This window comes from Lycorma delicatula, chromosome 3 (genome assembly GCF_047948215.1).
Source record: "Lycorma delicatula isolate Av1 chromosome 3, ASM4794821v1, whole genome shotgun sequence".
Taxonomy (NCBI): Eukaryota; Metazoa; Arthropoda; class Insecta; order Hemiptera; family Fulgoridae; genus Lycorma; species Lycorma delicatula.
The window spans coordinates 62,536,823-62,608,911 of NC_134457.1; the positions used below are offsets into that span (position 1 = coordinate 62,536,823).

The following is a 72,089-nucleotide window of genomic DNA, read 5'->3' on the forward strand; positions in this document are numbered from 1 at the left end:
CTTATTTCAGTCTTCGTCATAGCAGGAGAACAGTTAATTCGTTGTTCGGCTAACCATTTTATCATATCGCTTTTTAAAGAGTTATTATAATTTGGCTGCTTTTGAAACAGAACGTTCTGATACGATTCGTTATCTAGTACAGTACAACGACCGACCTAGGTGGCAAATTGGGAATACAGTTCTCCCGTAACCATTTCGTGTACTTTTTCGGAATCCATCGATTTGTGATAATATCCTTTCTTATTTGACTCATACATAAGTAAAGCATTGATAATGAATCCTTTATTACAGCTGGCATGAACAATTAATTATAGTGAGCCCTTGGATACTGGTGTTTTCAGTCCCTCATGAAGGTTTGTTGTGTCTACCCACGATTTTGGTGTCGCATGACTACTGTGAATTTAGGTTTCATCTGTGTATACAATCGGTCTTCCTTCGTGAAACAGGAAAATTTGTCGTAGAAATTTCATTCTTTATATTTTAATGTCATGCCATTCTATCAGTATTTTCCGGTTGTCTTCTGTTTTTTCTATCTAAATCCCATTTTACGTAATATTCAACTTAAAGATTTTCACTACTCCCTTTGAAATTAATTTCACTTTCGCGGGCTTTTTTGCATAATTCTCTTCACAGAAGGAACGCATTTTCGGTTACATAAAATTTATTTATTAAACGCCTTTATGCATCCGTGTCAAACTAATCTAAATTACACACAGTACGGGGCGATTTACACGTTTTCTCGGCGAAACGAACATGGATGGCTTCTCAGTTTCATTTGATTTCCCTTCTGCTATAATTCTTCGGAACGTTCGTTCTGATACTTTTATCGCTTGAACAACCGTATTCAGCACTTCAGTTTTCCTCACTATTCCGGTTTCGGCATGGTTTTGTAAAAAGAAATTGTAAACATTGAATACAATTTTCCTTGCCTGACTATGAACTACTGTACATTTTCCTTCTAACTTGGGAATTTTAAAAGAAAATAACTGTATTGAAATATTAAAAATTTAAATGACTAAATTTATGGCAAAGCCTGAATTTTTTTTTTTTTAATGTGGTTTTTCTGGGCGATGATAACACTTCAGCGTTATCATCGCCCGAACACGGTATATGTTTTAAAAACTAAGTAAAAAAAATTCACAATTAAAAAGAACCGCCCAGAAAACAAAACATGAAACATAAACACAAAAACAATAGAATAAAAAAATTAAAACAAAATGAAAACTTAAAGTAGAAATTTAAAAACAAAATTAAAAAAATCTAAGTGTGTACAAATTGTTGATAAGGAAATAGTGTTTATTAAAAATGAACAATGTTGCAAAATGTTATATTTAATAATGTGTATGATATTAATAAATTGGGAATGTTTGTTGATCAGGAATAAGAACCACCATAATTTATTTTATATCCTTTTTGTTCAGGGCGTATACTAACAGGTTGAAATTTTTATTTTGACCACTATAATAACATAATAGTAATGTCATACTCACCCAGTAGACAGACTTTTACAGATGAAGTTTGCTGTGTTAGTTTGTTTCCATTGTTTGTCATGGTTCTGGAGCTAGTTTTTCTTCCCATATGATAATTTGGGCCTCAAATTATTTTTCAAACATCAACACTAAATGACATGGTAACATATTTTTTCATCATCAGTACTTAAACTTTTTAAGAAAAAGCTTTATTCTGGTTAACAGAGTTTTTAGAAAAAAGCTTGAAAGAAATTATATATATATATTTTTTATTTATTTATACTTATAGGTATACTTTTTACATTGAAAAGTGTGTAGAGTTGCTTATTAAAGTGGAAGGATTGTTGGAAAAGTGTGTACAATAGGAAAAAAGATACTAGGAGGGAATTAATTGTGTAATGCTGAAAATATTCAACAAGTGTTTTGTAGAAAAAATGGTTATTTTTTAACAGATGAGTCAATTTTTCAATGATATTGTTACATAATGAATTCAAAATTGACATAGGAGATAAAATTGTTCAGTATTTATGTGAGCTGAAAGTTTGCCCCTCACCAACTTCTGTGTCTAGTGTACTGGTCATTGTATTGTCTGTTGTGTCACACTTAGTCTGTTGTGTTTGCATTTTATTTACAAATGTGTCATGTTATTAATAATCGGATGATGTCATCTGGTTAGATAGTACAACAAATACAACAAACCCTGTCCGCCGTCCAGCCAACAGTTCAGTTGAAAAAGTCAGGGGCAAACTTTTAGCTCACTTAGTGTAAATATAGTTGGTATTAGAGACTGTGCAAACAACAAGCAAAATCATCCACTGCTGTACATCAACATATTATCCCTTACTTTTCGGTCAGTTAGCATGCACTAAAATTTATTTTTCAGTAATCTTATTACTGTGTACACAGGGTCAATATTTACACTACTAATATCTTTTTAATAGTATTGCAGGCGAAAAGGTTTTCCAGTACTTATCACAAATACACGTAAGTTTATTATATATTAAGTATAAATAATCAACTTTAATTTTAATATTACAGTCTTTCTGGAAAAAAATGATTAATAAGATCAAAAAAAGACTTACACTGTTTATAATACAGTTTCTCTAGGTTATTTATGAACTCTTTTTTTAACAAATTCTATGCTTAACAATCATAAGTAATGGCATATAAAACAACTCAAAAGTAAACTTTAACAAAGATAAAAAAATTATACCTTTTCTTCCCAAAAACTAGATCAGAGGTTGTGGGATTATTAATCTATCAGAGTATCACAAGTCAAAGGAATTGGAACAAGATTAAATTTTTTTTAAATGTGTTTTTGAAGCTTATCAAAAACTAGCTCTGACAGAAATACCATTACAAATTATAATAAAAAAACTTTATCACCAATCTTTTAAAAAAAACAAAAGAATCAATCACAGTGACTTTAAAAAATTAAAAAGAAAAAATAGTTATATTAATATTCACCCTTAAAAGTAGCCTGAACCATTTTTATATAATATCTTTTTTAAGAGTATTTTGTAAATGACAGAGTGGAAATAGCTCTAAAATTTACCTTATGTGCAGAGAAAAACTATTTAAAAATTATCAATTCATAAAAACTTAAATATTGTGCTCAGAGATATTTTTAATTGTAACTTTATGATACCTTAACATAGTATGATTTAGTTCAATAGTTGGATTTGGGCTAATTTTTGTAATATGATATTGTTTCTACCATCCATTCTTATTATTTTTCTTTAGATAATGACAGAGTGAAGGCATTATTTGCAGACAGAATGTCGCCTGTATTTCAGCTGGCTTGCAACTATACAATACTAATACACAACTGTTTATTCAGTTCAGTGAAGAAGGTAATGGGAAATCACCATTATCTTCACACTCTTATTATTCCTAGAAAGTTTTACACATTATGCTTGATATTCTTTGAAAGAGCCATTTTCAACAGCTTGTGGTTTATGTACGGTCACCTACATTTATATATAAATATATATATAAATCATTACAAATCACAATATGTAATATAATAATACATATTGTGATTCATGTAAGATCATCTGCATATATGTGTAATATGTTTTTCTAAATCAATACTTATCAGACCCACATTCATCTGTACCAATATATTGTATATATTTTATAATCAAAAACAACTTGAAAAACCAACAGGTTGTTCAAGTTGGTTTATATATATATATATATATATATATATAGAGAGAGAGAGAGAGAGAGAGAGAGAGAGAACTGTAAAAAGTAACAATGAGATCATCAATCTTTATCTTTGGCAGACGGATTAAATTTTAATCTACACAAATATCTAAAAAATTCAGCAACATTGATGTATCTAGAAATTTTACTGCTTCCCCTTTAGTGCTTAATAATTACTACATATAATGTTTTTTACACAAATTATTTTGATCTATTTCTTCATTTTAGATAGAAAATTAAATACTCAACTGCTACTATGTTTTCATATAATTAAATAATCAAAAATGTCATATAATTATAACACAGAGAAAATTTAATAAAAAGACTACTTTTGTGTACAAATTTACTAACAGAACCACACTATAAATTTTGTATCAGAAATTGTGTAGAAACAAAGAAATGTGTAATAGTTAGTAATGCTGTTTTTATGATGCTTTAAAGTACAGGGAATCACCTGTACTTACCTAAATAGCCAATCAAATTAAAATATTTGTGGACATATAACAAAATCCACCAAAGATGGCTACTTTTGTCTCAGAAGAATTTTTAAAATGAGAAAATAATTTTTACAAAGAAATGGATGAAATTATACATACATGAATTATCTAGAAGAAAAAGGAGGCCTGGGATTTATACTTCTGTTATTCAGTTAATAGTTGTGATGATAGTATAGGACAGAGGAACAGAGGTAACAGAGGTATAAGTCTCAGCAAATGTGAGAAAGCCGATACAAATTCACTGGTGTAAATTTGGCACCAAACCATTTACATCAATGGCATCCTGACAGAGGCGCCTAGCTAATGTGTCACAATAGATAATCAGTTTTTGAAGGTCCCAAAGATAATATTTATCCTAATCCTAGACATGTTTACTGAAGATAGTGGTATGGTTATCAGGATTGTCACAAAGTGGCTGCCTTCCCCTGACGGAGTTGTATCTTTAGAACAAAGAAATGAAAATGCATTTAATAAGCATAAGATTTTAACTGAAAAAAATATATATCACACAAACACATACATGCACACATACACATACTCTTATATATATAATATAATAGTATATGTATGTATGTATTTATTTTCTATATATATATGTGTGTGTATGTATGTGTTTCTATTATGTGTGAACTATGAGGAAAGTATATGATGATAATTACTCACTGCACACTGCACTACTTTTGCCAATTTTACATAATTAATAAAAAAAATTTTCTCCTTTTCCCCCCAAACATAAATTTTAACATTTAATGTAAAAAAATAATAATTCTGCACCTTCTCCAACCACTCACCTCTGAGGATACTTCTAATTTTATCTGGCGTCAGATAAGATATCTTACCTAGCTCCTTCAAGGTAATGCTCCATAAAATTTTCATGAACATTGTTCATGTTACTCTCTTCCCTTGTTCTTGACACATGTCCTGCTCATCTCATCTTTCTCTTATATACATATTATTCTAGCAGGTCCATACAACTCATCATATTCCCTATTCTTTTTTTTATTCTCCATTTACTATCACAGAATGTACAAAACTGTTTTCAAATGCCATTTACCTTTATCATTTTTTGTTAGTGCTCAATATTAACATTCATTTATCATACACATAATTTTTAATAACCTTTTATTCATGATAATAACTTAACTCCATCATGTTGGTGAACATTTTTACTTCAAGATTGTCAGTGGTCAATCCCATTTGCTGTTCTACTTGCCATAACTTTACCATGTTTAAAGTGATAACAATCAAATAGCACTTCTTTAATATGTCTGTGCAATACAGAGATGATGTTTTTCATTTCTTTATAGATTTAGCATGAAGTTGAAAAATTAGGGTTTGAAAGCTAAAAATACAAAGTCAAAAACCATATTTAAGGTATAGTATTTATTTCTAACATTTGTCTAGAAAGAGTATTCAAAAATAATTTTAATACATAAATGCAGCGTTTCTCAACCTTTCAGTATTTGCAACCTAATTTTCATAGCGTCCTCCCCCTCATACAGTAATAATGTATTTTGAATATTTTGATGCTAACGGTACACTACAACCTTAATTACAAACCTTAAAAATTACCAAGAATAAATAAATTTATTAATAATTGGCAGCACCGATCCGCTGCATTGACAAAACCAGAATCAATGTCTTCCTGTTGCTCTCTGTCTTATGTTCACCATATCTCTGTGAGAAGTTCCGTTTATCTCAAAAATTTTGGAAGTCGCATGGCCGTCTGCGCAAACGTATATAAATGCTGCACTTGTTCAATTCCAGCTAGTCTCAGTCGAGTCAATCCTTCTATTGCTGTCGAATCTATCGTGAATGTGTATGTAGTAATTTGCATTTTAATTGAAATTCATGGTATTAAATATTCATGGCGGTAGATTTATACAGAATCATGGATAAATTTTTAAATGGACATAAGTGAGCATTAGATGATAGTGAAGCATCAACAAGTGCACAGACAAGCGTGGTTCTGAAAATAAGATCAAGAAAATATTCTCAAAAATACTTCAATTATGGCTACACCAAAGCTTAAAAAATTTTGGGTAATTTTGGGGATTATAAAGATCCCTGTGTGTCATTTGCCCAAAAATTTTGGCAGCAGACAGCATGAAACATAATAAACTTAAACGAAATTTGGAAACACTTCATAGTGAGTATGTTAATAAACCCCAAGAATTCTTCAAATTAAAATTAAAATCATATGAAAAACAAACATAATTTTAAAAAAAATCTTTATCTGTGAATGAAAAAACTTTACTTGCCTCTTACAAAGTTTGATATAAAATAGTCAAATGTAAAGAGCCTCACACCATTGGCGAAGAGCTTATTTTGCCAGCTGCAATTGAGATTGTAGAAACTATGTTTGGAGAAAATTCTGCCAAAAAATTGGCGGTCCATAACTCTATCAAATGATACTGTTGTCCGTCGAATGGCTGATATAGCTTAAAATGAACAGTATCATCAGTTTTTCGGGAAGTTGTGTGACAAATTGTTTTCAGTTCAGCTTAATGAACTAACAGACAGCAATAAAGATCCTCATTTCACTGCTTATATTTGATTTTGTGATGGTATGTCAGCAGTAGAAGAACTACTTTTCTGCAAACCAATAGAACTCAAAGCATCAGCACTCGCATTATTTGCTATCTTAAATGATTTTATAAACGAGGCAAACATAGAGTAGAAAAACTGCATCATAATATGCATCGCTGGTGCTCATTCAGTGTCTGGAAGATTCCAAAGTATACAAGCACTTGTGAAACAAAAATCTCCATAGAGAAACTCTGGCTTTAAAGAAATGAGTCCTGGTCTGAATATTGTGCTAACGATGGTTGTAACTGTAGTTAATTATATAAAAATGATACCCCCTAAATCAAGAATCTTTTCTGCTCTTTGTAAAGACATGGGTGCAGTACATTCAGTGTTACTATTTTATTGCAAGGCAAGATGGTTATCATGTGGGAATTTTTTGCAATGTATTTATGAATTAAGATATGAAATCGCATTTTTCTACAAGAGGAAAACCGACCAAAAGCTGAGAAGTTTCGAGATGGTTTATTTGAGATGGAATTGAGCTTCATGGTCGATATATTCGAGAAATTGAGTACCTTGAATCTTCAACTTTAAGGAGCAAATACACATATGATGGATACGAATGATAAAGTTAATGCTTTTTGTAGAAAATTGAAGTTGTGGAGCAGAAATTTAAAGCAAAAACCAAGAAATGTTTGCAAATGTGGATGAATGTATTAAAACCTCTGAAGTACAACATTTGAAAGTTGTTTTTGTACCATAGAAAGTCATTTAGCCATGCTGACAAAGTATTTTAAAAAGTATTTTCTTGCTGACAACTTGATAGCAAGTTAAGACTGCTATAGGAATCCATTTCAAAATACTCCCAAAGGGCTCTCAACTGCCGAAGAAGAAATCTTCATAGACTTCACAGCAAGCGGCGAAATCAAAAGACAATTTAGTAATAAATCACTCTTTGAATTTTGGGCAGGGGTGGCTGATGAGTTTTCTGCATTGAAAACAAGAACATTTTGTATACTATTACAATTTTCAGCATCCGACTTTTGGAAAACTGGATTTTCTGTGGTAGCTGCTCTGAAGACAAAATATAAATCTCAGCTAAACACAGAAAAGGAACTCATAGTGTCTATTTCTAATATTAAACCTTCCTTCGAAAAACTTTGCTCTGCAAGATAGGCCCAAGGGAGTAACTAATAATTGTTAAACTAATTTAGTATTGATACATTAATTATTAAATACATTGTGCAGTACTGATACAATCCTGTTTATAAGTGTATTATATCAGTGTAAATGTGTATTTTATTATTTATTATATCAGAATGTATTTTGTTTTGCTTTTCTTTCAGTAAATTAATACATTTTTTTAATAATATTTTCTATCTGATATGCTCACACTCCGTACAGTGTTATCATGCTCCCCTATGGGGACGCACCCCACAGGTTGAGAAATACTATACTAACACATGTACACCAAGATTTTAAAAATTAATTTTATTAAACTTTATGCCAAACTTAACTTAACATGTAAGTGAATGATAAAATAACTGATTAAGAAAGAAGGTATGATATTAGAAATAATAAATACCCAAAATCAAACTACTTTAAAAAAATTCAAAATGGGTAAGTGACATTTATTTTCATAGTAAATATAAATATCAATAAATCACTAATAAATATATATAATAATAAATATAATGTATGAATTCTCGGTGCCAACCCCTTTCATGAAGCCATACTGACCTCGATTAAAAAATGAGTACTTATCGATGCTTTCCCAGAGCAATTCCATAATCATCCTTTCAAGCAACTTGCTGATTACTGGCAAGAGACTGATGGGTTGATAGCTGCTATCTCACTCGGATTCTTTCCTTGTTTTAAGAGCACCCTAACCAAAGCTACCTTCCAACATGTCGGAAAGCAACCCCTACTTGAAAGTAGGCGAGTTGTGCCTACTTGAAAGTTTTCATTCATCATTTGTATTTCAATTTTTTTCCATTTTGTTCTCCATGAAAGAAAGAAATTAAAACCTTTTTCTCCAGTGGCTGTCATTTGCCACTACACAATAACTGTTATAAATACCCTCTTTTTCTTTATCTTTTAGCTAATGACTGAGCTTAATTTTAACATTACAGAAGCATAACCATTATAGTGGCATCCCTCATAAATTTTTCATGGTTACCTGTTGAACCCAGAAATATTTTTATTCTGTCAGGGTGTATAATGGTCCATTTCAACAGACATCAAATCATATATGATACATTTTTATCTAATTGATTAGTATTTTATGCAAGAGATAATTTTCTTGAAATATATAATTAAATAAAAAGATGTTAATAATAGAAGAGTTTGCTAAAACTGGTTAGGATATTTCACAGAAATACATTACAATAAAAAAAACAAATTATCTCTAAGTTACAGAAGAAGAAGCTGTGTGTAAGATATGAAGAAATTTATGTAGAAGGATGTGCTGGTTTAGAAGGATTGATGATAAAAATGCATAGTCATAAGGTTATGTAATTATGAGAATTATTTTCCTTTATGAAACTTTTTTTTTGTAAGATATTATGAATATGAAAAATATATGAATAATATTCTACTGAATTTTTATGCAAAACAAAATGATCAGCTTTTAGGATTAGTAAAAATATTACAATATTTTCTACTGACAGTAAAGAACATCATTAAGTAGAAGAAGATAGCTTGCTGAAAAACGATAACGTAGAACTGAAGAAGAGAGGCAAAAAGCAAGAACAGAGAGTTAGAGTTCAATCAAATACACAATGGTCAAATAAAAACTAACATGAGAAGATCGAGACAGGATATTTCTCCTAACATCATTCCTTTGCAAATTCACTCGAAAACATAGTTAAGAAGAATGTTACTTGATGTCATCAAGAGAAGAATGGTATAATGCTGTACAATTATTTAACAAGATACACAGAAGATTCGTAATTAGGTTAATGTCTAATGTGATTAATATTTGCAAAAAAAAAATGCAGAAGACTAATTGGTTTGCTACTGTATATTTTGCCTTGGTGAAGGCCTGTTGAAGTGCCTGTTCCACCAACTTGTGATTCATCTTCCTGAAAAATTCTTGCACATTTTATTTTCTTGCATGAAGTAAAGAAAGTATTATAATCGCAAAAAAATTCTGTTTTCAGATTTCAATGGAAACATCCATTTTGACTAGTTTCATCATGGTGTCTGTACGTATGTATGTATCTTGCATAACTCAAAAACAATTACCCGTAGAATGTTGAAATTTTAGATTTAGGACTGTTGTAACATTTAGTTGTGCACCTCCCCTTTTGATTGCAATCAACTTGACCAAAAGTGTCCAAAAAAGCCAAAAATAAAAAATTTGATTTTGGACTTTTTCTTAACTGCTGTAATAACCCCTCATTGAGAGCTTTTCAATGATATATCATAAGTGGTACTTATTTTCATTGGTTCCAGAGTTGTAGCCAAATTAAATTTTAATCAATGAAAAATTTGGATTTCTCAAAGGGAAGGCACATTGGTTTGAATCAGACTTCATTTCCTTCTTTTTTTTAAATTTAAATATATTGATTTATTAATTATTAACCTCTGACTGTAATTTTTTTTTTTTACAATAAGTAATTTCAATAATAACAATAAAAAAAATATATAAAAAAAAGATCAGAAGTTATTAATGAAATAAAATTTTATGTACTTTTAAAAAAGTGTTATATGTAATTTAATAGGCATACAAGGATGTCATATGGTATTCACATCAGATTTTACCAGTGTAAGATTGTGTAGTCATTTTGAACCTCTTGATTTATTGGAGCTTTAGTTGCACAAAGTGGGTGTTGACTACATTGAAATTGTTTCCAATATATTTGTGTAGTTCAGCTATATGATGTAGGAACAAAATCAGATCCTTTATTTCAATTTGCTGCAGAAAAAAAAGAAAAATTAACATTACATTGCAGTAACAGCAAGTAATACCAGGTATGAGAAAAATTTGAAACAGTCTAATATTTTATAACTGAGTTAAAGTCCAAAACAGATTCATATATATTGAAGCGTATAATTTTAAGTTTACTGTGGGTTTCAGATTTCAATCCACACTTTTGAATCCAGTTGTAATTTTTTAGATGGCTTAAATTTTGTACAATACTTAATATCCATACAAAATTCATGGAAAAAGCAATAATGAAATAAGGCAGTTTCCATACTTTTCTTATATACCACCCAAATTGTTATGAATTATCTCACAAACAGTATCGTTCACACAAATTGATAAACATACATAATAATAATAATTTATTTTCCAAATTAAAAATACACTTTTTTAAGATAAACAATACAATATCATTTACAATGTACTACAAAGTTACAAATTTGATAAATACTTCTGTTGAACTACAACAGTTTGTACCCGTAGTTTCTAATTGAAATACAACAGGATCACAAGAGTAACTATAGTTTTCTAATTTAAAACTGTGATGCAATAATTTATGTTGAAATAATATTTTTTGTGATTTAACAATAGTTTGGAAAATCAGGTACTCCTTGAGGACAATAGTCCTGTCTTAGAAGATAACATCAATTTACTATTAAAAAATGAAGAATATTAAAGATGTATAAATGAGGACAGAAGTGGCTGAGTAAAAATTTAACAATTACTATAAATTAAAGAAATATTAAAAAGAGGGAAAATCATTCAGTTTTTCATTAGAAGTCAAAAGGTGATTCACGATAGCCATAAGCTTTATAGTTCCCTAGGATAACTTGTCAATTTTAATCACAACTGCGTCAAAAAAGAACTCAATTTTTTCATACTAAATGAGCCAGCGCTCAAGAGAAATTGTGAACGAATTTACACCTAGATTATCTTTCACACAATTTGGCAAAAAATTATAAACCTCTGGTTCCATATAAGTGAAAAATCTACGAAAACACTCCTTTTGGGGACTAGGAAGTACAAAATTACCCTTGCTTGACATACCTCGGTCAATTAATATATTTAAGAGCCTTATCTCCACTCCTAAGAAAGAAAGGTTTAAGTACCTTAAACAAGTATAAATGCCTCATAGGGAGCAAGTTCAAGATTAAAAAAAACAGGAATGAATGTGTTCTAGCAGGTAACCTACTTTTATTATACGTATAAGATGTTTCTGGCCTATCACTATACGTCAGATTTTATTAAAATACGTGCTACCTCAACACTCAATTCCATATCTTAAATGAGATTCAACGAAAGTAAAGCATTTTTAGAACACCAATTGGGCAGAAACCCAAAGATAATAAAACTTTCTCACGTAATGTAACATTTCATGCTTTAGACTAAAAGATTTTTTTCCTATGAAAGATTGCAACCAATAGTTACCCCTAGATATTTCATATTATTGACTTGATCAATACTTTCATAACTGCACTCAGCTGTTCTACAGCAAGTGAGAGATTATGATATCTAACATGTGAATTGCTAATTTTCTCACCCTTTAACTGGAAGATTACGTATTTGAATTTAGATACATGTAATGTAATCCCGTATTTTGTTAACCACAACCTAATTTTAAATAAGTCCTCTTCGATAGATTTCAAAACTCAGTCGTATCTTTTATCTCTATAAAAAAGGACAGTATCATCTGCATATGAGGTCAAATAACCTTGAAATTTGGCAAAACAGAAGTCGTTAATATAAATTAGGAAGAGAATTGGGCCCAAAACTGACTCTGAGGGATACTGATTCTAATACTCCCTCGTTATTGAGCCTATTTTTAATCTTAACCTTTTGAGTTCTTTCCTTTAAATACGATTCAAACCAGTTAAAGGCTAAACCTCTTATACCCGCTAGCACCATCTTATTTAATAATATATTATCAACGCATCAAAGGCCTTCTGGATATCCAGAAAGAAGGCGTAACTTTGGAATCTTCATCGATGCCATTTACCAACTATAAGACAAATTTAAGCAAGGCATTTTCAGTGCCTACATTTTTCTGAAAGCAAATTGATTAACACTGGAAAAATTATTTTTATTATGAAAGTTAACCAATCATGAATTCACTAGTTTCCAGAATCTTTGAAAACTGTGAAAACAGGGCTACAGGTCTAAACTTCCCGACATAATTACTATCTCCTTTTTTATAAATAAGAACTACCACTGCTTGTTTAAGTTTATCTGGAAATTTACCCGACTGCAGACTTAAATTGCACAAATACGCAAAAACATGAGAAATATGTTCATACATGAATTTTAGGGCATACAAAGAAATCTCATCAAAACCAGATGACATTTTTGTTTCCATAGAGACTTTATATTTTTTTCAATCTTGAGATAACGTGTCTGCTGTAGGAAATTAGTGGCTCCTACTTCGGTTGAGGTAAAGATATTGTTATATAAATATTGATTCTGAATTATATTTTCAAGAGGTGTTTTTAGTTTCTTGGAGATTCCTAAAAAATAGCTATTAAAAATATCCAAAACCGTTTGAACCTCACTAATTAACTGGCTATTTATCTCAGCTTTAATTCAATCTATGTTATATTTTTATCCTTTTTACCTTATTAACTGATAAATTAGTTTCCACTGTTCCCTATTATTACCAGTGTTAACAATAAAGATGTTTTCAAAATATAATTCTTTAGCATTCCTTATGTCATAAATAAGTCTATTCCTGTACCTATTGTAATAAGTTTTTAAATCTAAATTAGATGGTTGATTTTAACTTATTTCTTTTAATTCTATTTAATAAATTATTTGATACCCAGGTATTATGTCTGTTTTCATGTCCTCCACTTTACGTTCAATTCTATGAAATATTAATGGTTTTTATTTACTATTAATTTTAGTATTGTAAATTAGTATAAAATTAAGTAATAATTTTCTCACAATAATGACCTAATAATTATGACACAAAATTACAACATGAATTTTCTTCCATAACTGAGCTGTTTGTCAACCAATTATCAAAAATAAAATGTCATTTTGTTCAAAATAAAAGGCTTAACATTTTAGCAAAAACATAAATTTTGATAAAACTAATATTTATGGAGATATAACGGATTGAAAAATAAACATGGTCACCATTCTGTAATTTGCAAAGTTAAAAAACCTGTTAAGACCTGATTTTTTGCTAATTTAAAAACCTTATTACCAAGACACTTACCAAATAGTAATGTGATTTGTCTACCCAAACTTAAATGAGATATAAATTATTAATATGAGATATAAATTATTATATTAAAATAACAAAATGGCAGACAGGGGAGACGAAGGAGAAACTGCCACTTTTCCTAAGGATATTTTTTATTTAGTTTAGAATCCGATACTCTGTATGTATTTGGACCGGGTGGGCAATCATTTGCTCTTCAGCTTTACATTGGTCGCAATGTGGGCTTTCTGCAGCTCTCCATTGGGTCAGGCTCCTACTGCAGATACCATAATTTGTGCGAATCCTGTTGATGTTACACCACTGTCTTCTGGGAAGAATAAATCCTGGTACCCTCAGAGTTGGATCTGTTAAAAGGTTGGAGTTAGTGATAATCTGACCTTGCCATAGTGATGTCCAGTGATCCTTTGTGTTGGGGTCGTTGACCCGATTGACAGCAGATGGATGTCTGGACTTCAGTCTCTGGTGCTGTTTGAGAAAATCTATATCGTCATGAATAGGTAAAGATGAGTTAGCATTACATTTTTCCAACTGTGATTTGAGGGCTGCCAGTCGTCTAGTTTGGGAAGGTGCGATATTACTCAGCAATGGAAGCCACTGGAGTGGAGTTGTTCTAATGGTTCCAGTTATGGTTTGCATAGCCTTGTTCAGATGTGTGTTGACAAGCTTGATGTGGCAGCTATTAATCTGAACAAAAGCATAATATTCTGCGGTTGAATGTATGAGGGCTAGTGCACTGATTCTTAAAGTTTTGGCAGTAGCTCCCCAAGACGAAATGGCCAGCTTCTGAATCAGGCTGGCTCTAGTTTTAACTTTAGTTCTGTCAAGCGTGACACTGAGGTATTTTGGGGGTGGGTTATGTTCCAGTGCGATTCCTTCATAGTTAACGGCAAGAGTTTGTTGAGCTTTCCTGTTGTTACGATGGAACGCTGTGACTTCAGTTTTATTTGGATTCGGCAGGAGTCCCCATTTTTTGAAATATATACTGATTGTACCAAGGTCTTCTGACAGTACAACCTCAGTTTAGGCTAAGTTTGAGGTTTGGGTATCAATGGCAATATCATCTGCATACATGAATTTTCGAGAGTAGTTGGTGGTATATCTGAGCTATAAATATTAAACAATAGAAGTGCCAGTACAGATCCTTGTGGTAGGCTGTAGAAAATGCTTGGCTGTCCATTGAGCTGCACTTTGAAAAGTCTATCACAGCATCTCATTCAGTAAATTAAGGAACGATTTGCAAGGAACAAGCTGATACACCTTGAGTAGTAGTACTTCTTTTCCAAGAGGATAATTGTGGTTTGACCATGGACTGAAATGGGTAAAACATTTAAAGGAGATGAAGGTAAAATATTTAAAAATGGTGAGAGTTCTATCTAATTCTTGTTGGGGAGCTGATCAAGCATACATGTTGTGCTTCTACTGAGCTTTGATCTGTTCCTGCTTAGATTATGGATGCACGGCTTATTTGTCTGCATGGGTGACCACTCTAAAGATACTGGATGCAGTCCATCATTCATTTATCCATCTTGCTACAGTTGCATTTTGCTCAAACCTGGTAAGTCTATTAGTGGGCAGTGGTGGGTCATCTCTTTGGAATAGACGAAACCAAATGATATGCTCCTATGTGGCTTGCATTAAAGTGCAACCAAATCATCCAATCTTTGAATGTGGTATTCTCCAATCAGCATATTAATTGGATGAGAACAGCCAGCATTAGCTGCTCCACTAGGCATCAGAGCTCAGCACTTTTTCTTAGCTCTAAATATATAATTACCTCCAGTTCTTACTGTTGCTTCATGTTATTACCTCTCTTGGCAACCTTCTCTAGTAAATTACTGCTTTAGTCTTTGTCACTATCATAAGAACACAAATGTGGTTAAATTACGAGAAAAATTCTATAATCTTATAAAAAGCGCGAGTTCTATCGTTTACAAGGACGGCTCTAAAAACATTAATTCTGTTTGTTGTATTTTATGGTTGGCAACAGAACATACATGTTTGGCCTTCCCAGCATCATCAGGATTTTCGTTGCGGTACTGTATGCTATTAAGGCTTTAAATATAATTAGCCCAACATTTTGACACACACTAGTCTGCTCAGATTCTATGAGTGCTTTACAAGCGATTAGTGACATGTACTTCAGATACCCTATTGTCTGTGAGATTCAGTGTTATTTCTCAAATGACTCAACGTAATACAATTGTGAGCTTCTGCTGGATCCCAAGCCAAAATTAGAATTTCAGGCAAAGAATGCACTGATAGTGTGGCAAAATAGGCTTGTAACCAGCCTCCTTTCACTAAATGCGTTGTTTCGAACAATTTTGCCTGTTTTCTGAAAAGGGTAGTTCATGATGAGTGGCAAACTGAATGGAACGTTACAATCAATGATAAACTTTATCCAGTTAAGAACACTGTCATCATGGAGCTCCTCATGCAGGAATAACTATTGAGAGGAGATTATTTGTTACTTGCGGGTAGGGCACACAGGGCTCACTCATGGATATCTGATAACTCAAACAGATGCACCCATTTGTATTTGCTACGACTGCTAACTAACTCTACACCACATCCTTATGGATTGTGTCTGTTAGGCAGCACTGCCTTGCTAGTTTAAACGACGGGCTAACATGCAAAATATGTTAGGTAACAATGAAACAATGTTATCTAATATTTTACAGTTTTTTAGGGCTGTCCATTTATATTCAAATATTTGTGTTTTCTGTATTATGTTTCAGCTATTTAAACCAATGTTAATTTTTAATATTTATCTATTTATCATATAAATATCCTGTCCGGCACTGATAATGACACTTTGTTGCGCGAAAAAAATATTTGTTATGTGAAAATAATAATGGAAATTTTCTCAAATTGGTTAACAACTGGCACAATTTGATAACATAATGAAATTGTAAAAATAAAGAAATTAACATTCACTATTTTGGGAAAATTAAACAGAATCAATTATTGCTGATGTTTTATAAAGTCATATATTGTCAAGTTAAAATAAGCTAAATATTCTATTATTGTTGATTACCTACAAGATATCAGTAAAGTAGAACAAATGTCTATTGTCCTGCGATTTGTTCATATTGAAGAGGAGATACGATTCGAAATACGAGAACATTTAACTTTTCTTAAGGTGAGCGAAATTGCAGAAGCTCTTACAAATTAAGTATTAGAAACATTAGATAAATGTGAAATTTCTTTAACAAATATATGTGGCTAAGGGTATGATAATGGTGTAAATATGAGAGGGCAAAACACAGATATGCACAAAAAGAATTTTAATTTAAAGAATCATGCTTTTTTTTTGTGCTCCGTCACTCTCATTTTCTGAATTTGGTAATTAGTGATGCATGAAAATTATCAAAAAATTTATTTCATTTTTTATGTAATAGTTCAGTAAATTTATCATTTTTTTTAGTAATGGCACACATCGAAGGGCAATTTTGAAATGTAATTTAAAAGATAAGTTAACGCTTAAACCACTGAGCATGACCAGATGGGCAAGCAGAGCCTGTCTCTGTGGCAGTGTTTCACCCTTTCATCTGGAGGTCCCGAGTTTAAAACCCAGTCAGGCATGACATTTCACATGCTACAAAATTGCCATTTCATCTCATCCTCTGAAGCAGTATCTAACGAAGGTGCTGGAGACTAAAAAAACAAGATAGGAAAACAAAATTGATGCAATTAGACATTTTAGATATTCAGTTGGAGAAATTTATGACTGTTTATATGAAATAAGTGAAAATATTTCATTTGACATTGTTTCTCATCATGAAGCAGAATCCTTAACTAAAATAATTAACAACTTGAATTTTGCTTGCAACACTATAATTAGACATGATATTTTAAACAGAATAAATGTAGTCAGTAAAATTCTACAAAACGTATCTACTGACATCTCAAATGCAAAATCCATTTTAATAAAGCAGCAGATTATTTTAAGGATATTCGTACAGGCTTCAATTTAAGGATGGATTTGAAAATATAGTAAAACCCATAATTTTGAGCACATCAAATCAGACCAAGAAAAATTAAAAAGCAATCTAATTATGAATATGAAGATAAAGCTATTAATTCGAAGGAGAAATTCAAATTAGTGTTTTTTTTTATTTTACATATTGGACATTATTCACACAAGAAAGATTTTATCAGTTAAATGAATATATTGATAAAACTGAATTTTTGTATGACATTGGAAATCTAAAACAAAGTTTTACAAAACTACAGCTTCTTCAACACTGTAAAGATACTTATTTAGCTGTGAGTGACAATACAGACATTGGCATTAATGGTACTGATCTCTACAAGGTATTACTATACCTTTATAGTAATAGAAGGTCTGATAAAGGTATATTACCTTTATCAGACCTTCTAACACTGAACATGCCACCAATAGAAATACTGGAATTTATTCTAAAAAATAATTTAGCATGTTTCTGTGGCTCTGAGAATTCTTTTAATGATACCTGTGTCAGTAGCAGTGGGAGAAAGAAGTTTCTCCAAATTGAAAATAATAAAAAATTACTTAAGAAGCTATTAAGATTACTTAAGAATTTATTGAAATTGTAGTTAGTCCTGAAGAACCCCTCCATTGTTCAGATTACTTTTCAAATTGTCAAGGACTAGCTACCATTTCAATAGAGTCAAACAGCTAAAACTCTCATTTTTGCACAGCTGTTGAAAGATTTTGCATCAAAGAAAACTAAGAGATGTTTTATTTTATTTTTTTAATATATATTTATACTTTATTCTTAAATAATATTCATATACTGCATTTTTCTAGATAAAAAATGTTGATATCCAGTTTACTTTCTTTTTATCACCAATAGAGGTTCTTTATTTTGGATAAATATTTTAATAATCTGACATAAGTACCAAAATATCAGGCAGCCACAAAAGGTTTGCTTGGAACAACAAATAAGCTTTGGCTGGCCTTGGTTGAAGACATCATTTCTTCAATATTAAAACAGATTGTAAATTAATTTTAAAACATTTACATTACAGTGATTTCTTGTAATATAATAAATTATATAGTTTTTTTTAAAAATTGTACTTCTTTTTATTATTACTTAGAATCAAATTATCTATTAAAAAGGATTAATAAAATGATTAAAGTAGCCATGTCTTGAGAATCACACAATCAGAAAGTGTTGTAGATTTTCTACTACTTCATATTCATAACTGATGTTTTATTACCAAACTTACAATTATTCTTTTACAACTGACATGATTTAATAGGGATTACAAAAAAAAAAAATTAATGTACTCTCTGCTATAAACAGAATATCAAATACACAAAAACGAAATTTTAAAGTAACTCAAAAATAAATGGAATACTAATTATACTTGTACTGATTTTTTAATAAAATATATTTAATGTGAGGAAATGACAAAAACAGTTTCTATCAAAAGGGATGACAGTGGTTTCTGGATCAACATTTTTGATATGCTGTTCAGCTCATATCTAAACAAGAACAAGATCAAAAATTAATGTGAAGGTTGCAATCAATAAAAACAAATATACCATTAAGGTGTGATGTGAACAGACTACATTTAAAATTATTACTTCATTAATAAAAATCATATTAAAAATAAAAATTAATGGTAGTCTACAGATTAACACACAGCAGAGTTCTATTTTACTACTCTTTTAGAAGTGTTTATATATTTGTTTACAAACAAACAACTAGATCATAGTGTATATCAATTGTTCAGCCAACATACTTATTAAAATTTTTATTAAGAGTAAGGAAACATAGGTAACAGCACTTTTCAAAGTCAATGGTAAATGTATCAGAAATAAAAGTATAAGAGTAATTTTAAATAATAAAACACTGTTACTTCTAAGAATACTGTTCTAAAATTATAGAATAGTCAACTCGACTCAACTCACTATACCCAGTCTTACAAGATCCCAAAGTTAATACCAAAGACACAGATAGTTGCATTATATAAGGTACTTACTTTAATACCCTAGAAAGATTACACAGGTCAACATGATTTTTGTCTCACAAGTACCAATAGGTGTACTTAATGCAGTTTTTTATCCTGCTTTCAAATATGTATTTGGAATTTCTCCATCACCCACAGATTTTTATTTAAGTTTTTAAAATATTTTTTCATCAATTTGTCCATTGCCAAGTAAAAGCTCCTAGAGCATTGTAAATATGATGAAACCAAATGAGCTAACACAAAGAGTAGCATTGGTACTGCTGTGCAGGTTCAGATGTGTATAGACATGTACAAACATGATCTAGTGTAGCAGACATTCATCAAAATGATGCCAGTTGTAAACCAGTAAACACGTCATTGTGAGTGCTTTGTGTCTCAATTATTTGTATTACATATTTACAACTTTATTTTTTTAATTAATGTTAGTTACAAAATGCTTAGAGTTTGTTTAAATCATCCTAACAATTTTTGTTATGTATGTGGTAAAGTGATGCTCAAATCTCAAAAGCGAAACCTTTCTCCATTAGTAAAAAAGTGTTATGAACTTTATTTTGATTTTGGGTGTAAAGTTGGGGGCCAAACAAGGGCCTGGGCGCCTGTTGTTTATCATGTTCTAGGGTTCTCAGGGCATGGAAAAATGGCACACACCACATCCCATTTGCTATCCCTATGATTTGGAGGGAACCCAAAGATCACCCTTCTGGCTATTATTTCTTCTTAACAAGCATTAAAGGGATTACATCAAAAAATACAGTGCTATATCCTAACTTGCAATCTGCAATGAGACCAGTTCCACAATGTGAAGAATTGCCCATACCAAAGCCTCCATAATGTGTGATAACATTAGATGAAGAGAGCCAAGTCTGATGGAAGTAAAGAAGAAAAATAAACAGATTCTGATGATACAACTTTTGAACAAAGCAGTTCAATAAATTCCTATCAGTACCTGTGGCTCACTCTGCTAGTATGAAAGAAACACACAAAAACTTTAAATTTATATTGGAAAAGCTTCAATATGCAGTATTGAATGGAATATTTGTGGCAATTTGAAGGTAATTGCACTTATTCTTAGTCTGCAGCTTAGTTACATAAAGTACTGTTGTTTTTTGTTTGAATGAGAAAGTAGGGACAGAAAAAAACCATTTCATTAGAAAAGAATGGCCTAATATGAACTACTCACTTCTGAACAGAAAAAATGTGAAACATGACCCATTGTGTAATCCTAAAAATTTGTATCTACCTCTGTTACATATCAAACTAGAATTTCATCAAAGCCATGGGCAATACTCCTGGTTTCATGTACTTAAAACACTAGTTCCCAAAAATTAATGATGTAAAAGTGAAAAAAGGAATATTTGTGGCTCCACAAACATGATCACTAATGCATGAAAAATTTGAGGAACTATTGAATCCACTGGAGAAAACAGCTTGACAAGCATTCAAAACTGTTACTCAAGAGTTTTTTGGGAAGATGAAAGACAGAAAATTACCGTGATATATTCAACAGATCTTGTAACATCTTATAAAAGTTTGGGTTGTCATATATCCTTGTAAGTACACTTCCTGCACTTGCGCCTAGATTTCTTCCCAGAAAATCTTGGTGCGGTGAGTACAGGAAACAATTTCATCAGGAGATTTCAGCTATGGAAAAGAGGTATCAAGGCAAATGTAATCCTAATATGCTGGCTGATTATTGTTGAACCACCAAGAGGAATGCTTCACAGGAGAAATATAGGAGAAAATCGTCATTCTCCCTTTCTAGGTGAGTAAAATGTTTGAATATTATGTAGTTAAGAATGCAGAAAGTATTAAAATGTTTGAAATTATGCCTGTCTCTCAAAAACCTTGAGTGATGGGAAAACCTATATCATATTTAAGTTCTGGAGTAAAAATACTATCAGAATCACATTTTTCTTCTAGAAAAAGCTTTTTTTCCTATTGTTATCAACAGCAATATTGTAGAAGATAATAAAACAAGATAATTATGAAGTTTTAAATAACTTACAGAATTCATTTACGATTTATTTTATGAAATTTGAATGTTTACTTAGTTTGTAATTTAAGTTTTATAGATATTTGATAATATTTATAAAAAATGTTTTGAATCTTACAAGAAAATACTTTTAATTGTAAACCTAAGTTTTTTGTTTTTTTGTTAATGATATCGCCATTTGATGTAATGACCTTTATAAAGTAAAATTAACATGTTATTTGATAGTGATGAAAATTAAAACGATTTCTTAACTTGATCCAAGTATTTTAGTATTCAGTAATTCATCTGATAGTCTAGTAGGACGAGTTATTTTTTAATATTAAATAAGTGAAGTATTTGACTGTTCCTATAGTTGTATCAATTAAGAAAATTCTTATCCCTTTGAAAGATAAGTAAGTTTAATTACTTAAACTTACTGTTATGGAACCTTCAAATATTACTAAAAATGTAACTTTTAGGTGGTAAGACAGTGTTAACCCAATACAAAAGAAAAAAAATAAGAATATTTAATTTTTGTAGATTTTAAAAACATTTATTTAAATTTTAAAACACTTCAAAAGGGTTAACTGAAGTAGATTCTTGAACTGATATTATTAGGTTATGGTTTCAGATAAAAAATAATTTGCAGAATGCAAAAATAGTTAATATGAATAGCAGCGAATTTAATATATCAATATTATTAATTTAGGGCAATGTTCAGTAAAGAAAATATAAAAATTGATCAAACTAAAGAAGAAGCTAGTGTTAAAAAGCTGACTTAAATAAAAACATGGTAGAAAATTCTTAGAATGTCAAAAAACCTACATTATAAAGTATCAATTAGGTTTTAATGACAATTTAAATAGTTAAGTATGTAAATAATTCATATTAAATACATAAGAATACTTTGGAGAATATTAATATATAATGAATACACTGTCCTTATGCCAAAACAAATATTCAAAAAGATACATTTGGATTGAATTGTCAAATCTGTTTATAATCATTTAGCTGACCTCCAGAGACTTTCAAATGTTAGGTTTGCAGATTTCTTCAAATAAATGTTATTCGTCCAGAATACCTACATATAACTAACTAAAGAAAATTGATAGAAATACTTCAAAATTTGACTCAAGTAAATTAAAACGCTTACTGCTCAAAACATAAATAAATAAAATATTCATTTAAATATATCAGATCTAATGAATAATTGTTACATCTATTTTCAAACATTATTTTTTTATTATAATAATGGGTAGAGTGAATCATGAATAATTTACAATTATATAAAACTTTAAAAAATCAAATAAAGTCGTTATTGAGACCAGAGTTACTGATTATGTTTGTTAAAAAGTAAAACAAAAACTTCATGCAACAGATATCACATTACAAAGCACGAGCTTTACTTTGACGTAAGGAATAGCCCTGTCCAGAAAATGCTTTAAAGTCTTCATCCCCTCTTTTCGGATCATCTGAAGCTTTTGGCCGGGAATGTCTAAAAAACTGAATTGTGCCAATCTTATAATCATAATCTGGAATACCACGCTGATAAGTTATTTTTGTAGCAGCAGAATCAGAAGAAGTGTTGTCATCTTTCTTTTTTTTCTTTCCATCCAATCTATTTCCTTCACACTTAAATGCAACAAATCCTTTTGGTTCAGGCATTAACTCAGCAGGATCTATTACCATTTCTTCATCTTTTATCCGTTCCTTCTTTTCCTCTTGATATCCAACTGGAGAAGCAAACTCAACATTCATATCGCATTCAATAATGGTCACAGCATTTCCTGGCTGTGTTTCTAAAACACAAAGCTCATAAACTTTTTTGTTGTAATTTATAGCTATTATATCACCAGTTGTAAGACAAGCAAAATTCCTCAAAGAGTTTTCCAGAACGGCTTTGGGATTCGTTATGTCCAAGAAGTCTGATGACTGTGGTTGAAATTTTGAGAAGGTAGCAACAGGCAGGCTAACGTTTTCAATTTGTATGAGATTTCCTTCCTCAAGCAAAAGGTTATGCATCATCCAATAAGGCAGATAAACTTTACCTTCATCTGCAATAAATTCTAGCACACCGCAATGAGTGACTCGGCTTGTTTTAACATTAGTTAATTTGAACAGCATTGGAAAACTAATATTTAATCTGGTTAGATGGTCTAAAGCAGAAGGAGGCATAATAATTTTGCCACCTCTTTCAACATCTTCTCTCTCGTTCCCAGACAGCATTGAAACAGAAAAACATGAGAACTGCTTATTAAATGATCTAGGAATTTCGGGAAATAGACTGAAACTGAACATCTTGAGATATTATTATATAAAAAACACCAATAGAACGCAAATCACTGAATTGTAAATCACTAACACTGACTGACAACTTTGTTACGCCAGTTGTTCTCAGCCTTATAAATATTGTTTCAGCATCGTGACACATCAGGTGTTTCTGAACTACATATGATTGATATTGTTAGATGACATAAATGTCGTTCATTCTTTAAGTAAAAAAGTTTGGACTAAAATTTTAAAGAAAAACGAAAAATCATATATTTTTTAATGATGTATGGTTTACGCATTCAGCGGTTTATCATGTTATTCGACCGTTCTCATTTAGGTACAGCAAACTGATATTTTGTGTATTAAAAAAACGACTGTTCAAATTTTTAAGATGGGTTTTTCAAATTTTGAATCTTAAAGTAAACAACTCTTTGTTATTCATATTCGTAAATTGTTTGGTTGGCAAGAAATTTTCTAGTCACCATCGTGTACCATATAAAGAAGGCAATGTGGCAGCTGGTCATGGTGGATTAGTCTTCATCCATTCACGTGAACATGTCGGATGACGACAAGTGGGGTACGTTGATATAACTTTTTTAATTTTTTAATCTGATGTTATAAAAATAGAATAGTTTTTCATTATATCTATTTAAATTTCAGATAGTGTTAACTTTCGGACTGATTTGCAGTCTAAATCGGGTCCTATGGGTCTGATGTCTAATCAGTGGGATGGTGAAGATGAAGAGGAGGAGGTAAAAGTAAGTAACAATATGTTTACATTTCTTATAGTTAGTTTACGATTTCGTACGTTTTCTGTGATTTTGAGATGTAAGGTGTACGTTTGCGCTAGTTTTGAGATGCATAACTGTATTGAAAGTTATTTGTCAGGTTAATAGCAACAATATTGGCAATGCACTTTGCGCAGATTTAAGGTCAACGTAAATATTATAACCTAATAGTTTTGTCAACTTCCTGTTTGGCGCAATATTTATTCTAATACTTTGTTAATTATCACCAATTGGATAAATAATTTTTTTTCTTTTTACTTAACTACATACATGAATTGTTGAAAGTGAAAAACGTGTTTTCAGAGTTAACCGTTCTTATTGTTTAAAAATGCTGTTACAGTTTTGTGTTTCACTTCATTGAACATAATATTGGATTCAATTCAGAGATTCATGGATTAGTGTAATGTAGTGTCTGTATGATGAACTTATATGAAGAAAATTAAGCGTTTTATAAATTAAGTTTTTTTGTGCTGTTTAGTTAATACACATAAATCCGTGTTTGTTAACAGGCTTATAATTTGGCTAATAAAACAATACATTGAGTTATTTTGTAACTAACAGAAAACTGTTACATGTGTTAAATTAAACACATTTTAAGAACATGTTTAACTTGTAAGATAACACATATTTAAAGAAAAATGCTGAAAAACATCAACTTTGTCCTTTTTGTGTATACATGATTTCCAAGCTCTGGAAATCATATGTATTAAAACGGATTGTTATTTTTATCTGATCAAGTTTCATGTTGTTTTGGTTATTATTTTGGCAATGCAAACATTTAAAAAAATCACATTGCCATGTAAGAATTCAAATCAAACATAATTTTTAACACTAGTAAGCTGTGTTATTAGAGGAATTACAAGTTGATACCTGTTGTACATTTTTAAAAAGTAGTCAAAAAGAATGGGTGAAATTAATCGAACCAGAAATTTATTTTTTACAATATTTTGTCTGTCAAATGTTGTAGATGTGCTAATGTAGTCACTTCCCTCTTATTATTAGTAACTCCTTTTTACATGTACTAATCTTTTTTCCCCATCTCTGGTAATGTATTATTTTGTGACGCGAGCAGTTTTTAAGCAAAAAACAACCTTTTGTTGAAACTTGTTTTTCTGATTTTCCTTTTGTTTTTAAGCAATAAAATTACTTATAATGACCTGATTTTAACTTATCCTTTAATCAAAAAAATATAGGCTACAATGAAACATAAAAATCAGTTCAATTACATTTTACAACAAAATCAGTAGGAAAAAAATAGTAGTAAACTAATAGAGAGAAAAAATTCAAGATATACAAAACTCTTCTCTGTTAATATAAAAACCTTTAAAAAAACAGTAACATATTTACATAGCTATATTTATGTTTGACCTACTTTGTCCTTTATTCCCTAGTTTTGGTCTGTGATGTATTCCCTTTGTTCTACAGGCCAGAACAAAGGGAAACTGATGCTGTAACTGATTTTAGCTGTGGATGGACTCCATAGTCACAGCCTGGACACCAATAATGGGGTGTTCCAGGACCAGATTTTTAGTTAGGCCATAAACTAACTACACATTTGCGTTGTTGTTCCCCAGGTAGTGCCCAAGAGTATGTCAATTACTACTTTGTTATAATAAAGTACTGGGTGACACTGTAGTTTGTGTTATGTAGCATTATGTACCAAATTTTCAATTATTGAAATAAAAAACAATCTCTTTTTTCCATGGGCTTATCTGTGTTTTGCTTATAAAGGCCACAAGCATTCAACATAGTAATATCAAGAAGATTGGTAAAAACTTTGGTACTTACTTATTAATGCCACTGTAGCTACAGCTTTAGGTTATGTTGACTTCGTGTACTGACAAATCGTACGTATATCAAAATAACCTAACTAAATATAACCTACGCTCGCTAACCTTGGTATTTACGTATTAACGCCACCGCAGCTATAGCTTTATTAAAAGCAAAGTAGTCGATTGGATTTCGGTGGATTAACATTAATTGGATTTCGGTGCTATAACATTAAGGTTATATTATTAATAAGTTGTATATATTATGCATATTTAATGTTGATTATAAGAGGTTAGCGAGCCAAGCGAGCATAGGTTATTTTGATATACGTTAGGTTATTTATACGGTTATTTGTCAGTACACGAAGTCAACATAACCTAAAGCTGTAGCTGCAGTGGCGTTAATACGTAAGTACCAAAACCTTTTTTTCAAATACCTATAACTTTGTCTGGAGCATGATGAATGGTAAATTATTTTATCTGGTGAATTTACACCTCCAATGTTTAAATTGTAAACATTAATCATTACTGGTGTTATATTTTGTTTTCCACTCCTACTAGTAACAATTTTATCTTCTGCATGATTCCCAGTGGAAAGACCATACACTGGTTTTCTTCTTTTTTTTTTAAATAGCCACCAGAAGAATTTCATTTTTTCTCTTGTAACGTGTCTCTTGTTCTTTCATTTTTTTTTTATCAATAAGGGACCTAAGGGATATTTTTATATAGAAATTATCCATATATAAGTGATACCGATTCCTGAATAACTGACATTTTTCCATTAATTGCAACATAACCTGTTCAGCTACAGAATCATATCCATCTCCAAGGTAGTCTTTACCAGAATATAATTCAACATGCATTGCATATGATGTTAAACTCTCCCACACTTAAAATGTTTTTTATACCAAACCAGCAGTGGCGTTTGTTAACATATACTGAATGCATATGAACCAATTCTTCATTCCAATCATACTTTCATCTAATGAAATCTTTTGAGTGGGTTTATAAAATGTTTAAAAGCGCTATTTAATGTATCTAAATTAAGCCTAACCTTGTACCATGGGTCATATTGAGGGATTTTGCCTTAGTTGATTTTGTCATTCTTGGTTTTGCCTTAGTTGAATTCTAATAACATACCGCTACGCATTTCACATTTTTTAAGCTCATGGTATGAAAAAAATTAATCTGGTCCCAATAAGATGCTGTATTTTTTCTCTGTAATACCCATGTTCAAACAAAGTGCTACAATTTTTTTTTAGTTCAGTCACAGTAACTTTATTCCATTCTTTTAGCTTACAGTATTTAAGGTTTTTAATTTTTTCCTCGTTATCACTTAATATTTTTTCTGTGTATTTATTAGTTTCCCAGATTATATATATATTTCTACAGTTTATCATAAAACAAAAGACTAAAATAAAAATGAGGAGAATTTTTAAAATTGAAGCCTCTTTTGTGAAAATGTCAATTATCTCATTTTCATTTAAAAATTCCATTCTTAAAACTTGTAAAATTAACTAATTCAGTAAAACATACAAAGTATATCACTAAAAAAATAGAATAACCAAATAGAAACACACTTGAAGTAGACAATAACAACAGCATTTGATGGACATAACCAAACTTAGAAGGTTACAAAGAATAGGTTATAAAAGGGAAATTTGTTAGACAGAACTCTTGTATTTGCAAAAAATAACAAAAATGAAATGTAATCTATTGATATCAAGTTACTGCTAAACTGTATCAGGCATTCAAGGTACTATATAAAGGAGAAAACAAACCGTCTCACCTTGGGATGCTTGCTGATTTCACGACACGTTAAACATCTCGATCGCCAGAGAGTTAATTATAAATAATGGTTTCTGCACTAGCAGAACATCTGGCTTGAATACCCTCATTCAGTTGTCATGTCCATAAATTTTTCTAATATCTATCAATTAATTTTTTGTGAAGTAATGCCCATCAATGTAGCCTATGTTTTGTAAAATGTGAATATATTACAAACAGAAGTAGATTGAAAAGATCATTTTCTGAATAATAAAATTATTTTTATTAATTTATTATTTTTGCCATATACGTGAAACATTTAAAAAATATCTAGTATGTATTTTATATTAAAAAAGAAAAATGTTTTTTTTTAATGATTACAGTGATGTTAATGGTTAATTTAGACGTTTGCAATCTTAATCATATCATGTTCGAGCCATTGGCATTATCTTGCACCATTTTGTTCAGAATTAAATTTTCTACAAGTTTTGTTTAAACGTTTTATATGTTCAATACCCATTTAACAAAGTTTTTTTAAGTCAAAACATAAATATAAAAAAACTGGTTGCTTAACCCCCATTTACTGGCTTTCACCTCAGATTTCTCAAAAACGACTGCAGGGGCTGCAGTTTAATTTTATTCAATTTAGTTTAGAGCTATTTTATTAAATTTTTCAGGTCAAAAATCGTAATAAATTATCAGTTCTGCCCCTTAATTAACCTAAAACTCAGTATGAATTCATTTCATTGGGATAGCTGAAATCTGAAATGTTTCACTAGCTGTAACTCGCAAACGAAGCATTTTAGGGCATATGTTTGTATGAACTTTTTCGCATTATTTTCATGAGTAGGATAGGTTATGAAAGTCTTGGGAAAACTTTGTGCATACATTCTGTATAATTATATCAGATATCTTGTTTCTAAAACAGATTTCTTTTAAAATTAAAATGACATGTAACTAACTACATCTCGTTTTTTAATTTTTTTAATATAAAACAACAGATTTTTTTTTTTATATAAAAGATAAAATAAATAAACATTCCAAAACTACAGATAAATAAATATTCTCTCTTACTAGGTAATGAAGTAAAAAGATGTAATCTGCTGCTATTACAGATTAATTAGTCTGTAAACTTAGATATCATATTTAAATTTACTTTTACATGATATATGAATTATTCTCTGGGCCAGTTTTCTTTTCAAATTTCACTTGTGAATTAATTTAATTTCTCTTTTTTTAATATGGACTTTTTCCAAGTATAAGGCATTTAAAATTGTTACTATTGGTTTCTAATATTGACATGTTTTCTATATTTGAAGGTAGTAAATTGTATTTGTCATTTCAAGGGAAGTTTTTCAGGAATATTTACAAGCATCTAAATGCAATTAGTAAAATCTAATTTTGCTGATTGTATTATTAGGAATAAACACATTCAAAATTCTGAAAAAAAATGATGAAAATAATATTTTTAAACAAGTGAAATTTGAACAGTGCTAATTGGTGTAGAAATATAATTCATTTTATCTTTAATCGTTTAAAAAGTAATTCAGACACATGATACTTAAGTTTTGTCATCTTTCAACAAGTTATAATTCCATTAGAAAGGTCATTTTACTAAAATGACTGATACTTTTCACATTTGTCTACATTTTTTAATGTTGTTAATTGTTTTGTAAAGAGACACCTTTACTAATAGTAATTCTATAGAAGCATAATATTCTATTGAAGTTTATATAAAACGTATTTGCTGTTCATGAATAAATTTTTTTTACATTATATTTCAAGTAATTTATAGGTCTAAACAGCTAAACTTTTATCAAATATTTATTCTCTTTAAAGGATAATATAAATATGTGGTCATTATAATTACATCAATAGTGATATTAGTAATGTTTTGTTTGATAATGACTATGCTCAAACCTTTGTTTCTGTTTGCTGATAATAAGCTCAAAGGCCAAAGGAAGAAACGTAAATAATTATTGGGCTGAAAAATAATAAATACTGTTAGGATTGGCATAAAAAATTCAATAATTTTAAAAACAAATTATATATATGTAAGAAGAGAGAAAGACAGATTGTTAATGTTCCCTTTGGCTGAATATTTTAATAAAAAAAATTTACATTATCAAGTAAGTAACAGTGTACTATAATTTCAGTCAATTACACCACACATTTATAAATATAATTTTCTAACATAAAATTGTTTAATTTAAATTCAAGAAGAAAACGTTCAATTGAATTTAACTCCTTAAGTTATTCTTGAAATACATTAAATCTGTTATTTTGTAATTAATTTTTGCTTTTTATTCCTGGATACCCCGTTACCAAATTTCAGGTTTCTGTGTAATATGTAAGGTTATAAAGTAGCATTTCAAAATAATTTGGTTTCAAGGTGTTAGAAAAACAACCTGGTATATTAACATAGAAGTATAAATTTACTTGATTAATTTCATTGAGAAGAAATGCATTTTTATTAAAAAATGACCCTTTTATTTTATAATTAATTGACCATTAATAATAGAATCGCTTGTATATTTTATATACTGCAGCAAATTTTGGCTGGAGAGCCTCGTTCTCTTGGTTACTGTCCCAATCACCATGCCTTGCTCACAACAGCATTAATAGTGACAAAGATTTTTAAAAAAAACAATTCAACTTTTAAGAATTTTCCCAACAACATTTTTAATTACATTTTCACAGTTTAATTTTCATTCTTTACCTTGTTCTTAACTAGCTACTCAGAGTTTTAGTCTGTCTGTGAACAGAGTAAATGATAAAAGAAATCATTTCTTTGAAAGGTATATAATATTAATCTAAAAATTTGAATATCATTACATATTTTGTTTTTAAGACGTATCTTAAGTTAATGTAGCTATTCAGCTACAGTTATATCAGGTTACAGCAAATCACTGCATAGATGATGGCAGTAGTTGATTGGAAAACAATGGAAAGAAGTTTTGAAAGACTTTTCCCACTTGATTTATATAATAGTATGTGAAACAGAACAGTGTTTCAATAATTTTGGCAGTAGTTGCTTAGAAGTTAATCATTTATTTATTATTGCATAAGTGTAAAAAAAGCTGGAGCTGATAATATTAAGCAGTTTTCTTCAATTTTTTTCTAATTTTGCCTGTTGCTCCTATTTTTCTGTTTTTTTTTCTTAGTTTTAGTGGATTGTTGTTTAAATACAATTATTAGTATTATGTTGTATAAAAAGTCTGTAGTATAATATGTTACACAATATGAATTCTTTGTTGGACAACATTTTGTTAACATTACAGATTTTTTTTTAATATTAGTATAAGTACTCTTTATTTTTGTATTTTGAATCCATGGAAGTATTTTTGTTATCTTCTGTTGTCTCTTTCTGTACTTTTACTTTCATAGGACAGTTGGGATGATCCTGAAGAAGAAGAAAAGGATGAAAAGAAAGAAAAAGAAAATGATGAAGAAAATCAGACTATAAAAGCTATCCAAGTAAAAAAACCGAAGAAATTGTTATCAAAAATAGAAGAAAAAGAGGTATAATGCATTTTAAGAGTGTACATATAGATGTACTTTGTCTTATTTTGACACTTTTTTGTAATGGTTTTAGTCTTATAATAATTTTAGTAATATTTTCATTACTATTGCAGTAAGAATTTTATTTCTTTTTACCCAAATAATAATAAAGTTCTAAAATATATGTTCTCAGCTATGGAATTTTCAAAATTCTTTATGTTAACAGTTCTCAATTCTCAATGTCTTAGTATTCTTAGTAGTTTGTTCTTTTTCAAGTAGTAAATCGAAAGTCATTCTCTGAAGCATGCTTTGAAGTTGCCTGATGTATACAAGTTTATTACAAATTAGTTTGCTAAGCTCCCACTGTACTGTGTATCAGTGATGTAGGAAAAAGTTCAGATTTCGCCTATTGCAGCTGAGCAGCTGCTTCTGTAATTTTTATTTTATTATTTAACTGTTCATAATGTTCCTCCTTTTTGTATGAATTTATGAAAATGTATATTTATTACAATTATTTGCTGTAAAATATTTAGCCGATTGTTGATCATTACTGTTTACATAATATTGATCAAGAATTTTGTGGAAATTGGATCAGTGACAGGGAAATATCCTTCAGGTTGTCTGAGGACTTTATCAATATTAACACTTATTGGGTTAGTGAAAAGGAAACATCAGGTTGTATTCAAAAATCTGTGTTAAACATTTGATACATATGAGCTGAATGAGGTTTAAAGCTGGATTCTCTTATCAAGCCTTACAAGATTCAACTTAATTAAGAACTGAAGGGATGTTGTTACTTTGCACAATTTAATTTCATTAACAAGATGCTAGGTACTTTCGGACAGTATTGGTTTAGCTCATTTTCACATAAGTCTCACAATAAACAAGATTTGTGTTTTTGGGGCTTGCATATCCTCAATCAAAGCATCAATACAAGTAACATAACCCAAAGGCCTGAGCTAAATATCTGCTTATTAAACCATTCGGCCCTATATATATTCTTTTAAATGTTTCTCGACAGTGAATAAGGCACACTATCTTTATATGTTGTAATAGAACTGTAGGAGTGTCAGTGGATAAGCTCAGATAAGTAGTTCCAGCAAGATGGAGCCACATTTCTTACAAAAAAATGAGACCAGATAGATGGTTCCATAATGCTACATGTTTATAGTAACAGTAATTGTAGAAAATTCCTTTTGATTAGAATTAAATATTTAGGGGTTATGATGTAATGAAGTATCAAAAGTTACATTAAAACTATATTAGAAAAATGAAGGATATAAGTATTTTCCAAAAAAAATTATCTAAAGGAGCATTTAGTGGCTGCGTAGACAAAGTGGACGTTAACCAAATGACAATAATTATGTAATTAAATCTATCTGTGCATCAGTTATAGCAGATTATATATATATATACTTTTTTTGGTGTGAAATTATAATTTTGTTACGAATTAATAACATTTTTGTGTAAAATTATAAGATTTTATTTTCTGTTACATTTTAAAAGGATTCTAGGAAATATATTGTTAATAGCTAAATAATAGTTTTTTTTTGTGGAGGGAGGTGGAAATGCATTTACGTACAGAGTGTCGGGCTCTGTACTGTGGTATTGGATAATACCACTGATGGTATTATCCAATCACTATCAGCAGACTACCAACTAAAACCATCCCCCTTTCTATCAGGACTTGACCTGGAACCGTTTAACACATTACTTTCGATCGTGTCCTCCTATACTAGCCTGATTAGGTGCTACCTAATTTTCAGGACTATCCAGGTCAACCTCTTTGGCCCTGAGAATGTTGCTGACGAATGTTGCTGCTCAGGTCATGGAGCATCATCGTAACCACGTTGTGAGGGCTCAGTGCTCCGAGATCCACCTCTATTGTCCCTCAGTCTGCCGCCTACCAAACATATTTGAAAAAGGTGTGCTCAGTGTCTTCCAATACACTGGGGCAATAGAGGCAGTCTGGGGACAGTGCTTTCCCTATGACATGGAGGTAAGCACGGAAGAGTACCCTGACCCATTAAAAAGTGGGTCATGTAGTACTCCACCTCTCCATGCCGTCGCTCTGTAAATAATAATAATGAAATTATACATGTAAAGTGTACTGTTGCCTCTTTTTCACTCTAAATATCTATAAAGAATGAAAGGAATGTATCCCTTTCTAATGCTATTGTTAGAACACTGTCCAAAGATAGGTAAGTTAGCTGATTTATTCCACATCAGTGTTTTTAAACCTTGGGGTTGGGAAATTAGCCTACAACTTTACGAGAAAAGGAATAATGAAATCATTTTATGTGAAAAAATATCATTTATTATAAACATACATTGTATTATACATACATTATATTATATTATAAACATACATTTATAAGTACATATAAAGAAAATAAATTAATGTGGTTGCGTTTGTTTTTCACCAAATGTGGATCTATGTTAGAAACATACAAAAGAAAATTGTTTTCTACTGATGAAAGACAATTCCTACATTTAGTTTTTATAGCACAACCATAGATGAAAAATCCTTTTCACAGAGGTAAAATGTGGTGAAAGGAATTAATATTTTCAATGCTTCTTTGACTTAAATTTCCATAATCACTTTGATTGGCAAACTAAACTTATCTAAAACTCCAATGTGAATTAGTAACATTTTACTGGCAGACATTTGATGAACTGGTCATGAATTGTGTGAATATTAACTTAGCAGCTGTAACAACACTTTCACCAAATGGATTCTGTACCCATCTCTTTGAGTAATCATTTTTATCTTCTATGAAATATTGCATTTGAATTTTTAGTTCATGTAAATGAATCTTCATGCTATTCAAGCTGTGGTGAATAATAATGTCTTCTTCATTCAAATTTGTCTTATATAATCGGAATGTGGCGCTCTCACTGTGAATATTATGCAAGCAGATCAAATTACAAGGAGCACTTACACATTAAGTTGGAACCTGTAAATTGCTCATGTTTGTTCATTTCAAACATGCATGTTTATACTCATTGCTACCAACATAGCTAAATAGTTTTAACTATGTTTTGTTGGGGTTGGGGGGGTTTGTGAAATATTCATTACATAATTTTTTTTTTTTTACTTGATATAAAAAGATTGAGAAACCTGCTGTATTTAATTGATTGTCCCATAAATTTACAAAACTGAAATTTTGTATTTGAAATCACTGAAATATTATTAGATCAAGAACCAGCTACTTAAATCCTATCAAGTTTTCAGAAATTAAAAATCATTCATACACAATTAAATACATATAAACCAGGTGTTCCACCAGAAAAAAAAACTATTTTGGGAGGGAATTCCAGAGCTAAAAAGTCATTTAAACACTTATCCACAAATGCTTTATTTTCAAGATACAGCTGCCAATTTCACCCTGAGTTTTGCTCCATGGGTAAATGTAGTTTTTTATTATAGTAAAAATTGTGTATTTTTATGTTGAAATTATTTTTTTTAATGTTTCATAATCTTTTTTTTTTTAGAAAAATTATAAAAATCAAAATCCAAAACAATTTTTTTTCGGGTTTAGTCGAAAATGGCAGGCCACGTTTGGAATATGTAAAACAAATTGTTAGGGATGTAGGATGTGGAGGGTATACTGAAATGAAACGACTAGCACTAGATAGGGAATCTTGGAGAGCTGCATCAAACCAGTCAAATGACTGAAGACAAAAAAAAGTGAAAATAATTTTTTTTTTAAATGCCAATCAGTAAATAAAATTTGTGACAGATCTTATTAAGAATTTAATTCTGAAAAAAAAATTAAATAAAAACATCTACATCATCAAACATGAAAATCAATAAAACAATACTAATTTGACTTTAATTAAAAACAAAACATGACAGAAATTTTTGTCATTTTTTTTTATAAACAAACAAAAAATAGAAGGAAAATACCCTTTCTTAATGGAACACACCATGTGTAGGTATGTAAAACTTGGCTTAAACATGTTTGTCTAACACTGCTTACAGTAGTAATATAGGACCAATTATGATGTTCTACATACAAATTAAGTAATTCAAAAGAAAAATACCTAATGTAATGCATTGTTAAAAGGAAGTAGTTTTCAAACATTTTCAGGATGTTTTAAATGCACATTCACTCAAAATTCATCAAACAGGAATTTTTTAATTTTTGTATATATGCAGGTGTGCATGGAATGGAAAATTTTCTTATGTAGCTATTAGATGACATATTAGATATGCTGTTATGATAGGTCATAGGATAAATCTCAAAGGATAATTACATTTATTTAAAGCATAAATTAATATTCCATTTCAAAATATACAGTTCCTTAAGTAGTTACTATATATATCGAAATATTGTGCCTTATCCCATTTTTTTAACGTACTGTTATGACCACTAATAAATGTAAAACACCAACAGCATTCTTATTCATGTTAAACAGTAACATATTGATGTGAAATTGTTTATGATACTTGTGGTATTTTAGAATAATGAAGTAATAGATATGACATTTACTTTTTAAAAGTACTAAGATTTCTAGATTGTAAAATAGTATTGTAAAATGACCTAGTTTGTAATTTATATGCCCAAATATCTGCAAGAAGGTTTTTTTTAAATATATATAATTACAGTTAGTGAAACTCATGATTTTTGGATTGATTAAAGCACTTGTTTCTTGAAAATTAAGTTTGGATTCACATACACCACGTTGACTTACGTAGATTACTACTTTAAGTGTTTTACTTATTTTAAACATTTTAATTATGCAATTAGAAAAATATTTTAAAAAGCTCAATCTTCATAAATATGTATTTTTATTGGAAAATAACTTTCAATTTTTTTAGACTTTAGCAACACAGTCTTATGAAAACTGTAGGTACATTCTGTATAAATAATCAAAATTAATCTAATTTTTTTGCATTAAGTGAAAAAATAAAGTATTTAGATGTATTCATCAACTGTGATATTTTCACGCAAGACTTGAGGGTTAATTATGTGGTATTCACACTAATGTAATTTGATTGTGAAGTTTTTGGCCCTTCAAATTGTGTACTTCATTCTGTTACAACTGGTTATGTTGTATTTACTCATTGTTTGCTAAAACATGAATTTGTTTTGCTTTTGAGCTGGTTTTATGTTTAGGATTATCATTAGACACAAAAGTTTTTAATTAATTATGAGCACCTATTTTGGTGATCGTAAGGGTTTACAGAAAAAATCTTAACTAAAAAACTATTGGTCCTGGAAGAATGAAACAAAAAGCAATTTAATCATATCGTTTCAAGTAAAAGATTGGTCCAGTATTTTATTTTCCTATCTCTACTTTCTATGAGAAAATTACCAATAAAGTTGAACATGAAGAACTGAAATTTCATGTTTGGTAATTTTTTTCAAGAGGCAGAGATGGCATATACAGTTTGAATTATTTTTTTATATGTAGGTATATGTTAGTAATTTTACCATAAGTAATGTTAATGGTGATATACTTACCCCTAAATTTTTATGAATCATTGTGAATCTTTGAAAACTAATTTAAAAAAAAAAATTCAAATTTTGGCTTCAAATAATTCTGATCGGACTGGTGATAAAAATCTGAAATTTGCACAACTTGCAGTGTTTTGGTAGATGTTAATGAAAAATAAAAAAAGTTTCTTGTGTATTGTACTAATAAAAAAGTTATAACCTCTCAAAAATCATAAATGTGGTAAAACTACTAACATATACCTATATATAAAAAAATAATTCAAACTGTGTATGCCATCCCTGACCCTTGAATAAAATTACAAAAGTGAAATTTTGCTGTTTTTCATGTTTAACTTTATTGGCAATTTTCTTATAGAAAGTAGAGAGATAGGTAAATAAACAACTAGATCAATTTTCTTTTACCTTGAGAAAATATGAATAAATTTCTTTTAGTTTTTTAGTTTTGATTTTTTCTGTAAACTCCTTACGATCACAAAAATAGGTGTGCACACCATAACAAAAGTGGCTGCCACAGGTAAACTGCTTAAATAAAGAACTTAAAAAAAATAGTGTTAAGGTCCTGAAACATGTAGGAAATAAGTGGGTAAGTTTCAATTTTTTTTTAATTTGTCAAGCAATCGGCTTATGTTTCTTTGAGACACTTCAAATGGATTGACCCTTTTAAATATTAAATTGATATTAAATTTTTATTTTAAATAGTTTAAGGTGGTTTTTTCTTCCAGAGAAAACTGGAGGAGTTATTAGAGAAGAAATTACGAGAAAGAGAGCAAATGACACCTGAAGAAATCCACGCAGAAAAAATGAGGCAACAGAAATTGCAAGAAGAGGCTGATTTAGAAGTTACTAAGCATTTATTAGGTTAATATTTGCAAAAATTTAATTTCTTAATGTAGAGATTTTTTACAGTAAAGGCTTATAATTGATTTGAATTAAGACAATTTCACATAAATACTCCTTTGGTTTTTTTAATATATATATATATATGTAAAGGTCAGTCTGTTGAAAAGAGTTTTTATGAAATGATTGTTAATTGTAAATGTTTCATTGCTTTCTTTGTTTTAATTTCCTTGATAATAAAGGTTTGAGGTGAGACCGACACATTCAGTTAGATGAAAAATATAATCGGTTATTGACATGAAATCTCTTTTAACTATTCTGCTTGAACACAGTATACATTTTGTCCACATCTACAAATTTTATTTTACTGTAGAATGTTACCAGTTTGGGAGTTGATCTGGGTACCTGTTTCTAAATCTGTAGCATCAGAAGTTATTAAATTATTTAATCTATACAACGAATGTATTTTTTTTTTTCAGTACACATGGTATAGTAGTATCATGGTTTTCATATATTAAAACCAAGTACATGTGAGGCCTTCATTGTCTTATTTTTTGCAATGAAAATTCATTTGGAAAGTGTCTCATTCTTTTTAGAGTACTGATTCAACAACCAATTTTTTATTGTTGAGATACGAAGTTAAAAATTTGTGAACCCAATTGTCTGTTTCACAATTTCTATATATATATATTTTTTTAACCCTTATCTGTTTATAACCTAATTGGATTTAATATTAATTGAAATTTTCTCTTCTGGTTGTTTCCCCATTGAACCTTAAAATTATTATATAATAATATATAATCCTCTTCTGCGAAAGTTAAATGAGATTTATTTTCTTAGCTCAATGGTTTTAAAGAAAACTATTTGAAACAGCTGTATAAACGTTAATTACTGTATTTATTCAAGTACCCCCCGCCCACGAATAACCTTGATTTTCCAGACCGAAAATCTAAAAAAAAATTAAGTATACTAGCATTTTAAAGTGCAACAGATATGATAAAAAATACATAAATACGAAAATATTCAGAAAGTAAAGCATTTAATTCGTTCATTTAAATTACAATATTAATATTACATTAATAATTAATTACCGTAAGTACTAGTTTAGTTCAGAATCAGTAGGTCAGTAAAACGAAAAGAAAGTATCATGTTGAAAAGGATCATTTCATTACACTTTTTAATATAGGATTTTATTTTTAATTAATCACTGTCAATGTCTGTAGAAGAGTTACCGGTAGTTTCCACGCCACTGCCACGTCTTCTATTATCAAGTTCATTAGATATTCCGCATTTTTTAAAACTTTTCCTTCCAATTCCGTGGAAATACCTTCCCAAGCATCTTTTATCGAAACATAAATCTGGTTAAAATCTGGGCGTTTGATTCTTCCTGTAGACGTGAGAAAGAAATTTTCATCAGCCATCTATTTACTGTACAGTTGTTTTAATGGAGATTTGAACGGTTTATTAATGCAGACATCTACTGGTTGCAATAGAGATGTCAATCCACCTGAAATTACTTGATCTGTCATACCCTTTTTTAAAATGTCTTTCACTCTATCAGTCGTATGCCCCTGATAACTATGCATTACTAGCATACTGGTATTTTTTTTATTAAGTAAATCTGATCGTGTTTGCCATACACACCTGATCCAATCTAAAATTAAGGTTTCGTCCATCCAACCTTATTCCTGGGCTCTGATAATAACTCCATTTACCTTTACGGTAGGAAGAGTTTCTTTTAAAAACAATGTAAGGAGGTAATTTTTATCCATCAGAAGTAATGCAAAGCATAACACTACACCTTTGTTTTTCATTACCACTAGTGCGAATCATAACACTTTTTTCACCTTTTTGTTTACGGTTTTGTCAAATGGCATTTCAAAATATATAGGGGTTTGATCAGCGTTTCCTATTTGAGAAGGCAAATAGCCTTTATCTTTTCTAAGATTTATTATATATTTGTGAAAATATAATATTTTTTGTTCATAAGCATCTGGAAGTCGAAAAATGGTCGTCTTTCATCTTATTGACAAATCATTTTGTGCAAAAAATCGTGTTCTCCATCCACGGCTTGCGTTAAAATCAACTTTATTCAATGATTTGGCGATTTTACAAACATATGATTGACACATTTCTGTCGCTACAGCATAACCACATTTCGTTTTTTCCATAGCAAAGTCATACAATTTTTTTCTATGTCTGTGTATTTTGGTTTTAAGCCACGAAAAAACTTTTATTACCAGTGCCTTTTACTAGAAGTTGTTTCTTCATACGGCAGTCTTGAATGCAGTTCATCTACATCAAATTTCTTTCATGCCGCCTGATTTCAAATTTTTTCAGCCTCTTCTATAACGCGCAGTTTTTCATTTACTGTAAAAGATCATAGACACTGTCCTTTTGTACTCATTTTAATGCCATAATTAAAATAATGCCATAACCGTCCACATATACAAACAGTACAATGACTATGGCAAATAGCCAAGACGACGATGGGTAACTGATATTGTAACTGTAGTATCATTAGAACCGGATGCAGCTTATACAGAATGAATCAGTTTTATAAAAATACCGTAACTTCGTTCTTATTGATAATATGAACATGATGTTAATAATTAAGGATGTATTCTGTATAAGTGGCGTCCGGTGTTGATAAACTAAAGCCTAATTTAACAATAAATTTGTGCGATTGAATTTAGGTACTTCTAAGAAAATGTTTACTTTACATAAGTTATCCTGACTAAAGGCTATGTTTCAAGTAAGCCCCGCACCCTTATTTTTTCTCTCCAGTTCCAAGAAAAAAAAGTGCGGGAGGTAGTTAATAAATACGGTATTACTAACATTATTTTTTCAATCAGTAATACTATTATTTACTTTGAACAAATTAATTTGTTCAAAGAAGTGAACAAACATTTGAGATTTTGGAAGTTTGTAATAACTATAAAAAAATGAATATACTAGAAAAATATTATATTGTATTTAAATTTAAACAAAAATATAAAATAATGAACCACAAATCATATTTGAAGTTGATTTAATTCAAAACATAATAAATTATGACTTTGCAACTGTTATATATGAACAAAGGAAATATGTTTTGATTTTACATCATTCCAATGATGGGCAGCGGAGTTGCATGTTCATCTGTAAAAAAGTTTTAGGTTTATACAATGATAGTTTAGACCGTTTTAAATAATTATTTTAATAAAATTATAGAATTGAATACAAACTGATGATGTGGATCCTGTGAAAATATATTGTGTTGGTGTTAATTTGGTAAGGTTACATATCTGTTTACTGTGTTTTGGTGGTGAAATTTCAGTTAATATTACATATATATATATTTTTTTTTCAATTAACTGTAACTGGTGTATTTAATTATGTGGTAAGCTTATAACTAAGTACATTGGCTTGCAGTCCAATTCATATTTACAGCAACACTTATAACTTTGCTAAGATCTCTATTATATGTAGGCATTGTATCGATATGTACTCAGATGACATTTAAATTAAGGATTCAGTTGTTGGTAAACTTTAGCATTAACATTATGTAAGTTACTATTAGAAACATACATTTTACTGAAAAGTGGAATAAGTAAATTTATTCACAATTTATTTCATTTTGTCACCAATATTGACATTATTTTAAGCTATTTTTTGAAAAGTTTGTATTTCATTGAGTTACAGCATAATAAGTAGTTTTAAAAATTGGTAATAATTTAAATACATTTATAGATAAAACAAAATTGGTAACTTGCTACTGTTATTGCTGTAACTTGGATGATTTATAATTACAGTAACCTAATACTCTTTTAGGTTACATTTTTAGCTTTAAAGGTTTACAAAAATAAAATTGTCATTTTAAAATCTTATAGTACTTTCCTTTCTTCACAATTGTAATACTACTTCACAACAATCAGTTATAGCTATTCAAGATGATAACTCTAAAACTAATAAATATTTGTAAATAATAGATAAACCATGAACAATAATGGAAACAAATACAGGCATATTGTATGTAAAATTTTATCTAGTTGCTGTGTGATGTTTCTTGGCTTGGTAGACAGTGATATATAATCTTTCAGAATGTTACATGAAAAACCAATAACGGGATTCATGATTTAAATCACAGATATTTCAAAATTATTTTTTTAATAAAATGTATCTGAATTTTTCTTGTTAACAGAATTGCTGTGTTTATTTAGTTTTTAAAGAAAAAATGATGTCCAAATAAAGATTCGTTGATAGAGTAGTATTCTATGTAGTTGTATTTTTTATTAATGTATGTTATGAAAAAACTAATTATTCTTTTGTTCTTTTTTGGTGATGTTTTTTGTTATAAGCATGGTTGTTATTTTAAATATAAAACCTCAATAGTTTCATTTTTCTTTTTTTTTTTGTATTTTTAATAGGATAAATTTATTACTACAGGTGCTTTTGAGCATTTTCTTTAAAATATTTTCTGTTTTATAGGTATACTGTAATCTAGCATATACCAATAAACATAGTATATGTTTACTTTAAGATAATGTACATATATATAAAGGTGTATAAAATATAATGTTAATATTTTCTTTTCTAGGAGTTGATTTGCAGAGTGATTCATCTGCGTTAGAAACTAAAGAAGATTTTGAAAAGTATAAAGATGAAATTGTTAGGCAATTAGGCTCTGCGACTAAAAATCAAAATTTTCCTGGTTTCGTTGAACAGCTTGTCCAGGCACTGTGTGTACATCGTAAGTATTCTAATCTAAAATATATTATTGTTATAATTTCCAGTTCATTATTAACTAATTTTTTTGTACAGTTATGATATTACCAGTAAAATAAATCAACCTTTGATCAGATAATATATCTAATCAAAAAATTGTGAGTTTGTAGCAGTTGCTGTTTTATATAAATTATTATTAAAGTATGGAAAGTAGAGACTTCTTAGTGGTCTACAGAACATTGCAGTGTACTTAAAAACTTTATTTTACAAATGCTTATATGATTGACCATTAACTTGTATCAGCAATTAGTTTGTAATTATTATTTTTCCATAGAGCATTGTGGAGTAGCTTTTGTCTCAGATCTTTCATATAAAATCTTCAAAATTTACATAGATGAGAATTGTGAAATCGTTGATGACACTTGCAAACAGAGCAAGTTTTAGAAGCTGCTGGAATAAATTTACTTTGCTATTTATTCATAAGTCTCCTTAAATAAATTCAGGATAGATAAATAGATTTATAAAATCAAATTAATTATGAGAACTTTATTCTAAGGGTCATTCAAAAGAATTTCACTAAATAGTAAATTGTAATTACATGACAGCTTCAGATTTTTTTTTATGTTTCTACAATGAAAATTTACTTACAGAGAAGCTAAAAATACATATTTCCAAAATTATTTAATCAAAATTTCCATTTTAGGGTTCAAAATGCTCAAGCTTGTTTTGAACATTTTTTATAACTGTATCATATAAAGATATTTTGATGATCCAAAACCACATAATTGCAGCTTTTAATAATTTCATTTTTAGTATTTATTAATTTTTCAATTATTAAGTAATCATGTAAACATTTAAACAAAGGTTTGGTAAGTAAACTATATGGTGGTTTCATTTAGATATATATATATATATAAAATTATTCTCATGTATAAAAATTCTCTGAATGGATTTGACTTCTACATAAATTTATGTACGTTATTTTTTCAAAAAATCAGTACATTATTGTATTTTTGTCAACCATGTAAATAGGTCAACCATGTAGGAATCATTCACTTCTCATATGTTTTCCTGTGTCTAGTGATTGCACTCTTAGACCGTATACTCTGTTTTTTCCATTAGGACTTCATTCTATATCAATATGCCTATGGCTAAGCAAAACATCAATTCATTGTCTGCAATAAAGCAGATCTATCACAGTTACTAGGAAATATTTTCGTTTTAACTGTGTATACTTTCAGAGGTGCTGAAAGAGAGGTGGGAGGCTAGCCTGCCCTGTAAGCAGCCAGAAGTTGTGTTTGTCAACCTAAAGTAGGGGCAGCTATTAAAAGGAGATGGAAGAGTTTGAGGTTGTCCTTCAACAAAAGAGGTAGAACCTGAGAATTCATAATATTAGACAAAAAGAATTACTTGTCATTGCTGATTACACAGAACTGTTCGGGTCATGTCTGACTCTTTAAGTCGGAAAGTCCGACATGAAAGTTGACCCTAAAGGCAGGAGACATCCTAAAGTGATCATCTAAAACATAGTGTCCAAAGAAGTCAGAGGCTTCGACTTGTGTTAATTGCAAATGTTTTCAGAAGGATTATAAACACTGAGCAGTACAGATTATGGGTGTTATCAGAGAGCTCTCAATACGTACTATAATTCTAATTCATTAAATAATTAGATTTGGTCAGTTAAATACACAGAGTGCATACTTTGTTCAGGTTGAGTTTGGAGAGATTGCATTATGTAGAGGATTGGATGTTGTTTTGTTGCAGCATCTGTATATTGTGTCCGGTGACCTGCCAGGATTTTCTTGTTGGAAGAGGTTCTCTTGTGGTTCTGAAAGCATGTCCACTGTTTTGTGCAGAAGGAAACTTGATTGTGTTTTTATTCGACAACTCTTGAATCATCATCATCATGTCTTTATCTGTGTGGATGTTCAGCACTTGCATCTGTATGTTGTTAGTTCATATTTCCATATAGAGATCTTGCTGATCATCATCTCAAGGTCTGGGATAAAATCCTACGATTCTCCTGCACTGGTCCAATCGTTATAGGTGCAGATGTGAATAATTGTTACTCTTGTGGCATAGCAGTTTCACCGATGATGGCGGTGAATTAATAGAGGCCTTTGTAGCCCAGCATGATTATACAGGTATATAACTTACCTGCCCACCTATGTAGGTATGAAAGATGTTCGTTCCACCAAACAATCGATGTTACCATTGGTAGGTTTATCCCTGCCAGTGTTTATAATTGGAAAGTAGTTGATGATTGCTCAAGTGATCATAGATTGCTGGTGACTTGAGTGAGTGCTACCAATGTAACATTCTGGTTCAGCAGGGTCATCTCCTGCACAGGCATGTGGACTGGAAGAAATTTGTTGATTTTTTTTTTTTGACCAGGCTGCAAGTTTTGGATCAGAGTCTGGATGTCTTGAATTTGGAAGATCTGGCAGTTGGTTTGTTGGCAGATTTTCTTGATGCCGTTGAGTGTTAATTCCCAGAAGTTCCAGTTGAGAGAGTATTGCATCATGGTGGAATAGGGAACTGTCTGGCATGAAGAGGGCTGTTTGTCATTTGCGGAGAGCTTCACAACGTGAGGATGATACGGAATGATGGGCACTTCTTGTTGCTGAATACAGAAATCTGAGGTCTCTTTGCTTTAATAAAGTCTAGACTGCAAAAAGGACTCCTGACATTCCTTTGTTCATGAGCAGGGAAACAGGGATCCCTGGGGCATAGTATATAGGTCAATAATGGGTGGTCACCACTAGTAAATGTTTCACAGGAGACAGTCTTGGTGATCCAGGCAAACATGAAACCGATTGACTTGATTGCATCTGAGAAGCAGCAGCGGTATGTTGTTAAGAAGTCTGGTGAGTTGACTTTGAATAAAGTTCGAGAAAGTGAACAACATGGCCTTGTGGTAGGCCAAATGGGATGAAACAAGGTTAGATGCATGATCTCTTTACAAATGTTGTTGGTTTGTGGGATGCCTCTTGGGTGCACCCTAATAAATATGTGAGTCAATTTCTTTCTGGCCATGATATTTTTTGGGACAGATTGCTGAAATTCGGCCTGGTAGATTTTGGGATGTGCCCTCAGTGTGGACAATTGGTTCTTTATGAGTGCTCAAACTCAAAGTACGAGTTAATGCACACAGAGACCATCTTAGTGGATTGGTGTTGCGTCTCTGTGTAAACTGGAGGAGCCAGGCCGAATGGACAATAGTGGAGGGTTTTTTGTAGTGTACTTAGCAAAGGAAAGGATTGCTGAGGGATCCTAGAGCTCTGCTTCGATTTCTCTTGTATTCTGTTTTTGTTTTGTTTAATTTTATTAATTATGTTGTTTTTGTCCATTGTTTTGTTTCAAAGTTACTGTGTTACAAAGTAACATGTAATATTTTTATTGTTCCATGTAATATTTTTATATTTCGTGTTTTGTGTTGAACTCACTTCTACCTTTTACAGACAGGTAATCAGTTCCTTTGTTTAGTTAGGTTCTTTCAGTCTTATTAAAACTCTAAGATGTGTTTTGTTTTGAGTTCATTAAATAGTAGTACACCGATGGGAATGTTACTTGTGGCATTCTGGCTGAGGTGGACTGGAATATGTCAAAAGCCTAGGTTTCGAAGATGACCTCTGGTAAAGCCCCTAGGCTAATTGAGGTGGAGGCGGAGAGTTCTCCCTACAGGGGTCAGGATGCTGGTCGAAGGATTGTGGTGGTGGTGGTGTGGTGATCCTGATTAGGATCTTAACTTTTATAACCATGGGTATCCTGTATAAGGGCATCTGCAAGGCAATTATGCTACATCGGTCTGGGTGGATAGGCTAAGATTCAAAATCTATCAGGATATTTGTTGAGGGCTCAATACCTAATATTGTTAACAGTAGCAGATGGCTACCACACGATGTCACTGGAGACGATCTTGGTGATTGCAGGCGTGAAAGCGATAGATTTGCATGCATCAGAGAGACAACAGAATTATGTTGCCAAGAAGTTAGGTAAGTTAACTTTTGAAAAAAATTTGGGAAATTCAGTATTGCAATCCTTTGTAGCAGGCCAGATGGGATGAGGTAGAGGGTGGACGTTATATGCATGATCTTTTTCCAGATGTTAGTTTGCAGGGTACCTCTTGGGTAAACCTAAAGAAATAAGTGACTCAATATCTTTCTGGGCACGGCACCTTTAGAGACAGGCTGAATTGGTTTGGTCTGGTGGACTTGAGGAATGTGTTCGCAGTGCAGACAGTTGGATAACATTCATCATGTGTTATATGATTGCTCCAAGTATGAGTTAATGCGCATGGAAACTATTTGTCAGCTCGATGTTATCAGGTCGGCATTACATCTCTCTGTTAATTGGCAAAACCAGGCCAAATGGTTCATAGTGGAGAACTTCATAAATTACTTGGCAAAAGAAAGGATTGCACAGAGGTTTGGATGTGGTTCTTCTGCAGCATCCGTATGTTGTGTCTGGTGATCTGCCCGGTTTTTCTAATTGTAAACTATTTTATTGCAGTTTTGACAGAATATCTGCTGTTATGTGTAGAAGGGAGTTTGATTGTGTTTTCTTACAACAGCTCTCAGATAATCATCACGTTGAGGTTCGTGTAGATGTTCAGAACTTCCATCTGTATGTTGCAAGTTCATATGAATTACAGAGATCCTGCTGATCACCACCTTCAGGTCTGGGATAAAAATCTTAGATGGTCATAGTCCCAGGAGTCTTTGATGGAATAACGGCGGAGCTCCTTGTTCGCTCAGTTGAGGTGAGTGTGAGACCATCACACGTTATTTGGTGGATGCTTCCCTCTGTGTTGGAAGAAAGGGATTGTGAAATTGTTGTATAAAGGAAGTGATAAAGTGTTCCCACTGTTAGTTTCTCATATAGGCCTCTGATGCTACTTCCAGTTATTGGTAAGGTCTTTGAGAAGGCTTTGTATCTTCGTATAAAGATTATACTGACTTTGCGTGGGTTATTGATGGAGAACTAGTATAAGTTTTGTTCTGGAAAAGGCACTGAGGACGCCATTATCTGTGTGATGAGTATGGTATGTATCGACCAGTGCAGTGGAATATGTCTTGGGAATTTTCCTGGACATTTTTGGTTCTTTTAATAACTTGTGGTGGCCTTCATCCACTTACCAATTGCAGAAAAGATGATGTATTGAGAGTCAATTGCAATTATTGCAAAGCTATTTCAGTCATCCTGATGTGTTGCTCTGCGAGGGCAACAATAAGGTTGGCAAGACACTGCCAAAAGGTTGTTCCCAAGGCAGTGTGTTGGGTTCTCTGTTGTGGGTGGTCGAGTTTGATTCTCTTCTGCAGTTGAGGTTGCCCAGTGAGTGTCATGTGGTGGTTTTTGCCAACGATGGGCTCCTGCTGATCTGAAGAATGCCCACGAAGGGGGTTGGAGCTCAGAACTGCTTGTGCATGCAGGATACTAGAGCTGTGGAGTCATTAGCCCAGAAAGGACCAAATGTCAAATGGTCATCATTGTGCCCTAAAAGACCATTTGGCTCTGAGGCGGCAATTCCTAGTCCTAATGGCAGGTAAAAATATAAAGTATGTTCAAGCTTAGAAGACCCTCATGTTGTTTTTCAATGAGAAGTTGTAATTCAAGAAGCACCTTCAATAGGTGCTTGAATTGTCGCAGCCACATCTTATGGTGTTCACTTTGTAGCTGCATTTGATTCAAAAAGGTCATTAGACATGACCCCCACCCTTCTCTGTCTGCCGCGCCACCTGGTAGGTCTTGCGTTGCCCGGGTCACACCACGGGGAGGTAGAGAATCGGGTTGTTGACTGGAGCTATGTCGTTTTCCTAATAAACGATGTTGGATACTTAGCCCTGCGCTCCGTTCCAACCGGCCCATTTCGTGACCCTTCCTCTGTTTTGTTTTCATTTTGTTTTATGTTTTTGTTGTTGAGTTGTTTGTCAAACTCACTTTTACCTATTCAGATAGATAGATTTCAGTTTCTTCACTCAACGTTTAGGTAATTCAGTCTTGTTTAAGACTTCAATTGAGATGTTTTGTTTTCCACGAATTTACCTTAGTTAGTAGTACACCAATGGGATTGTTACTTGTGGCATTTGCATCGGTGGCATCCTGGCCAAGGTGAGACTGAAATATGTCAATCACTGAGGATTTTGAAAATGACCTCCGGTGAAGCCCATCAGGGCTAGTACGGAGGGGGTGGTGTGGGGGACCAGAAATGTTAGATGATGGGTGTCTTCTGTACAGGGTCAGGATGTTCTCTCAACGCAGCAACATTTACTGACTGACAGGACAGAAATTTGCACACACTGTTGAATAATTTACTATGTGTCAGTATTACAATTTGTGTATTAGGTGTGGAGTTGGTTCTTTTCGTTCAGGTATAGCACCTTTGGTGATTACCAAGGCTGAGTTGCGGCAGGTTGTTTTTGCAGTTTTGCAAGTCATAAGGCTCCTGTATGACAGAATCACTGTGGAACTACTTGTTTGTTTATTGGGTTTAAGCATAGGTCCAATAACAAAGGTTCTAAATAGAATGCTTTTTGCTGGCTGTTGCTTTTTTTCCACTTTGTTGGAAAAAGGTGTGTGATTAAGCTTCTTTTTAAAGGTGGTAAAGTGAATCCTACTATGAGTTCATCATACAGGCCTCTGACACTTCTGCTAGTGTCTTGGTAAGGTGTTTGAGAAGCTGCTGTATTTATGGAAGGTTGGCCTCACAAAATCTCCTGATGGAGGAGCAGTATGGTTTTTGGCCAGGGAAAGGTACAGAGGATACAATTTTAGAAGTGATTGACATCATTACTAACTCAGACTCTGCATATGTTCTGGGTATATTTTTGGATATATCTGGGGCATTTAACAACTTGTGGCTCTTTGCCTTATATCAGTTACAATGGTAGGTGTGTATGCATGATGAGATCAGGGTGCTGCAAAGTTTCTTTTGTAACTGATATCAAGTGTTTCATTATGGTGGCACTGAGGTGAGTAAGATGTTGTCCAAGGGGTGTCCCCAAGGCAGTGTGCTGGGCCCTTTGCTTTGGGTTGTGAAGTTTGACTCTCTCGTGCGGTTGAGATTGCCCAGTGGATGTTGTCATTGCTTATGCCGATGATGCACTTCTGCTGGTCAACGGAGACTCATAGAGGGAGGTTGAATTCTGGGCAACTCAGGCGAGAGTACTGGAGGTGTGGAGTAATCAACACAATATGGTATTTTTTAGCTCTGGGAAAACCATCATGATGCTGCTGAAGGGCTAGCCTGTTTTTCGATGACTGGCCATTCTATTTATTATGTGTCTCAGGAATTTGGATGTACTCCTTGACAAGAATTTCAGATTCAAGAAGCACTTTCAGAATGTCTCTAAGAAGGCATGTGATGCCTTGTTTGGCATTCATAGGGTGGTCCATCCCAATTGGGGTCTAAATTTTAAAACAATGAATATTTTGTATAAAGGTTATGTATAAATATTTTGTGAGACGATTATGCTTTGCGCAGCATCAGTTTGGGCAAGCAAAAATATGGTATAAAAACTACTGCTATATTCTGTTGAGGGATCAGCTTTTCCTGTTGCTTTGTGACAAGGGATTACAGGACTATTTCATGTGAGGCAGTTTATCACGGATGATCAAACCAGTTGACATCTTTGTGTCTGAACGTCAGTTACATTACGCTGTAAAGAAGCTGGGTGAACTGCTGGCTGCAGAGTGTATTCCAGAAATAGAGAAGGAAGGTTTTGGTGTTTGGCAGGACAGGTGGGATGAGATGGCAGATGGGGTCAGTAAATGCATGGTCTCTTTCCAGACGTAATGGCATTGGGAGTCATGGATCTCCCCAAACTGGCATGTGATAGAGTTCCTTTCTAGGTGTGGTGCATTTCAGGACAAGCTGACTCGATTTGGCTTGACTCGGGTCAGTGTCCTCAATGCTTAGTATCTCCGATACTAAGATGATACATTTCATGTGCTGTACGTCTGCTCAAAATATGAGTTAGACATGCAGAGGTGGTCAGGGAGCTTGAGAGTATTGGTTTGAATCTGGATCTGCTGGCTAACTGGAAAGTTAGATAGAGGTGAGTGACACATTGTAGAAAAATTTTTAAGGTTTTTGGCGCTTGAAACAATTGCAGAGGGTGTTTAGTGTATAGAATAGTAGTCTGGGTGGCTAAGGATCCATTTGGGTGCTTTTCTGCCAGAGTAGGCGCTTTCGGCAATTGTTTGGTATGTTTGTAGGTTTATTTATAGGTAATCTTGGATAGTTTGTATGTCAAAATTGCGATGTTGCAAACAGTTTTTGACGTATGAGATTAATATTTTGTTATAGTTCAATTTGCAAATTTTTATTGGCTCTCAGTTTTTTGATTAGGTTTAGGCGAGTTTGAAAAATATCTTTTGTGCATACAGCTTTATTTCATGCCCATTTGGTCTAAACCAAGGATTGAATAAAATTTCCTGTAGTGTTAAAAATTTTAATAGCTTTGAATTTTCTGAAATTATTGCAGTTTACTCTTAAAAAAATTGTTTTGAGTAAATTTTTTGAAATGCAACTGCTAGTATAATCAAATCATAACTTGAAAATATGTTTGCTGCCTTATACATATTTATGAAATTCTGACTGCAGACTGGAAATGAATTTGAAATAGTGAAATGAATTTAAAACAGAATTGAGGGAGGAGGAACCTCATACTGGCAACTAGGTGATTGAAGAGGCATGTTTACAGTTTTATAGTTTTAGAAATGCTGTTTACAGAAAAGATCCATTCTTTTAGTTTAACATTAAAAAAAAAATGTTTTCATATGGTAACTGTTCTTTTGTCAACAAATCTTTCCAAATCTACTTGCAAAAACATGTGATTTGATCTAATGCTTACAAGAAAGGCTTTTTTAGAGCACAAATTTTTATGCTACACCACTTGAGTAGAAGATGTGTGGTTGGTTAGTGGTTGACGCGTCTTCCCAAATCAGCTGATTTGGAAGTCGACAGTTACAGCGTTCAAGTCCTAGTAAAGCCAGTTATTTTTACATGGATTTGAATACTAGATTGTGGATACCGGTGTTCTTTGGTGGTTGGGTTTCAATTAACCACACATCTCAGGAATGGTCGAACTGAGAATGTACAAGACTACACTTCATTTACACTCATACATATCCTCATTCATCCTCTGAAGAATTATCTAAACGGTAGTTACCGGAGGCTAAACAGGAAAAAGAAAAAGTCTGTCTTGTATTTACAGTCTTACAAAGGAAAACCTAGTGAACTATTTAAGTTCATTGTGTTACATTAGTTTTTCCATTAATGATTCATTAGTAAACTTTTTCTTAAAGCAACTTTTTTTATTACAAATAAATGATGAAAATATTTTGTTAAGTGTGACAATAATTATTTCTTTATATGTAGTAAGTGCTGCAGAACTTAAAAAGATTCATACATGGGTAGGAAATTTACAAATAGAAAAACACAAAATGGAACAAGGAACAAAAACAAAAAAGAAAGGAAAAGGGAAAGCGAAGCTTAAATTAGAAGGTGATACAGTAAGTATTATTTTCTGTCCTTTATTTTAAATGTAATATTTATTCTTTATATTAGTTTGTCAGTTTTAGGGATTTGTGTCTTAAGGTTACTAATTATTGAAGTTTGATTCTGTTGTGTAATCAGTATCAACAATCATAATTTCATCTTATTGTAGATAAAATAATCAGAATGTATTTGAGTTAAAAACTGAATTAAAGCTCTTGCCTTTGTTCATGAAAATGATGAGAAGCAATCCTTTTAACTCTTTATGACTTAATTATTATGTATGACAATCTTCTCATAATAATTATATTAAGGATATTTTATATTATCTAGATAAAATATAATGTCTTTATTAAGAAGCAGTAGTTTGAAGAGATTGTCTAAGTATAAATATAGTTTACAAATGCTGGCAGTTGCTGATGTAGAAAGAACATTCAAAGGTTGAAATTTCTTATTGTTGATTGATGTACGTATTGCCCATTTCATCTGATATATTCTAGGAAACAATATGATATTATCAAATAGCTTGTTTCATAAGGCCATATATCTGCATTCGACTATTTAATAATTACTGTTATCCAAAAATTTGTAAGAAGTCCCTAATACTTTTTATCACTAAGCTGACAGTTGATTGAATGTTTTTAATTCACTTTTTAATTTTATTAACTTCTTTTTATTTTTTCAGTCACCAATACAAATTGGTAAGTGGCGTTTTTTAAATTGTTGTAAAACTTTTTTACAGAGTGAGAAATTAATTTTAATTTTTAAATGGGGGCAGATTCCAATTTTATGAAGGCATTCAAGTTTTTAGATAGCCTACCATTGCTGAAAACTCATTGAATTTGATGAGGTTAATAAGATATTTTTTAACATAACGTTTTCTTTTTTTTTTTTGTAAAAGTAAGATTAAATATTGACATAAAAAGGGTATCAGAATTGTGTTTTACTGCGTTCTTGTAAAATTATGAATATGAAATTTACATACGTATGACACCTCAGACTGACATTAATGTTTTACGGTATCTCAAATTTTTTTTTTCTATAGTTGACAAATTTAAATCTTGTATTGTGAAATTTTTGTATTTCAAGTTAGGTTGCTAATCCACTTTTTTATAATTTGTTTTACAGGATATTTATAGTTCTTATAATGAAGATGTTTATGATGATTTTATGTAGTAAAGTGCCAGTTTAGCCTTCATTTGTTGGAGAAAAGTGATGTGGACAATTTTTTAAATGAACTTTATATAACTTATTGTGAACAGACGATATGCTTGCACAGTGATCTAGAATTTATCTATTCTAGTTGTTTTATTTTTTGAAATTGTTAAGTTTATTGCATTTTTTAAAGAGCGTTAAATTATGTTTCTCTTTGCACATGTTTTTTTCATTTATTAATAAAACGGATGTAATTTTTTAATAGTTGCATTATAATTTGTTTAACTATGAAATGGAAATAGAGATTATATTTATAAATAACCTTAAACCTCATTTTTTATCATATTAATTAATACATTGTAAAATGATTTTTATGTTTATATTAATTTACTATTTCTGTTTGGTTTATAATTATATTTTATCATCATACTTTTATTAATATATTGTATTTTATACTGCATGTAATGAAAGCGTAATATGTTTGTTTGCAATGTTAAATTAACAGCATTTCTTATCTTCTGAAATAGTTTTTGTTAATGATCTGGAAGATTAATATATTTTTATTGTTTCATATAACTTCACAGAAATACTTAACTTCTTACTTTTTATTTCTTAACAATAAAGTTTTTATTGAATTCAAAGAAACTATCTTTTGTTTTATAATCAATTGTATTGTAAGAGTTTGTATAACTTATCAAAATTTATTAATCAAGATCATATTCAACATTTTTTATCCCAGACCTGTAATTTTACATTTATCTATGGTTTAATGAAAAAATAGTAGAGATGTCTTAAAAAGTAGATCATAATGTCTTATTTTATTGTTGTCCAATATTAATGATAGCATTAGCAGCTTGTACTCTGTTGAAAGAAAAATTGTAATAATGAATGAAACTGTTGATGCAATTTACAAATGAATCGCATAAAGGATTAAATAAGAAGTATGAAATTAATGTAGATGAAGCCAGGGAAGATCCTTTATGAACAGAATTCCAGAATATTGCTGAATTATTTTTCAGTTTGTCAAGTCATTGTAAACCTCCAGCTCATTAGCCCAGTAGCAGAGGAACATAACTCTGCGTTGTTTATTTTACAGGAGAGCAAAAAGAAGAATGCCTAACATTTTTTTTTTTTTAGCGTCATCATTTCTATCCTTCCAAAATCCTTATTCTAAACATAATCAATATTTCTATTAAGAATTGAAAGTAAAAATTTAAAAATATATTTCTTTAGAAAAACAATTTGTTTTAATTGTTGACTTGGCAGAATAATATTATTGATATAATATAATTAATAATATAATATATTATTAATATATAATATTATTAATATATAATAATATTATTCACATCAGAATAATATTATTGATACTTAATTTCTGAAGAAAACACCATTTTTATTTCATAATCATCATAATAAACAGAGGTAATTATTGAATAAAAGATAAAATAAAGATTCATATAAATAATTTAAGGATTAAAGCCTGATATGAAAATTTGCTTTTATTTTTAAACATCATATTCATTACTAGCATTGTCAGTATAACGGTTTATAAAATCATATTTCCTTCTTTTAGACTTGTATAAAGGTCAATTATAATTAATATTACGCTTTTATTATTCCAAACATATCAATCAATTTTTTTTTTCTCTTAATTTTTAAGGAACCATTCTTTGAAGCTGAAATACTGAATTTGACATTCTTAATGTCCTTGAATTAAAAAATGTGAAAAATTAACTTCAACTTAAACTAACCTTTAAAATAAACTCAGGTTAAATAATTTTCGTAGAACTGTAGATTAATACTTTAGCCAACAAATTTTATTTACATTTGAGTCAAAATTTCTTTTTTCATCCTGTTCTGCATGAATTTAAAATCTTAAGTCATTTTTTGGTTTATCACCGCAACTTAACTGGTATTACTTTGTACCAATCCAAATGATTTTAAATACATTTATTTTTGTGTATTTTTCATATACCACAATGTGTGCCATTGCTAATGCCCAGGTTCAAAGAATCTACGATCGATTTTTAAAATAATTTAATAAATGATTATGTTCTTGAATGCTGTTTGCACACCATACAAGAACATAGTTTACTCATATTCCGATTTTGTCCTCCTAACATCTTGAAAACAAAACTACCAGGGTTTTGTTAGAGACTAAAGCATGCATTAATTAAAAAAATGAAAATATATTTTAAAATTATTACTTTAAATTCTTAACAGAAATATTGATTTATGTTAAATATAAATATTCAGTGATTTATGTTCTGAGTATAGATACGCAGCTAAATTTTTTTTTTTTTTTTTAATAAATACCCAAAACTTGTTTAAAAAAGAATTGCTACAGTTTATAACAGAAAATTAATTTATTTTCATTAAAACCTGAAAATCTTACTTTTTAGATATGTTGTTCTCTGAGGCGAAGAGAATTATATGTGAATTAAAAAGAAAGTTAATTATTATATAAATATGTTAAATACCTATTATATTAGAATAGTAGTAATATATAATTACTGTTAATAAATTTTAACACACTTTGAACCTTGAGCTTCTTGGCACATGGTGGTCCATGATAACTGGGCAATTTATACTGGATTAAAAAAATCACTAGTTTGATAATTGTAAAATTTCTTTGCATTAGTTTTATCAGCTGAAAGGAAAAGACATGCAGATTTGTTCTATTTTTTTTTTAAATGTTGTATTAAATGTTGTTCTATTTAAATACAAATGTGACTTACCAGAGTTTGTCACGTTGAAATTTCCCTTTCAAACGCAAGAAAAAAATTGCTGCGATTCTAGCACTTAATATTTTTGTAATTATTATATGTATTTTAAGTTATTTACATTGCATATAACATATTTTTAGAAACACAGAAACATACTCTTTCAATATAACATAAATTCATTTAAATCTTACTTTGGAGTAACAGGTTATGTCACTTGTTTTTAGTAAAACAAGACCAGAGTCAGTCTAATGTTCTACTTCCAGTGAATAATACTGTTTTACACACTTCTGATTATTTACACTTTGAGAACTAGGTGTAGGTAGGAACATTATTATTCTAAGAAACTATTTTATAATAAAAAAATAATTATAGAAGTGTTACAATGTTATGAGACTGTAACATTACCAATAACAGGAGCTGATGAAGTTGAAAGTTAGCCTGAATCTAATTGTCAGCAGAAGTGTTACAAATTTCAGAAGAAAATAGGCAAACTAATTGTTCTGTATTCTTCACATTTATCTGCCCCTGCTTTCTTTGGTATCATAACTATAACACTTTTTTTGAAGTCTGATGGAAATTCCCCATTTTCATAAATATTACACACCAGTTTGTACAATCTATCAATCGCTTCCTCACCTGCACTGCGCAGTAATTCTACAGGTATTCCGTCTATTCCAGGAGCCTTTCTGCCATTTAAATCTTTTAATGCTCTCTTAAATTCAGATCTCAGTATTGTTTCTCCCATTTCATCCTCCTCAACTTCCTCTTCTTCCTATATAACACCATTATCTAATTCATTTCCTCCGTATAACTCTTCAATATATTCCACCCATCTATCGACTTTACCTTTCGTATTATATATTGGTGTACCATCTTTGTTTAACACATTATTAGATTTTAATTTATGTACCCCAAAATTTTCCTTAACTTTCCTGTATGCTCCGTCTATTTTACCAATGTTCATTTCTCTTTCCACTTCTGAACACTTTTCTTTAATCCACTCTTCTTTCACCAGTTTGCACTTCCTGTTTATAGCATTTCTTAATTGCCGATAGTTCCTTTTACTTTCTTCATTACTAGCATTCTTATATTTTCTACGTTCATCCATCAGCTGCAATATATCGTCTGAAACCCAAGGTTTTCTACCAGTTCTCTTTATTCCGCCTAAGTTTGCTTCTGCTGATTTAAGAATTTCCTTTTTAACATTCTCCCATTCTTCTTCTACATTTTCTACCTTATCTTTTTTACTCAGACCTCTTGCGATGTCCTCCTCAAAAATCTTCTTTACCTCCTCTTCCTCAAGCTTCTCTAAATTCCACCGATTCATCTGACACCTTTTCTTCAGGTTTTTAAACCCCAATCTACATTTCATTATCACCAAATTATGGTCGCTATCAATGTCTGCTCCAGGGTAAGTTTTGCAATCAACGACTTGATTTCTAAATCTTTGCTTAACCATGATATAATCTATCTGATACCTTCCAGTATCGCCTGGCTTTTTCCAAGAGTATATTCTTCTATTATGATTTTTAAATTGGGTGTTGGCAATTACTAAATTATACTTCGTGCAAAATTCTATAAGTCGGTCCCCTCTTTCATTCCTTTTGCCCAGCCCGTATTCACCCACTATATTTCCTTCCTTGCCTTTTCCAATGCTTGCATTCCAATCTCCAACTATTATTAAATTTTCATCTCCTTTTACGTGTTTAATTGCTTCATCAATCTCTTCGTATACACACTCTACCTCATCATCATCATGGGCGCTTGTAGGCATATAGACGTTAACAATCGTTGTCGGTTTAGGTTTTGATTTTATCCTTATTACAATGATTCTATCGCTATGCGTTTTGAAATACTCCACTTTCCTCCCTATCTTCTTGTTCATAATGAAACCTACTCCTGCCTGCCCATTATTTGACGCTGAGTTAATTACTCTAAAATCACCTGACCAAAAGTCGCCTTCCTCTTCCCACTGAACCTCACTAATTCCTACTATATCCACATTTGTCCTACCCATTTCCCTTTTTAAATTTTCTAGCCTACCAACCTTTTTTAAGCTTCTAACATTCCACGCTCCGACTCGTAGAATGTTATTTTTTAATTTTCTGGTGACCCCTTCCTTAGTAGTCCCCACCCGGAGATCCGAACGGGGGACTAGTTTACCTCCGGAATATTTTACCAAGGAAGGCGCCTCCATCATTGCTATTTGAAAATGCAGAGAGCTACATTTTCTTGGAAAAAAAAAGCAGCTGTAGTTTTCCATTGCTTTCAGCTGCGCAGTACTCAGAGGACTGAGTGATGTTGATATGGCCATTTAAGTCATTCTGACTCACGCCCCTAACAACTACTGAAAGAGCTGCTGCCCTCTTTCAGGAATCACTCCTTAGTCTGGCTCTCAACAGATACCTCTCCGATATGGTTGCACCTTCGCTCCAGCTACTCTGTATCCCTGAGCACTCAAGCCCCCTCACCAACGGCAAGGTCTCATGATTCATAGAGAAGGAATGCAGGAATATCAGTTAAAATTCAAGTGTAATGAACGTAATTTAAATAATTTCAAAGTAATCAGCCGGGTAGAATACTTGGAAGACGTCACAATGTATATTTTAAAAATATTTTCAGGAATGGTAAATGGCTCGGGAAACTGGAAAACCTTTTTTTTAAAGACGATGACAGAAAAACTCATAACAGAGATCAAACAGGCTGTATTTAGAGCTTTACCCAACAAAATTATGAGTTTGAAGGGAGAAAGTTGCAGTTGTGGAATAATACCTAAGGGACGGTTAACAGTCAGTTATAGTGTGCGTAAATTCGAGCAGATGAGATGATTTGGAAAACCAATTTTAGTGATTGATAAAGCACTTAAACCTAAGTTATTGAAAGCGTCACGGAGAATAAATAATACGGCATAAATGTCTTGGTATATTATGAAGGATTAATCGATTGAATTTGACAATAGAATGAAAGAATGTATTTTGAATATTAGCCAAATCGGACCATAAATACAATTTTTCTAAATATCTCATCCCCAGCGCCATCTAGCGGGTCCATTTTTTCAGAGGTATTTCTTTCTATGTAAGTAACAAATGTTCTGAGTATGAGCCAAATCGGACCATAAATACAATTTTACGAAATATTTCGACCCCGGCGCCACCTAGCGGGTTCAAACTAATTCAGAAACCTTCGCGGGCATGTGCACAACAACTCACCAGTTTCATCGCAATCGGATGAACGCATATGAGACAAATAAACAATTCATTTATATATATATATATAGAGAGAGAGAGAGAGAGAGAGAGAACTATAGCCTATAACACTTACGGTAACGTAAGGATTTCAACGCGGAGTCATATCTTATACATTTCAGCCATTGAGCTTTTACGGTGGTACAAACAAATGCACCCTAAATATACACTTCACTCCTTTTTGGGCTGTCGTGTAAAAAAAGCAAATGAACTGTCGCTAGACCGTGGATTGTTACTGCAATAAATTAAATACGAACCACAAATTTTTGCTTAGTTATTTATAGGTTAATGTTTTGCCATTGATTTTTTGATAAAGGGTGTTTATTAAAAATGACTGATATTGTAATATATTATAATAATTATAGTCGATTAGTTTATACCTTATACAGTATATATTAATTTTTTTGAATTGCTAATACTGTTCTGAATTACAATTTACTCATACCCTTTCAAAGTAAGGAACATTCCAAGTAGCGGATTTTTCGTCAGGACCCAATGCTGTATATTGTTCAGAGATTTGTACGTCGTAGTTTTGGAAGATTAATATTTTCACATTACCATATAAGTTTCATATTGAAAACATTGATGAACGAATGGTTTTAAAAATATCATACGACTATTATCTGTTCATAATATACAATAACGTTGGTAAATCATCAAGATCTGCAATCCATTTTTATACATTCTTATATTATGCCAAGAAAGTTGTTCTACGAATTATTAAATCATTCATAGATTTTGCTTTAGATATTACACGAAGTCTTCGTTTTCCAACACTAGTGGGTTTTTTTGCGGTTTAGAAATAGGATTAATGCTCGATCCAAGTTATGGTTCCTTTTCCGTAAAACTAAACGCATTACTTATAACCACCCTTGGTTAATTATAAAAAAAACTTTTATTTTATTTGAGTAACATAGGTGGTGTTTTGTTTAAAAAAATAAAACAGTAACTAACAGAACAGAAAATATTGGAACTGATTCAGTGAATCTACGAAGTTATTCAATTGAACGAATAATAAATAATGGAATTGTTATTTCGTTTGGCTTGAATTAACCTTTTCCCTTTTTAAGCGGCACGGGAGTTTTAATGTAAGTTTGTAACGGTTACAACTGACCATCCTAAGCTATTTGAACTATTATTGCATACACTAATTGTAGCCCTGAACATGTCGTGCCGGTGGTGCAGGCCTTTTGTGTAGCTGAACAAAATACATTGTAAAAACAGAAGTCGTTTTACTCGAGAGTTGTGTTCAGTAAATTTTTTTTTCAGTTTATGATAATTTTTTTTGTATTAACAAAAAATTATTTTATTTAGATATCTATTTTAATTTCTTAAATATTATTTAATGCTAACCATAATATTAATAAAATTAAATAAAGTACGCCCAAAAAGTAGTAGAATTAATCAAACCGACTAGACGAATTTTTACTCTTTAAGATACTGTGTTGTGATATTATTAAGGATAAATATACTCATATTGTTAAGGATTGCGCTAAGGTTTATAAAAATAAGGAAAAAGGACATTTTAAAGGTATGTATGAGGTAAATAAATAATTTTTTTTTTTGTAATTATTTTTAACATTTTATGAAGAGTAATACTTTTGTTTTGGATGTATTTTGTTCTAAATAGAAAATTTAATTGTTTTTTTAAGGATGTATTTGTTTTCGTTTGACTTTATTTAACAGGTTGACTGCCATGAGACATCAAATGATGTCTCAGCCAGTTATCCATTATTGCTATAAGATATACAACACAGACGTTTTTCTTTCAATTTGAAATTAAAGAATGTGTTTCTTTATTTTTTTTTATAATCACCAAATAAAAGCAAAATAAACATAATTGTAGAGTTTTGTAATAAAATGTGAATTAATTTTAATTGTTAATTGACAAAGATTAGTTATATTTTAATACGAAGTACTCTTAAAAATATTGAATTCAAAATTTACTCTAAATCTCAATTCAAAGCATAATTATCAGTAAAATGTGATTTTATTACAGAAGAGAATGACTTTTCGTAATTTATGTTAAAAAATAAAGTACAGCAATTAATAAAAATAGTATTCAAACAATTATGGAGTTATAAAATTAAAAATAAATACCATCAGTTGTTAGTAGTAAAACATATTCATTTAAAATATACTTAACATTCTTAGACATCAATTGGTGTGTCTCGTTATCGACGGTTGCTATGAGATACAAATTGATGTCTCAAATTTATTTTTGAATATTTCAAAAAGTAAAGTTGCAAAATGAAATTGGTATCAAAAATTACAGTTAGACAAAAAAAAAAATTTTTAATGTTTCTCCAAGTGTGATACCATTCTTGAATTGCGTTTTTTGCGTAAATTACAGATCTGTAACTACAATTTTTCTATCACCCTTAGTTTTAAATAAATTACGCTTCAAAAAAAAAAAAATTAAGGGAAAATATAGAGTTAAAATCTGTAAAATTTATAATTTTGCATGGCCTTACCTGTGTTAGAATGATTTCGCTGATGCTTTTTTTTTATAAATAGCCTCAGGTACATCCCGAATTAATGTTCAACAGTAATCGGCTAGCATGTTAGTATTCCATTTCCCTTTACAGCGGCTTTCCATCGTCGAAATGTCTTGGTGGAAACGTTTACCGTGTTCGTCACTTACGTCTCTGTGGTTGTCCGGGAAAAAATCCAGATGTGAGTGGAGGAAATGTATTTTCCAAGACATATTACATCCCATAGTACTCTATGAACTAAACAGTTGATTAACAATATCTTGGTAATTGTCGGACTTTTGTTTGCCAAGAAAATATTTTGCAAACGTCTGTAGATGAAGCCCAAGCTGCACTTTCCGCATTATTTAACATCGAGTTAAATACATCATCTTTGATGAATTCTGTTATTTGAGGACCAACAAATATTCCTTCTTTAATTTTTCCTTCACTTACATTCGGAAATTTCTGCCTGATGTACAAAAATTCAGGACTATCCTTCTTCATTACTTTTAAAAAATTTTTCATTAGTCTTAGATATGGAGAGGGGATAAAAATATTTTTTTGGGTTCAACTAAGGGTTCATGAATAATATTTTTCTCGTTTGGAGTTAAGTTGTCTCGTTTCTTCCATTTATTGGTAACATAACATTTATTCCTACCTCGGCTCTCCTATTTGCAAAGAAAACTTTAGCCTAATTGCATGCCTAATAAAGTAGCTATAACTTTAAAATCACCACATATGTTGCAGCTGTTTTTTTATAATTTATTTTTTCAAGTACGTCTTCCATCACATCGTATGTCTGGTTGAAATTAATACCATAAGCGATTGGTATCGAAGGATATTTGTTACCTTTGTGTAGTAGAACCACTTTTAAACTATACTTAAACGAATCTATGAAAAGACGCCAGTCCTCAGGTTTATGAAGTTAACCTAAGTGCAACATAAGCTCATCAGTACTGGCGCAATAAACCAAATTATTTTCATCAATAAAGTACTGAGAAAATTCTTTTTGTCGGCTTCGAAAGCCCAAAATTTTTATATTCTTTTGTAGTAAATTCCAATCTTGCAGTTTTGATCCTAATAGTTCAGTTTGATTTTTTGATAAATTTAAATCCCTAACCAAGTCATTTAATTCACCTTGTAATATAAGATGTGACTTATTGGAAGATAATTCAAAATCAAAATCATTATTGTCTTCTTCAGTACTGTCTGATTCTTCATCGCTCAGGATACATTTGTTAAAAGTAACAGTCGGTTATATGATCCTTTGGTTTGTGCTAAACTATAAGTACACCAAATGGCAAAGCCCTCCGTGTATCTTTCAGCCATCCTCTTAAATATACAGAACAATTTGTGCACTATATGAGGAACCCACGTCTTATCCTGATCACCAATTTTAGACTGAAAGTACAAATAATATTCTTTTTTAATTAATGTAATGTTTGATTTTACGTAAACCAGCACACACATAACAAAAGGCATCCACATCATTTACACAATTTCGAGGCAATATGACACTGCACTGTTGTTGACAAACTTAAGACAGAAATAAGACTGAACAAAATTAATTCGTTCCTAAATCTAGTCCTTAATACAAACAATATAGGTGTGTTTTCAACTACTGTTTTTAACCTGCACAGACATAATTAATCTTATCCACGAAGGTTCACTCTTCATTATTAGATTTGATGTCATAATATGTGACAGTGATATGATTTAATTCTTTGTCTAATATTGTTTATTTGTAGCGTACAAATTATGTTAACAAAGTTAAACAAATAAAAAATGAGCAACAAAATACATTATAGGAGCTTAAAATATACTAACTATACGTTGAAAAATTAAAAAATCCTTTAATTAAAATTTTTTTAAATTTTCTAAAATGGTGGGTGATAGAAAGATTCTGAGTTCATGTTCGTTTTCAGCATCAAAAACAGATTAAAATAATGTATTGCATGTTAGTAAACAAAAATTATGTTTATCAGTGTTTATAATAGGGTAACAACACCTTCATTTAAATTAAAATAAAAATAAAATGGCAGCACTGATGGATATTTTTAATAAAATAAGTATAACAGCCTTTGAAATGTTGCATTTTTCAGTGTGGCAGTCAACCTGTTAAATTAATTTTATAAATTTTTTTCAAATTTCGTTGCAGATTTTTATTTGCTTATTGATGATTTATTTTCGTAACGTGTACGTTCTAATCTGTTCAACTAGTGAACAATAAGCTACTCCCTCACGGCCCATTGAAATGAGGATGATATGTATGACATATAAATGAGGTGTAGTCTTGTACAGATAGGCCGACCATCCGTGAGACGTTTAAATTGTATTTATGAAGTAGTCCATTTCCTTACGAGGAATCCTGTTTATTGATCGGTTTTTGGATTTATGTTTAAGGAACAATTTAATCGAAGAATCGTGAAATTTGGTTTCAGTTTATTTATTAGAGGGATTGATTCTAATACATTTTTGATAAGATCAGATGAGAGAGGCATCTTGGAAATGTGCTATATCTCGAAATCGTACAAATTAATGAAAATTTTAATAGTTTGTTTTTAGTTTATCAGGGTATTTAATTTTAAATATATTCTGATCGGTGAATTTTATCTTATTTCTGAATTATTATTTTTAACACAGGATTAAAATTTCCCCTATTGTTTTACGATGTAATAATCTATAATATATCATAAACAGTTATAATGTCATTTATTCTATTTTATAAATTAACAATCTATTTAGTTAAATAAATAAGTTTGATTTGCAGTTATTGTTACATATTACATTTAATGATAAAATATACTAGCTTAAAAAGGAAGTACCCTATGTAAACGTTGCTTTACATGTAAATACTCGTTTGTTTTAATTGTCATATTTCATTTTCTCATGGTCTTTTAAGATACTATATTTTCAAGCACTCTTTTCATTATTAATTGCATACTGAATAGCACAACTTGTAAATGATGTTTTTTTAATATTATTGTTATTTAACATAGCATTAACTTTAATATTTTTTCTTTAGAAAATGTTTTGTATACATCGTAATTATTTTAACGTGAGTTGTATAATGAAATTATAAAAATGAATATATTTATTAGTTAATTTTAACGTTTTAAAATCATGAATATGAATAATAGTAAAGGTAAAAGCACCAAACACGTAATCTACGATTGTACAAGTCAGGAATATTAATATTATTGTGCGCTATAAAAATACCCAGGTGTTTCATTTCACATAAAATTTACTTCATCTTGTCTGTTGAGATTAATCTTTCGCCGGATATATTTGCTTTAAAAGGTCGTTTTTTTTTTGCTAATAAATCTTTTTGGCCTATTTCTATCTGCTTATTTACTTTTAAGTTAATAACTTGTCTAACCATTATAGAAAGTTTTCATTGTCTGTAGATTTTTTCGTTTATCTTACATTTTTTTAAATTAAATTTTTATGTGTAGATTATAGTTATTAACTCATACCAATTTTATTTTTATTACATTTATCGTACACGTAAGTAAGAGGTATCTTATTATAATAAATATTTTTTCTTATTTATTAGCTTTACACATTTTTTTATAGTCATCAGTCATATGATTTGTTTTCCATTCCTTTTTGTTCTGTGCTATTTCATAATCTAGGCATATTTAATAACGTAAAGCATTCTCGGCTATTTATTTTATTTATTCCTTTCGTTGTCTTCCTTTTACAGTTTTTATTTACGATACATTCTTCTATTATCCTTTCTTTTTCCTGTTTAGCCTCCGGTAATTACCGTTCAGATAATACTTCAGAGGATGGTATGAGTGTAGTCTTGTACAGTCTCAGGTCGACCGTTCCTGAGATTTGTGGTTAATTGAAACCCAACCACCAAAGAACACCTGTATCCACGATCTAGTATTCAAATCCGTGTAAAAACAATTGACTACTAGGACTTGAACGCTGGAAAATTCGAGTTCCAAATCAGTTGATTTGGAAAGACGCGTTCATTATTAGACCAATCCGGTGGGTTATTCCTCTATTATCCAATTAGCAAAATCTATACACGTGTTAAAATACAGAATGATTTAGGAGGAAAGAAAATAATTTGGAAAATAATAGCATAGCTTGAAATAAGGAAAATAATTCATACAAACGTATGTCCGAAAACGCTTTGTTATCTAGTTACGGCTAGCGAAAAATTCCATTCGAATTCAGTTCTCTCGGAGAAATGAAGTCATACTGAAATCTTTAAGGCGTTATATAAAGGTAAAGTTGATAGTTTCTTATGTTTTTTGACCTGAAAAGTCAAATAAAATAGGCCCCAGTATTCTATCTCCCGTAGTTATCATGATATCCAACATGAAACAGAAAAATTTTAACGAAAAATACTTTTTTTTTAGGTTTAAGTATAATAACTATGTTTAATTACTAATAAATGCGTAAATTTTATTAAAAAAACTTGTAGAGAATTTAATTTTGACAAAATTGATGTCATAAAATATAAGAAAAACAAGAAAGTTACTTTTAATATTAAAAACGAAGCTAACAGAAAAATGTTATGAATTTGTAAAAATTAAAATTAAAAAAAGTTTTAGTATAATAGATTAGATCTTTGCGAAATTAAAATACTTTTAATTTATACTAAAAAAAAAAGTGCTTGCTGAGGTTTATACTATTAATTTACCATAAATGTTGGAAAATTCCACCATTGATGTCGATGCACTTTTTAACTCGTTTTCTTGCATTTTCTGTCGCCAACTTAATGATATCCTCGCGTTCCTTGATGAGGGCAGCAGCAGTGAGACTCGTATACGAGCCCCCATAAAAAGTAATCGGTAATGGAGTAAAGTTCAGTGACCTAGATGACCAATTTACCGGCCCTCTACGTCCAATCTATTTATCAATAAATTTTTCATCTAAGAATTGTCATTTGTAAAATGTTTTGATTTTCCATCAATTTGGTAATATATTTCAGTTCATTTTGCCAGTGAAAAATTTTCAAGCACTGTAAGAAATTCATCGTTTAAAAATTCCAGTTAATTACTCCTCGTGACATGTTCTAATGTAAAAGGGCTTATTAGTTAGTTAATGATCATGCTACAAAAAACTTTCACCGAAATCGTTGCTGGAAATTTGATTCATCTACAATTCGTGAGTGATCTTTCATTTTACTTTATAAAATAGTGTTTTTAGGCCTAATCTTATATGAGGGGATTATATTAATCTTTTATCTACATAATTATTTGCATTTACGTGCTGTAGTTGTTATGAAAATAGTAATAAAAATTATAAAAATTTTATTAATTTGAATTACGTTGTTGTTTTGTTGCATTTTATAAAAACTTCGAAACTTAAATAAACAGTGAATGTTTATAAGAATAGTTTTTAACTATATTTCTGCTCGTTGTAGAGAATTTTATTGTGATACATAGCATTTAATGTGTCTGTGTTCTCTTTGTTAGTTTTGCTGGCGAATTCTGCGCCGTAAGTTCTTACTTAATTATTTTTTTATTTATGGCTGATAATTCCTTTATTGACTTTAATTTATAGTCATTTTTAGAAGATATCAGAAAATAATTATGGATACAGCGGTAATACACGTCAAATAAGGTAACAATTAAGCCTGAGAATACCATTGTAATTCCATATTCTGATTACGTCTCTTTAAGGACAGCGAATTTCTTCTTTTCAACAAGAATTAATTCTCGTTTTTTAAATTAAATAAATTATAGATTTGGTATAATGAATTTTTTTCGTCTTTATTCAGCCCCCCTTCGGAATCGGACCCGCAATTAAGCATTAACGTGACTCCGGGGGATTGCCATTGCCTAAAACTACCTCGGCGGTTACCATGGGTCCGGCTAACGCCGTTCCCAAGACACTAACTAGGAGCCAAGACTCTGAATAACAATGAACTGACTCTGGATCTCCTCTCTGTCTTAGAATGCCATGCCTCTAGCGAGAGGACCCCATAAAGGTCTCCTCAGCGGGACTCCTGTCTTTGAATGCCACGCCAGTGCGAGGGAAGGCGGTCCCCTCGCCGGGACTCCGGTCTTGATGCCACGTCCTTAATGAGTAACCCTAAAAGGGATCCCCCACCGGGACTACGGTCTCACATTCCCCCCAGTGCCAATGCAACGGAGTCCCCGCCCATTCAGTGTAGTGAATTTACTTCTTAGCTAATTTGATGATAATAGTCTTTTAGTTTATTTACTTCTTGGATTATATTGAATCTCTTTTCCGTTTCTATATCCGGAAAAAATAATGAGTGTTGAATTCTTATATTTAATATACAGTATAGATTGATACCTAGGTGTTGTGATTATACATTGTATTTTGATATATAGTTTACCTCTGTAATTTTTGAGAAGCGTTCTATTCGTATTTTCATATTATCTTTACGTTCCAAAAAAAACTAAATGTGAAGGGTTTCTACTTCAATCGCTTTAATTCAGTTTCTACGCATTATCTCTATTTATGTATCTACTTTATTATTTTAAGGTATTATTTGTGAACGACGTAGTCTGTTTTAACGAGAGTTGACAGATTGTCTTACATTTATTAATGTAAAAATTTACCCGTAATCCTAAGCAACGTTTGCTATTTCTTCACTTATATTTGCTATTAAGTTGCCTCCTGTTGACTATAAGTATATTATTAATTTACTTCCTCAGGATGCGATCCACAATAAAAAAATCAGATTTTGGGCACCACATGACTTCCTTGTACGCCTATTAAATCACATATACACATTTTTCAAAAATGAAAAGTACATAAAATTTTATTTCATCAATAACTTCTGAATTTTTTTCATATTTTTTTATTGTTATTGAATTATTATTTACCGTATTTTTTTCATTTTTTACAATCAAAGATTAATAATTATTAATAAATAAATATATTTAAATTAAAAAAAAAAAAATTAAAAAAAGGAGATTAAGTCTGATTCGAACCGATGTTCCTTCCCTCTTGTAAGAGCCAAATGTTCATTAATTAAAATTTCTTTTGGCTATAACTTTGGAACCAATGAAAATAAGTTCCACTTATGATATATAGTTGAAAAGCTCTCAAAGATGGCTTACTACTGCAGTTAAGAAAAAGTCCAAAATCCAAATCCAATTGGATTTTGGGCTTTTTTTTGTATACTTTTGGTTCTCTGTCGATTGCAATCAAAAGGGGAGGTGCACAACTAGATGTTACAACAGTCCTAAATCCAAAATTTCAACATCCTACGGTTAATCGTTTTTGAGTTATACGTGATACGTACGTACGTACATACATACATACTGTCGCAGAATGGCTTCGACGACACGTGGCTCTTAATAGCCTTGTAATAGCCCTGACAAGGGCTGTTATTGTTAATTTATAACCTTGTAGTAGTCCTAAAGAGGGCCGTTATTGTCGTTAGCTCTGAGAAGAGCTGTTGGGTCCGGAAGTTGGTCTCCGGCGAAGTCGACTTGGCTGTAGTCGGGGAGTTGCGGCTCGTCCATTAAAATCATACCGGGCTTCCTCCCAGCGGCAGTTGGGTCCCCACTACAGCGTGGCAATGGTGGCCCCCAAGCGATGAAAATAAAAGCAAATTGAGTTGCGTAAAACCTTCCCAGAACCTTTGTTTAGAAGTTTTACACTACGATTCTTTCTACCATCTTAAGTGGTATTTTTTTTACTGATCTCGCTGCATGTGAATTTTAGTAAAAGATTTTAGCAGTCCAAGACTTAAAAGGAAATATATATTTTTTCATTTTCATTTGAATATTTTTGGCAGCAATGAGAGGTTTTGTTTTCGAATTCTATGTAAAATCTGTTAACTGAAGGAACATCAAGGGGGTAGTATTTTTTATAATATATACATCATCTGTCATATGAGTTTTGACTGGGGGGTCTACATATTATAGACACTTCCTTTTGTTACTTGTGTAGGAAAAGATCTGGTTATGAAATAATTATCCAAATGCAGTTCTTCGAAGGTCATGATCATAGCCTTGAATTTGCCGTTAACTTTCACAAACTATCCTTCCTTTAACAGGATGCAATATATTAAAACGTATAAATAAATAAGGTACTTTTTCATTTTGAGTTATGGTGAAAAAATTCTGGTACCTTTCTTCAGCGAAAATTTTACAGTTTATATTTGAATAGTTTTAAATTTGCGTATTTTCCAAATGTTCAATTTTTGTATCTTCCAATTGTATTTCAAATGTATTATTATTAATAACAATTTATTTAAATTTCATTCCAATTTTGTTAATGGGGCAATATCATTATTTATTTTTTCAGTGTACTACCTAAATTAGGAGAAAAGTTTTAGGTGTAAATTTATCTGTATCCTCGTGTTGAATAAACATTAAGGCATTAAACTAAGAGCGTGCCATTTCTTATTGCATAATTTTTCTTTAATAATATTTTTAGTCCCTGGTTTTTATTCTACGTGAGATTGTTTGGTTGGTGTAAATGGATTTTACGAAATAGAATTAATTTTATTAATGCGTTTCATTTATCGAATTCGGGTAATCTGTTTTCAACTTATCGAAAATTAAATAAGACATTTCTATTGTTCACAAATTTCGTAGGTAGATGAATTCGTACGCTTTTATAGCGATCGCCATCTACACACCACATGTAATTGAAGTATTGGTCTGAACGGGTTTTATTTTCATGTAATCTTCAATTTCCTAGAAAACTGAAACAAACCCCTTTCATCTCAATTATCAATATATTAGTCCATTATCTCGATTAACGTCTTTCTTTCCTGTTTGGAAGGGATTACGCGTGAATAGTAAAACAAAATTCTTAATCAATCTTTCGGAATGTTCTTAATTTAACTAGATATATCACTTAGCAAAACTAAAATAAATATATATAAATCACTTGAAATATTGGATGTATACAACGCTCAATGAAAATAATGTTTTAACATTTATTCACTTATGATGCATTTTTCAAACCAAGAAAATAAAAGACGTTCTTTTTTTAGGCAAAAAAATTTTTTTTTTTTAATTTACATGCTCAGGATGAATTTTAACAAAAAGTTTCAACAGTAAAAAATAAAATTTAAAATAATTATCCCAAGGGTAATTGTATAATATTTTATTTTATTTTTTATCTTATTTTAGTTTATCATTAATTTTTTAGGTATATTTTTAATTCTAAACGGGGAGAGATATTCCACCTCCTAGTATTGTTTTTGAGTTTCTGGAACAGAATAAATTTATAATTTATAATTAAAGACCCTTTCTTTCTTTTTCCTGTTTAGCCTCCGGTAACTACCGTTTACTTCAGAGGATGATATGTATGAGTGTGAATGAAGTGTAGTCTTGTACATTCTCAGTTCGACTATACCTGAGATGTGTGGTTAATTGAAACCCAACCACCAAAGAACACCGGTATCCACGATCCTAGTATTCAAGTCCGTGTAAAAATAGCTGGCTTTACTAGGACTTGAACGCTGGAACTCTCGACTTCCAAATTAGCTGATTTGGGAAGAAGCGTTCACCACTAGACCAACCCGGTGGGTCTATAATTAAAGACCCACTTCCAACAATTTTTTTTTATGCATTCAAGCGCTTTCGGAATAGAATTTCATCATCAGGAACTTAAAAACGTATATTATATTCTTAATAAAACTAAAACTTCGATGTTACATAATGGTGGAGACATTCATAATGATAGGATGTTAAGTCGACACAATTTTAAATACATAACGACCTCTGTTATATTTCATATACTTTAGTTAAATTTTACATATGACAACGAAGTTTTAATTTTTTTAAGAATATAATATACATTTTTAAGTTCCTGATGATGGAATTCTATTCCGAAAGCGCTTGAACGCATAAAAAAAATTGTTGGAAGGTGGGTTTTTAATTATTAATTATATAGCATACCAACGGGCATCTTCGATAAAATTAGAATGAATTTTACAATTTTTTTTTTGTAGTTCTCTGCATAAACTCAAAGTTTGCGGGGAGAAAGTTTGGAATAAAAATTTTTTACCGTATAAAAAATGCCATACCTTACCGAGTTTCTATCTCGGGATCTTACGGATGAAAGAGTAAGACGTTAACTCTCCGCTAGAGATTGATATTTTGATATTTCAAATGAGGAATATTTTCTCCCATCTTGCTG

The 72,089-nt window shown here is 30.9% G+C and overlaps 2 protein-coding genes across 3 annotated transcripts; one reads left to right on the plus strand and one right to left on the minus strand.

The window, feature by feature from the left end:
* Positions 1–10,980: 10,980 nt before the first annotated feature.
* On the minus strand, positions 10,981–24,189 carry Ufd1 (ubiquitin fusion-degradation 1-like). Its single transcript, XM_075359907.1, has one exon. The coding sequence runs from the start codon at positions 24,077–24,079 to the stop codon at positions 23,168–23,170; it is 912 nt and encodes a 303-aa protein (XP_075216022.1). The 5' UTR covers positions 24,080–24,189; the 3' UTR covers positions 10,981–23,167.
* Positions 24,190–24,501: 312 nt separating this feature from the next.
* On the plus strand, positions 24,502–53,802 carry eIF3j (eukaryotic translation initiation factor 3 subunit j). Of its 2 annotated transcripts, XM_075359908.1 has the most exons (7): positions 24,502–24,629; positions 24,713–24,810; positions 31,764–31,898; positions 38,065–38,200; positions 42,759–42,911; positions 52,269–52,402; positions 53,514–53,802. In XM_075359908.1, exons 1-7 carry the CDS (start codon positions 24,608–24,610, stop codon positions 53,559–53,561), a joined length of 726 nt encoding a protein of 241 aa, XP_075216023.1. In that variant the 5' UTR covers positions 24,502–24,607; the 3' UTR covers positions 53,562–53,802. The 2 variants fall into 2 exon arrangements, with proteins under 2 accessions (XP_075216023.1, XP_075216024.1); XM_075359909.1 differs by lacking the exon at positions 31,764–31,898.
* Positions 53,803–72,089: the final 18,287 nt, after the last annotated feature.

What these genes read in the sequence shown, in the direction of transcription:
- eIF3j (XM_075359908.1), top strand. Translation starts at nt 24,608, where the DNA reads ATGTCGGATGACGACAAGTGGG. An exon ending in GTCGGATGACGACAAGTGGG is followed by an intron (nt 24,630 to 24,712) that starts GTACGTTGATAT and finishes TTTAAATTTCAG; the next exon opens with ATAGTGTTAACTTTCGGACT. An exon ending in CAAAAATAGAAGAAAAAGAG is followed by an intron (nt 31,899 to 38,064) that starts GTATAATGCATT and finishes TTTTTCTTCCAG; the next exon opens with AGAAAACTGGAGGAGTTATT.
- Ufd1 (XM_075359907.1), bottom strand. Translation starts at nt 24,079, where the DNA reads ATGTTCAGTTTCAGTCTATTTCCCGAAATTCCTAGATCATTTAATAAG.